Here is a 71,897-nt window from a genome sequence, read left to right as displayed (position 1 = left end):
TAAGATTAAGAGGTTTGAGATAGCTCAAGGACTCAAACTTTAGAAAAAGGTTCCATTTAAAGTTAGAATTCTAAAATACTTTGAATTAATAAAGAGAAATCAAGGACCAAGATGTGGTGCTCAATTTTGTAAAAAAAGATTTGCTACCTTAGTAAATTAAAGTAGCAACTTTGATAGGTGATATTAAAAGCAAAAAACCGAATTTGAAGGCAAAATTTATTGGAAAAGGAGAAAATTTAAGTTTAGTTCTTAGAATGCTAAAGCTTGCTCCAAGAAAATCTTCAACAAAGAAGTAGTAATCATTTTTGTATAAAAGGGTCATTGCGAAGACATGGGAGTGACAGCTCTTGATTTTTTCCAATTTTTAGGATGTATCTTAAATGAACTAGTACAATTAGATGAAAAAATTTCATATATGATGATTAGATGAACAAATTTTATGAATTCAATTTGGATGAAATTTATAGATGAAAATTTATGGATGAATATTTATTTGTACATAAAAAAATATTTTTGGATGAAAAAATTTTTGTAGATGAAAAGTTGTTTTTGGATGAAATTTTAATTTTGGATGATAATTAATAGTGAAAAAAAATTAAAAAAAATTAAAAAGTATATATATATAAATTTATTGTTGAATTTTTTAAATATTAAAATTATTATTTTATAATATTTTAAATTGGAGTTTAATTAGCCAATTAGTTTAAGTTTTTTTATGAAAAAGTAAGAAAAAAATTTATGAAATCAATTCACATCTTAATTAATAGATGTGAATTAGAATAAATCACCTAAACTAAAGAATTATTAGATTCATAAATAAGATATTATTAGATTTATTGGTCATAAATCAAATGCTTGAAAAAAATCATTATAAGATTAAGATAATTAAAATTATTTTGAATTTGAATAAGCTCTTAATTAGTGGTGGTTTATTTTAGTTCATATCTTTAATAAAAAAAATGCTTTAAGATTTTGTTAATGAGTAAGGTTCCTACAAATCTTGTCACTACCAATTTAAAATATTAAGTGTATGATGTAATGTTTCCATCTTTATCTTGTCTAAAGAAGATTAAAGTAATTAAGGTTTTGTTTTGTCCTATTCCAGGCTGAAAATGTTCTATGAAGGAATATTGGATCATATCCTAGCTTAAAAAGGTATTAAGAAAGTGGTTGCAATATACTCATATGCCTCCTTTTGTAATGTAGTTGAAAATCATACTATATAATAATGGCCATCCATTATCAATACTATATAATAATGGCCATCTATTATCCATTATTAATGAGTGTTTCTATAAAATTCTCTATATGGACCAAATGATGCTCATTTCTTGTACCTCTAAAGATGGAAAGATTAGAAGGCATAGGAATAGCATTACGTCCCTCTAAAATCCAAATAAATAAACCTTTAGGTTGAACCAAGGGATTAATTAATATGAATGGTGGTTCTTTTTTCTCTATTCTATTCAAATCTATTGTCTTTGGTAGTTAAGATGAATGAGTACTTTCTTAAATTGAATTACTTATATTATCTAATGAAAGGGTCAAAATCAATTTTTTTGTATTTTCTTTAAGGTCCTCTAAAAAAAGATCTTTGAATTCTTCAAATAAATTTTTAGATGTGTTTAAATTGAGTTTATAAGTTAAAATACTATTATTAGGCAAAAGAAGTCTAATAGTTCCTAAAGATTCTATATTTTTTAAAGATTTTATTAATACAATTTCTTGGATCTAGTAGAATTGTTTATTAAACTTCTACAATAAAAGCATCATCTCTAAAAATTTAAAAACAACTAAAATAAGCTAAATAAGATAAGTATGGAATTTAATTTTTTAATATCTTATACTTATTAATTTGCATCTCACTTAAAAAATTTCTTTCAATAAAAAAGAGAAATACAATAAAAATAACCTAAAAGAAAAATGATTATTTGAGCATCATCTCAAGCAAGGTTTTTTCTTCTCTTTGACTATTATATTGAACGACCTTGTATGAGAATAAAGCTAAGCAACATCTAGTGCAAAGGCATCTCATTGCCAGCAACCAGTCCAATTTTTTTTATTTTATTCTTTATACCAATATAATTAGAAAATTATCCATTACTTAGTTAATAATATAATATATTAGATAAAATAATTCTTTACATGCATCAATCTAATTTGAAAGAAAACTCACCTACCTATACTGCCAACCACCTTGTCACTTGTGAATAAATCATTACAAATGTTTTTTTAAATGATACTCCTAATCAATCACAAATTAGATTTAAAAGATAGGATCATAAGTAAAGGTTTTATCTTACCTGTTATATTTTGGTAGGTTAGAAACTTGGTCAACAAGCTATCCATATATTACATATATTGATAGCTTGTGGAATAAGCTAACTATGTAGAGACCATATAGAGAACTTGCCTTGCAAGTCAAGATATGTATTATGCAAAGTCAACACGTTTTTGGAGGTCCTATAGAATGTCGCCACATAGAGCATAGGTAGATAGTATATATAAAGATAATAGTGAAGTCTTTTTTACTCTTATTAATTCCATTCTTCCTTCTAGTCTAGATTCAAGAGTCTCTAATTTCTTTTTTTTTGGCAATAGCTATTTCACTTCCTTTTTAATATACATACTATTTTATTTTTATTTTGTCACTTTTCTTTTGACACACATTTTTTAGATTTATGTATCTTCTTTCAGTTCATGTACTTAACAAATTGATAAGAATATACTTATAATATTAGAGCTTTGTCTTCTCTTGATTAAGAATAGATTACTCCTTTCTCTTGATAAAATATAAGCATATTAGAAGTTGTGGATTACCTTCTTCTAAAGTGATATTGTTCTTAGTATCTTCTTTATTCTTAAGCCCTCTCTTCTAATTATCTTGAGCAATATTAGACATTTTTTTCTTAAATATCATCATGGTAGAGCTTCTTGAAATGAAGAGTGCAATGGTACAAATGCAAGAACAATTAAAAAAGTTGATGCTTAGAATGCATAAACTCAGTTTATTGCCACCTAGAGCAAAAAAAATAGCAAGAAGTGAAGATATAGACATGATTGGAGCTCCTTCAACATCTATATTAAATTACATCTATTTTTCTATAATAGAATACTCTTTCAATGTTAAAAAATTTATAATTGCCTTATTTAAGAAGCTTGATGGTACAAGATCTAAATTTTGAAGATTTAACAATCAAATATAACTTGTGATTGAATTTCAATCTTAAAGCTATCCAACACTAGGATCACAAGTTAGATTCATTAATACACTTCTTTTAGATTTAATATTATCATAGTTTCTTGAACTACAAGATCTGATATTGGATAATTTGGAGGCTTTTTTGGCAGAATTTTGATCCATGTATGGAAAATATGATGCAATTCATGTTGCAATCAATAAAATTTGTATCTTACAATAAAGCAATTGATCAGTGATATCATATACTTCAAAAATTTGACAACTAGTGATTGATGTCAAGTGGGATGATATTTCTTTTATTAGCTAATTTCTCTATAGATTACAATATGAGGTAAAGAAATTGATGCTCAACTTATCTGACCCTTAGACATTGAATCAAGTAATTGATTTTGTTATAAAGTGTAACAATTGGCTTTTTGAGTTTCAATCTGAGAATTGCAAAAGAAAATATCCATGCTATTATAATTCAATAACAACACCAATGACCTCTCAATCTAAACATTTGAAAGTAAAAGATATGTAAATTGATGTGGTATATTTTAAACCACTTATTTAACAAGAAAAGATTCATCATCATCAAAAAGGACTATATTTATATTATAGAAAAGCTAAGCACACTGCTCAACATTATCTAAAGAAACAATGCCGCTACAAAATGAGGAGTATGATTATTAAAGATGAAAAAATGTCCAAAAATGAATTTGTCCAGCTACAATAGGGACCATGCGGCTAAAATCTTGTATGAATGAAGGTCCTATCTTCTCCTCAAAACTTTCTCCTTATTTTATAATAGATGTGCATTTAGGACCTAATAATCACAAAGTCTTTGCCTTAACAAATTCAAGAATCTCAGCTGGTTTTTTAGATGAAGAGTTTGTTAAAAGCCATAGAATACCGTTACTACAAAAATTAAATTTCTACATGTAGAAGTCATAGATGGCCGTCCATTATCTTCTAAAGATATTATTCATGAAATAATTTATATAAATGTAGCAATAAATGATCATAATAGTTGCATAATTTTTAATATAATTAGATCTCTTTTTAATTTGGTTATTTTATGTTTATCATGGTTAAAAAAGTATAATCTTTTGATAGATTGGATTTCTTGTAAACTTGACTTTTCTTAAAGTACTATTAAGAATTTTGTGAAAAGCCATGAGTCTAGTGTAGCCAAACCTATATTCGTAGGTGCAAAAGCTTTCTTGTATGCTACAAAAGAAGGATTGTATTTTGTTATTTATGCCACATCCATTTTTAATGATGGAAAGTCTTTAAGATTTTTAAAATGTTTTTTAAAAAAAATGTAGATATTCTCCTAAAGCATCATCCATATGATTATTCAATCAACCTTAAAGAAAGAAGTCAGCTACTATTTGGTCCAATCTATAATTTATAATAAAATGAGTTAGCTGAACTCAAGAATTATACTGATGAGAACTTGGCCAAAATTTTCATGCGTCATTCAAAATCTAATATTGAAGCTCTTATCTTATTTGTAAAGAAAATAGATGGATTATTACAAATATCCATAGATTATTAAGGACTCAACATGATTACCATCAAAAATAGGTATCTTTTATCTTTGATATCTAGATTTTTTCATCAACTAAATCAAGCTAAGATCTATATAAAATAAATCTATAAGATGCATACAACTTGGTCCACATTAGAAAAAGAGATGAATAGAAGACTACATTTTAAACAAGGTATAGACACTTTGAATATAATGTCATGTCTTTTGAATTCATAAATACATCAGCTGTTTTTCAATATCTTATAAATAATATTTTTTGTGAGTTTCTAAATGATTTTGTTGTTTGTTACTTAGATGATATTTTAATCTATTCTAAGAACATAGAAGAGCATGAAATTCATGTTCATCATGTGTTACAAAAATTTAGAGATGTGAAATTGATGCCAAGTTGAAAAAAATATGCTTTCCATATTACTCAAGTTGACTTTTTAGGATATATCATTTTCAATGAAGGACTTATGATGGATCCAAAGAAGGTTCAAACTATTATAGATTGAAATATTTTAAGAATAGTAAGAGATGTCTAATACTTTTTGGGCTTTATTAATTACTATCGGATCTTTTTTAAGAATTTTCTCAAATTATGGCTCCTCTTATATATCTTATATGCAAAGACAAACTTAATTGGAGCAAAGAAGTTAAAGCATCTTTTGAAGCCTTATAGTTGGCATTTATTTTTGTATCAATCTTATATTTTATCAAATTTTTGAAGGCATTTTTTATGGAAACAGATGCATCAGATTTTGGTATGGGTGTTATTTTGTCACAAATAAGAGAAGATAACAAGTTCCACTCAATAGTTTTTCATTCCAAGAAATTTTCAATAGTCAAGATTAATTATGAGATCTATAACAAAGAACTTCTTACAATTGTAGATTCTTTTTAAGAATAGTTTCATTATTTAGAAGGCACTTACAGTCCAATCATCATATATACGGATGACAAGAATCTCAAATATTTCATATCAACATGTGTTTTAAATCATTGCTAGGCTCGTTGAAATATATCTTTGTCAAGATTTGAGTTCAATATCTCTTATTGATTAAAAAAATAATAAGATTTGTCCAATACCCTTTCTAGATGTTCTTATCTTGTACTTAAAGAAAGAAACAAAGCTTTTAATCAACAAAGGATAATTTTATTGAAGCTAGAATAATTTCATCTTTGAGTAGTGAAATCAACATTGATTGTGGATTCAATTTTTCTCAAACAAATTCAATCAAGTATTTCTTATGATCTTCTTATTCATGATATCAAGAATACTTCTTCTAAAACTAGTGATACTTCCAATTTTGAGTTCAAAAACAATCTATTTTATTTTGAAGGATGTCTGTATGTTCCAAAAAGAAAAGCATGTTTATGTGTTCTTTAAGTACATCATGTCTTTCCAATAGTAGAACATTTTGGATACAACAAGACTTTGGAGCTAATATCTAAAGATTTTTGGTGGCTATAAATGTGGAAGGCTGTAAAAGACTTTGTTAAATCATATGACATTTTTTCAAGGTCAAAAACTCCTTATCATTGATCTTATGGACTTCTTCAGCTATTACCTATTTTTAAACAATCATGGTCTTTTATTTCTATAGATTTTATTATAGATCTTTCAATCTCAAATTTGTATGATTTTATATTTGTGATAGTAGATTGTTTTATTAAAATTATACATTTTGTACCATGTACAAAATCTATCATAAGTGAAGAAATTGCCAAGCTTTTCCTTGACAATATCTATCAATATCATGAATTGTTAAAGGATATTATATTAAGTAATGAGACTCAATTTGTATCAAGATTTTGAAAAATTCTTTTTAACATTCAAAAGATGGATAAAAAGTTTTCTTTGATATTTTATCTTCAAACTAATTGATAGGCAAAGTATGTAAACTAAATTTTTGAACAATATTTAAGGTGTACCATCAATTATCAACAAGATAATTGGACAATCCTCTTACCATTGGCAGAATTTGTTTATAATAATATGATGCATTCTTCTATACAATAAACATCTTTCTTTGTCAATTATAATTATCATCCACAACTTAAAACTTTTGACTTTTTAAAAGTTAATAATTGTACTATAGAAGATTTGACAAATCATTTGTCTAAATTATATGCAATAATAAAAGTGTGTTCAAAGGAAGCTCAAGAATGACAAAAGATCAACTCACATGCCTATCAAAAGGAATAACCACAATTCAATGTAAGTAATAAGGTATGATTACTATTGTAATATCAAGACTACTTATCTTTGTGATAAGTTGGACTATTATAGGCTTAGACTTTTTTTTATTTATTAACAAATCAATCCAATTGCTTATCAATTATATCTATCAGAGTCAATGAAGATTCATCCTATCTTTCACATGTATTTCTTTAAATCATACAAGAATATGAATATACTAAGAAGAAGACAAGCCCTACCTCGTTCTATAAAAGTGGACAATAATAAAGTATTTGAAGTAGAAGAAATTTTAAATTCAAGGTTATACCAAAATAAATTAGAATATCTTATTTATTAGCATAGATATGATATTAGTAAACATACATAGAAGCTAACAAAAAAATCTTGCAAATGTAACAAAGATGGTACAAGCTTTTCGTCAACAACATCTATCAAAATCAATATAAAGGATAGCAAATCTTTACTATAAATGAAATATAATTCAAAAAAGATTGCATTCTACCTTCTATCTTTATTTCTAGTTTCTATATAACTGTGGCATCAAGGAGATAGAGAATCAATAATCAGTAGATTCAACTCAAGAGCCATCATTTACTGACTTACTGAATAAGACATTATAATTATCACAACCTTTAAGCTGATGTAATAGAAATAAAGACCTTCAAGAACATGTGCTTCCTCAAATAGATGGCAAGATACAATAAGTTTGATATCATGACTTGAAAAAAGATTCTTGATGTTTGGTGATTTTATTGGAGGTAGGCACAACTCTTGATGGTATTTCAAATATTTTGTTTGAAAGATGTTATAAAGGTTTCAACAGTGATCAAATCATAGGATAGTCTTCATATCTTAGAATAGAATATTATTGATGGTTGAGAGGACCTATCAACTATCTTTGGAGGAAACAAAGATCAAAATACATGGCAAATACAATTTTCCATATCTTAGACTTCTTCAAAATATGATCATCGCTCCTTGTGGAATTCATCTCTAGAAAAAGAAGTAATGTCACAGATATATATCTATTGTAATTGTTACATAGGTAGGTAGAATTAGATATAAATAAATTAATTTCATAATATCTTCTAGAAAAGCTTCTTAGAAGCTTTTTAGATGCTGATTTGACTTTACATATGTTTGTAGTTGATTAATAGGTTAGAAACTTAGTCAACAAGCTATCTATTTGCCACATATATTGATAGCTTGTGGAACAAGCTAATTATGTGGCGACCATATAGAAAACTTTCCCTGCAAGTCAAGATACGCATCATGCAAAGTCAATACATTTTTTGAGGTCCTATAGAATGACGCCAAATAGTTCCTAGATAGATAGTATATAAAGAAGCAAAAATGAAGCCTTTTTCACTCTTTTTAGCTCTTTTAAGAGACTTTATTTTCTTTGTCTTTTAGCAATAGCCATTCTAGTTTCTTTTTAATATATATACTACTTTATTTCTATTTTGTCACTTTTCATTTGATGCAAATTTTTCAAGTTTATGCATCTTCTTCTAATTCATGTCCTTCATATTTTATGCTTTTTAAGTACCAAGTATCTTCTTTTAATTCCTTACTTTTCAACCCACAATATATATTAATATAATAATCTAAATAAAAAATTAAAATAATTGATTGAAGAGAACTTACTTTAGAGTGTAGCTTTTTGATTTTTTTTTCTTCTTCTTCTTTTAACTTCACCTCTATCTCTTCATAATTTTATTTTTTTCTTTCAAATATATATTTTTTAATTATTGGTGAAGTAATTCTTGAAATATCAATTAAAAAAACTATTTCTAACTATACTTATTAATAGAAAGAATATAACAAGTAAAGAGGGTGATTAAATCCTTTTAATATTAGAAAATTTCCACCAAAAAGAGTTTTATAATTAGATAAAAAAAAGATAGAAGGAGTAGAGAAGGTGATTAAATCCTTCTACTCACTAGATATGGGTCCTCAACAAGAAATTGACAAGGAAGGGAAGTGATGACCAAATTTGAAAAAATGCTCTACCTTTGATGAAAATCCTCATCTAATCTTAGTCTAATTTTAATCTTTAAAATAATTCTAAGTTCTTAGTTAAGCTTTTTTCTATTTTTCCGAAATTTTTTAAGCTCCCTTTTCACTTTGAATTCTTATACAACAAAAATCTACAATAATACCAAAATATTGTACTAATAGAAGATAAAATAATTAAAAAATATAAAACAAAAAAATAATTACTTTCTAAGCAAGCTTAAGATTAATAAGGTAAAATTCTTAAAAAACGCACAAATATGTGAGCTAAAATAAACTTCCATTAGTTGGAAGTTTATTCTAGTTTACAACAAGTGAATTAATTATAAGAAACTTATAATTTTTAATTTTTGTTTAAATCTTATTTAAATTTATCTTAAAAAAAAAAAACAAAAAAAAAACAAAAATCCAATGTTATCAACCAAGTCTCTAATTTCAACTCACATCACCTTGATAGATTACTCAAAATTCCATGCAATAAATAATTCTTAATGAGATGATTTTTATTTGATATAATTATTATTATTATATATTATTTTTAAAATTAATTAATTAATTAATTTTTTTTATATTTTATATATTATTTATATTATTTTATTTTATTTATTTTATTTTATTTATTTATTTTATTAAATTTCATCTATTAAAAAAATTTCATTCTTAAATAATAATTCATCTATATATTTCATCCATATTTAAAAATTCATCTTTAATTAAATTTATCATCCAAATTTAATTATTCATTTCTACTAACATAATTCAATCCTGATTTTAATTTATCTAATTAAATCTAACTTTTTTCTCATCTTAACTTCATTCAAATTGAACATAACTCATCTTAATACAAGCAAGTTCATCTGCTTGAAAGAACCTCATCCCAAGCCTAAAGTCGTTGTTAGTTGCCTTTTAAATTACTTCAGCTTTGATACAAGCTACCTAGTTTGCTTCAAGTTGCCATTCCTAATGGTTTGTAATTACTATTCTTCAACCTCTATCTTTTGTTGTATTTCTTCCTACATGGACAATCTTTAGCCCTCATAAACTTGAAAGCATGGCCTTCATAGGAATTACTTTTATATCAATTAGGTAGATAGTATATATAGAGGCAAAAGCAAAGTCTTCTTTACTCTTGTCAAGTCCTTTCTTATTTCTAGTCTCATTTCAAGAGTCTCTAGTTTCCTTGTTTTTTAATAATAATCATTCTAGTTTTCTTTTTAATATACATATTTAACTATCTTTATTTTTTCATATTTCTTTGAACAGTTTCACTTATTTATTTACTTTCATCAAGTTCTTATCTTTGAAAGTTTGACAAAAGTATACTTATAATATTAGAGATTTATCTTTTCTTGATTAAGAAGGGATTATCCCTTTTTTTTGCTAAGACTTAAGCATATTAGGAGTTGTAAATTACCCTCTTTTAAATTGATATTGTCCTTAGCATTTTTTTTCTTTGTTTCTAAGTCTTCTCTTTTATTTGTGTTGAGTGATATTAGACCTTTTTTTTAAGTATTATCATGGTAGAACTTCTCAAAATAAAGAATGCAATAGTACAAATGTAAGTGCAATTAAGAGAGTTAATACTTAAAATGCATCAACTCAATTTACTACCATAGAAAATAACTAGAATAGCAAAGAACAAAAATATACAGATGATTGAAATTACTTGAATATCTACACCAAATCATCTCTCTTCTCCTATAGTGGGATATACTTCCAATATTAGAGAATCAAGAATTGTACTACCTAAAAATTTTGATGGCACAAGATCTAAATTTTGAAGATTTATCAATTAAGTACAACTTGTGATTGAACTTCAACCCTAAAGCTATCTAATTTCAAGATTGCAAGTTAGATTCATTAGTATACTCTTTTCAAATTCAACATTATCATAATTTTTATCTTTTTTTAAATGATGAGATTTGATATTAGATAATATGGAGGCTTTTTTGGCAGAGTTTTGATCCATATATGGAGAACATGATGCAATTTGTATTGCAACCAATAAAATCCGTATCTTACAATAAAAAAAATCGATCAATAACATTATATGCTTCACAATTTTGACAACTTATAACTAATATCAAGTAGGATGATGCTGCACTTTTAAACTAATTTTTCTAAAAATTACAATATGAGATAAAGAAATTGATGCTCAACTTACTTAATCCTCAAACATTGAGTCAAGCAATTGATTTTGCTAAGAGATGTGACAATCAACTTTTTGAATTTTCATCTAAGAATTGTAGCAACAAAGAAGTAATGCAACAACAAAATAAGGAGTATGACTATTAAAGAAGATAGTATTTCAAAAAACGAGTTTGTCAAGCTACAATAGGAATCGTGCAGCTGAAACCTTGTACAATACCTAATGAAGGTCATATTCTCTCCTTAGAATCCTCTCCTTGTTTTACAATAAATATTATTTTATGACCTAAATATTATAAAGCATCTACTTGATTAGATTCAAGAGCCTCAATATGTTTCTTAGATGAAAAATTTGCTAAAAGACATAGCATACTTTTAGTGAAGAAAACTAAACTTGTTCATATAGAAGTCATAGATGGTCGTCCATTGTCTTCAAGAAATATTATTCATAAAACCCTTCTTATAGAAGTAACAAATAATGGTCATAGTAGCTTTGTAGTATTTAATATCATTAAATCTCCTTCTAATCCAATTATTTTAGATTTATCATAGCTAAAAAAATATAATATAAAAATAAATTATATTTTTTGTAGTTTTAACTTTTTTGAAAGTATAACTAAGACTATAGTTTATTAAATAGAAATTCATAAGTCTAGTATAATTAAATATATATTTATAGATACAAGGATATGTACAAAAAAAATATTATCATGTGTTATTTATGTTGCATATGTTTTTAATAGTGAAAAGAATTCAAGTAGCATTCCAAGCTAATATCAAGATTTTAAAGATATATTTGAAAAAAAGAATGTAGATATTCTACTAGAACATTATCACTATGACTACTCAATTGATCTTCAAGAAGGAGCTCAACCATTATTTGGACCAATTTATAGTTTATCACAAAATGAGTTGCTTATATTCAAGAAATATATTGAAGAAAATCTAGCCAAGAACTTCATATGCCATTCCAAATCTCCGGCAAGAGCTCTAATTTTATTTGTGAAGAAAAAAGATAGATCATTGTAGATGTGTGTTGATTATTGGGAATTCAACAAAATCATTATCAAGAATAGATAACTGATGCCTTTGATATTTGGACTTCTTAATGAGTTGAATCAAGCTAAAATCTATATAAAAATAGATCTACAAATAGCATACAATTTGATACACATCAAAGAAAAAGATGAATGAAAGATTGCATTTCAAATAAGGTATGGATATTTTGAATAAAATTTTATATCTTTTGGACTTACAAATATATCAACATCTTTATAACATCTAATGAATAATGTCTTTCAAGAGTTTTTAGATAATTTTATTATATGTTACCTAGATGATATCTTAATTTATTCTAAGAATATGAATTTAATATTTATCATGTATTATAAAAACTAAGAGATATAAAAGTCCATACAAAGATAAAAAAAAAACAAAAAAAAAAATATATATATATATATATATTCTACACTACTCAGGTCGACTTTTTAGAATACATCATTTCAAATGATAGACTTGTGATGGATTTTTAAAAAGTTCAAACTATTATAGATTAAGAGATTCCAAAAATAATAAAAGATGTCTAAAGTTTTTTGAAATTTTCCAACTATTATTGGATCTTCATTAAAAACTTCTATTAGATTGTAATTCCACTTTCATATTTGACTTGTAAAGATAAATTTCAATAGAATCAAGAAGAAAAAATAATATTTAAAGTATTAAAGACAATATTTATTTTTATACTAATTTTATATTGCATCAACTTTTTTAAACTATTTTTTATAGAAACAATCGCATCAGACTTTGCTTTGAATGTCATATTATGATAAATGGAAATAAATAATAAATTTCATCTAATAGCTTTTTATTCAAGAAATTTTTTAGTAGCCAAGATCAATTACAAGATTCACAATAAAGAACTTCTTACAATTGTCGACTCATTTCAAGACTGGTGTCATTATCTAGAAGACGCTTTTAATCTAGTCATTGCTTATATTAACGACAAAAAACTTGAATATTTTATATGAGCACGTATTTTGAATCATTGCCAAATAAGTAGAGAAAATCCAAGTTTTTTCTTGTTAATATCTATTGCTATCATAAATTTCCTAAGGATTTTATATCAAATAAAAAACTCAATTTGTATCAAGATTTTTTAGAACATTTTTTAAGATTTTAAAAATAGACATTAAATTATTTTTAGCTTTCCATCCTCAAACTGATGGACAAATAGAGCATGTAAATCAAGTAATAGAGCATGTACCATCAATTATCAATAAGATGATTGGACAATTTTTTTGTCATTGGCAGAGTTTATTTATAATAACATGATACATTCTTCTACACAATAAATATTATTTTTTTATTAATTATGGATATCATCTACAACTTTATATTTTTGAATTTTTAAAAGTTGATAATCTTACAATAAAAGATTTGGAAAATCATTTATTGGAGCTACATACAACAATAAAGGCTTGACTAAAAAGAAGCTCAAGAATAACAAAAGAACAATGCAAATACCACCACCTCCTATAGAAGTAGATAATAATCAAGAATTTGAGGGGAAAGAAGTCTTAAACTCAAGATAGCGCTGACATAAGATAATATATCTTATTCATTAGCATGAATATAATATTAGCAAATGCATATGAGAGCCAACAAAAAATCTTAAAAATGCAGTACAAAAGATCAAAGCTTTTCATCATCAACATCCATCAAAAATAAGATGAACAATAGCAAATCTTTGCTATAAAAGAAACATAATTTAAGAAAAATTGCATTCCATCTTCTATTCTTGTTTGTAATTCCTATATAATTGTGGCATTAAAGAGATGGAGAATTAATAGCTAGCGGATTCAACTCAAGAGCCACGATTTGCTGACTTATCAGACAACACATTGCAATTATTACAACCTTCAAGATGACATAATAGAGATGAAGACTTTCAAAAATGACATGTTCTTCCTTGAATAGATGGAAAAATATAATGCATTTGGTATCATGACTTGAAAAGAGATTTTTGATGTTTGGTGATTTTATTAGAAGTAGGAATGACTCCTAATGATATTACAAATATTTTGTTTGAAAAAAGCTAAAAAAATTTCAAAAATGATTAAATAATAAGGTGGTCTTTTTATTCTAGAATGAAATATTATTGATGGCTAAGAAGACCTATCAACTACCTTCAAAGGAAACAAAGATCAAAGTGTGTTGCAAATATAATTTGCTACATCTTAGACTTCTTCAACATATGATCACCACTCTTTATAGAACTTATTCTATGGATATATATATATATATATATATATATATATATATATATATATATATATACTATTGTTTAAATAATATGAATAGGTAGAAGTAAATAAAAATAAGTAAAAGTAGATTAATTTTATAATATCTTCTAGAAAAGCTTCCTAAAAGCTTCTTAGACATTGTTTTGACTTTATATGTGTTTATAATTAATTGATAGGTTAGAAACTTGGTCAACAAGCTAATTACATACTATATATGTTGGTAGCTTGTGGAACAAGCTAACTATGTGGCACTCATATAGAAAACTTGCCTTGCAAGTTAAGATACATGTCATACAAAGTCAATACATTTGTGGAAGTTCTATAAAATGTTGTCACATAGATCTTAGGTAGATAGTATATATAGAGGTAAGAGTAAAATTTCCTTCACTCTTGTCAATTCCTTTCTTATTTCTAGTCCAGTTTTAAGAGTCTCTAATTTTCTTGTCTTTTGGCAATAGCTATTCTACTTTCTTTTTAATATACATACTTTACTATTTTTATTTCTTGGAGAGAGTCTTACTTATTTATTTACTTTCATGAAGTTCTTATTTTTTATAAGAAGTAGTAATGATCATCTTTGACTTTCAACTATCTTGTTTTGGCTTTATCTTTCATATTTCTAATGGTACTAGTCAACTACATGTATCTTTCTTTGTAACTTGCATGATCTACCACATCAACTGGATTTATAAATATTGCAACTACTTTATTAGATACCATTTTTAGATTCAAAATTTTGACCTTGTAACCATCAAATTTAATGCTTGAAGTAAGCAACTCCAATGCATTACAGCACTTGTATATGACGAAGAGAAAAAAATATCATTACCACTTGATCGCGCAACTCTTTCTTTTACAAGACATCACATAGTCAATGCATAAATGAAGAAAAGAAGAAAAAGTAAAATTAAATAAAATAAACCTCAATAATAAAGAATATATTAAACTTTTTCCATTTTTTTTTACTTCAAAGAGCTATACATACAAGAAAAATAAAATAAAAATAAAAAATAAAAAATTTAGAGGATTTTTGGCCCTCTTTTGAAGCCTAATAGTATTCTAATTTTACTTCCACTAATAATTTGCGGATTTTTGATAAAAAACCAAAAGAGTAGAAATTATGAAAGATAACAATAATCTTATTATAATATTGCTGCATACCAAAAACTGGAACCTAGTTACTTAATGTTATTCAATTTCTTTATGATGAAGTCAACCTTTTGATTACTAATCTCCAAAAATATAATGCAATCCAAAGAAAGAGCTCTGTCTAATTTCTGGAAGAACCAAAATGCTTCACCACAATACCTCAATCAAACCAAAACTTCTATAATAGTACACTTAAAACAACGAAAGAAAAAATAAAAATCCCTCCTTGATTGGAATCGAAATTTATACCAAAAATTAAAAAATAAAATAAAATAAAATATAAAAATAAAAGAAGCAAGGATTTGAGTAGCCATATTTCTATTGATGAAGAAGTTGCTACCATTCATGCGCAGCCTCTCGCCTCTCTGATCGTCTTTATGTATTGTTTCTTTTTTTTTTCTCTTTTTTTCTTCTTTTTTATTTTTTTTTTATATAAATTTTTTTCCTACTCTTTTTTTTTTTGTTTCTTTCTTTCTTTCTTTCTTTCTTTCTTTCTTTCTTTCTTTCTTTCTTTCTTTTTTTCTTTCTTTTTTCTCTCATTTTTTTTTCTCCTTCTCTTCTATATTTTTTTTCTACTCTTTTGATTTTTTTAACTTATTATATGTAAACATACTAAGAATTATTAATAAAATAATTTTTTAAATTAATTTGAATCCATCATTCTTTTATAGCTTCTTATCTTAATTAAGAATTTCTAATAAGTAGGGCTATTTCTATTCGACCATCTTTTAATATTACCTAACTTTAAAAAAATATATTTATTTTAAAAAATTATCTTAATAAATTCTATCTTAGTCTATAATTCTACTACTAGCAATCTATTTTTTATTTTTTCCTAAAAGTTCTACTATTAATTCACTACATTTATTATTTTAAGCTCAGTAAGTACATTTTTTATACTAAATACACAAATGAATTAATTTAGTGATTGACAATGTGTGACTTATCTAACATTGGTTTTTTCTTATTTCTTAGGACTCAAACAAGGATAGAGGTCAAATTTTCAATCTTTACACTTTAATCTTATCTTTTAGGTGCTTCTACTCTAAAATCAATAATTTTTAAACAATCACCAAATACTAAAAATATGTATATATATATATATGAAGTCTACAAAATTAACAAGATAGTTAATGCCTTTTCAATCAAAAATTTACTAAAAATTTAATTAAAGTCTAATTTTAATATTTAATTATGTTAAAAAATATCAAAATAAATAATTTTATAAAGTTTCAAAATAAAAAAACTAATACATAAAACCTAATTTTATAAAAATCCAAGAATAAATTAACTTTTTATTTAATATTATGATTTTTTGATTATCTTTTGATTATAAAATTTGACAAGATTATACCAATAATCTTAATAAATACAAGATTTATCAATGATAAAAAAAATAAATTAAATTAAATACTCACTCAAAAAAACTACATAAAAGGTCAATCACAATAAATTAATTTCACATTCACATGCAAAATTAGAAGCACCACCTTCTAAGAAATACACCATTTATATAAGGATAAATTTCACCCTTCAATCTAAATTATAAGATGGCCTTAATTAGGAGTTACTTATAATTGGTGATATAAAATGAAAGAAACAAATAACAAGAAAAAAAATTAAAATAAAACAAAAATAAGTAAAATAAATGCAATTAAGTAATTATATACTCCAAAATTTGGTAACTTATTTTTTATTTATTAAAACATATATATATATATATATATTTATTTATTTATTTATTTATTTATTTATATTTATTTATTTATTTATTTTTATTTATTTATACATATTTTTTATTATCTTTTTAGTGACATAAAAAAATTAAATCTAACTTACTATGCATAAATTATGAAGGTTTAAAGATGACAAGTAAATAAATAAATATAAATAATTTATTTTAAGAATAATTTGCTTATAGATCAAGGATTTGAACCTTATCAAGGCTCATAAGTAGTATGTATGGATGTTCTAGGGAAGTCACACGGCCTTAGTCTTATCTTCTTAAGTACATCTAAGGTACTACAACCTATATGGAACTTGTGCACCTCCCTTTATACAAAGATTACACTAGTTACTAATCTTCTTGTTTTTTGTTAGTAGGATTTTTTTTGGCATTTTTGACTTTCTGAAGGTATTTAAAAACATCTTAAGAAATTTTTATGGCCTTCAAATCTTAATTATATTACTATAGTAATATTTTATAATAATAAAATAAATTTAAATAAATGAATCTCTTTTTAAATAAATAAATAAATAAATATGAGGTATTTTTTATGTTTTTTTATCTATGAATTGAAATTAATAGATTTTTCTATAAATAATATATATAGATAGAAGGCCAATGCAGAACTTGGTCTCAATAATTAACCATCAATACTTAATAATAAGTAAAAATATTAAAGCAACTAAAATAATTAATTTTAAGATTTATTAAGATTTTATTTTGCAACGTTTTTTAAGAAGACTTTTATAACTTATAGATACTTTGAAATTCAAATAAATACTTAAATAATAAAAAATAATTTTTAACCTTAATATTTTTATAATTAAATGACTTAAAACTATGTATTCAATACACATTTTTATTTTGTTATATTATGTGCTCACAAAAAAAATTGGGGTCCAAATGGAGATTTATTTTGTCTTATATATTTCATTTTAAGTAACTTGTGTTTCAAAAAAATAAAAAAGACCTCATTTTTAAGTAATATATTATTTTATTTTAAATCTTAAATAGAATTTGAAGACTATAAAAATATTAGTGACTTTGTTATAGAAAAAGTCTTAATACAAAATAGAAGATCTATAGCTTTTGAAAATAAGAAATTGAATGGAAGTCAAATAAGATGGCTAATAAATAAATAAATAAATAAATAAATCTATAATTTATTATCTTAAAATATAAAAATATTACTTGAAAAGTAAAAAAATAAAATACTAAAACAATAATTTAATAGCATAGAACAACCAACAAAACAAAGATGAGAATAAATACAAGTCAAAAGTCTTGTATAAACAATATATTAGTTTTAATTATTCTTTTGAAGTTTTTTTTATAAATTAAGCATTTATTATCAAATTTCTTATTAAAGATCAATATTAGAACTATTAATTAATAAATTAATTTAAAAAGCCTAATAAATTAGTTTAAATTGGTAATTAATCCAATATTATTTCAAAAAAAATTAAAAAATACTCCAATTCTTAAAAAACTTCAAAAATATACAAGTCTTAATATATAATACACATGATATCGTAGTAATAAATCTTGTGCTCTTTCTAACAACTATCTTGTGGCTAATAATTTACTAAGTTATATAATATTTAAAAAATATATTACATAATAACATATTTTATTTAAATTATAATATTTATATTTTATTATAAATCACATATCTAAATTTCAAGAAATCAAAAAAATTATTTATATTTGTTAATATGTCTTCTAAACAAAATTATAAGTTTTTTGTTACTAATAAGATAATGAATATTTTTTTGAAATGTGAGGCACCTATTAGGTGAAGTGCAACAAATCCACCAATATCTTAAAAGCATTAATTAAAAAAATATAATTCAATTTTTGCCACACTTACAAATATTAGTTTGGATAAAAAAAAAAAGATAATAAATGTTGAGATTTCTTTCTAAATAGTATATTTCTAAAAATAGTAAAAAATATAGAGATGTTTTATAAGTAATTTGTAGAGACTACTATGTGAGACATGAGATGTAGTAGATAATACATAATTGAGATATATAGACCAACAAGTATTGAAAATAATTTCATAATATTTGGTTTACTAGATGAAAGTAACATAATATTTTTTATATTATCATAGTAGAAACAACAAGTAGATAACAATGATAAGTATATAGAGATGTAAACACCTATTTGAAATATCTAAAATGGTATAACATTTAATCTTTAGATTAAGATTAAGGCTTTTAACAATGAAAGATGAATAAATTTAAACATACTTTATCTTTTTCATTCATATATATATATATATATATATATATTTGACATATCATATTTGATATTTATTGATTTTTACTGACTTTAAATTTAGTTTCTATTAAAATATATTAATATTAAAAAATAAATTATTTTTGTTAAAAAATTTATAACATCTCTTTAAAAAAAAAAAAAAAAAAATTAGATATAAGTAATATAATAATGATGTATCCAGTCATTTTAAGTAGATATCCACAAAAAGTGTTTAAAATAGATTATGCAATCTAAGAAGAGAATCAAAATATAATAATCAAAGCTCATGTAGTCATTACATTGTAAAAAAATGTGTTAGAGTTATATAAAATGGTAATAATCATGGTTAAATATTTTATATATAAAATAATATATTTATTTTAATAGACAATTAAATATGTAAATGTAGGTTACAATTGATGTAGTTAAAGTAAGAAAAACATTGATCTTAATTAATATAAAACATTATACAATATTCAGCATGTAATAATAAATATTTAAATTAATAACAGTTAAATTAAATTTATTAATAAAATATATAATATTTTTTAATTAAAAATTAAGTTTTTAAAATTACATAATTAATTTGTATTTTTTGATCTTTTTATTATAAAAAATTGATTTAATCTACCTTCTATTTTTTATAGTTATAATTTCAATGGTATGGGCATCATTAAAATTTAAAATATATATATATATATTTTCCAAAAAACCTACTTTATAATTAAAAGTATTTTTAGAAGAATAGAAGGATCTATTCTTTTATAAGAATATTTTATCAAAAAATATATTTTAAACTCTACTAAAAGAATCTCTATTCACATCAAAAAATTGATTTTGATATAAATTTTTATTTAAGTGATAAACCTATAATATTGCAAAAATAGAAATATTGAATAGGTTTTTATATAATATCAAGCTATTAAAATTGACTATCAATATCAAATAATAGTTGATTTGTGTGAGTCATTAAATTGACTCACTAATTTTTTTCGAAAAAAAGATGTATTTAGAATGCTTAAACTCACAATATATGGTGACTAATATAGAAATCCTTAGACAAATAGAAAATTAAAATGTTAGTTGTAGAAATGGAATTTTAGTAAGTCTTGAAGACAATTATCTTAGTTGGTTTAGTATTTTTACTTATTATTAAGTATTAAGGATTATTTATTAAGATAAATATTTACATTGGCCTTCTATCTATATGTATTACTTATAAAATACTATAAATTTTAATTAGTAGTTAAAAGAAGCATAAAAAAGAACCTCATGTCTTTTTAGTTAGTTATATAGGAAATAAGTTTTATAGTTGATTTAAATTAATTTTATTGCTATGATAAATTATTAACGTATAAAATATAGTTTCAAATTAATATTAATATTATAGAAATATTATAAGAATTTTTAAATTTTATTTAAAATTTATTTAGATTATTTTAGGAATTTTTAGAGCAATTTTCAAGACTTTAGTAAAAATGAATTTTACCACTTTGGAAGCCATCATGAAGAAACGGATTAAGATTTCAAGGCCACACAAGGTTTCTAGGCTAATTGGATTTTTTTAAACACAATGGAGAATTCAAAAATTTAAAGATGTTGGTTTTACTAATAAAAAATAGGAAGACTAGCAACTAGTGTAGTCCTTGTAAGAAGGGAGGTGCACAAGTCCCATATGGATTGTAGCACCTTGAAGGTAGTTAGAAAGATAAAACTAAGTCCCTGTGGCCTCTTTTAGACACCAATATACACTACTTGTGAACCTTAATGAGACTCGAATTCTTAATCTTTTAAGCAAGTTATCTTTGAGATAAAAATTATTCACTTAATTTTTTATTACTTATCTTCTATCTTTAAGCTATCATAACTTATTTATAATAATTTAGATTTACATGTATTATATGTCATTAAAAAGATAAAAATATTATTTATTCAAATATATATTTTATTTTTTATATTTATTTTTTATTAGGTAAAAATATAATAAACAAATTGTAATTAGTTTTGTAGTGTATAATTGCTTGATTGCACTTGTTCCACTTGTTTTGTGTTGTGCTTCTTTTGTTCTAGTTCTTGCTACTTCTACTTCAAACCACAAATTATGAGCAACTTTAAATTGAGGCCATTTTGTAATTTGGGTTGAGGGATGAAATCTACCTTCACATTTTGGTGTATTTGTCAGTAGATGGTGCTTCTAATAGTGAGTGTGAATTTGAAGTTTGTTTGTTCTAATTGATCTTAATTTTTTTCATTTAGTAATAAATTCAAATAGCTCTTCATCACTAGTAAGTATTCTACATCTCTTTCTTATTGGTGTAAGCAAAGCATTTCTATTTCTCAATTTATAAGATAGTCAAAAATTTCATTGTTGAGTTGGATGTTAATTTACTCTTCTGTTTTCATCAATCAATTTTTATATATTGCATCTTTTAAGTTAAAAAATTTTAAAAATATATATCTTAATGTTAGCTTTTCAAAAAGCTATAAAAAAGTTTAAATTGGAGTTGATTTGAATTTTTAGTGAGTTTTAGATTAGAAGGAGGTTTATTACCTAGATAGTTTTATATATTCTACATATAAAAAGGTATTTTTTAGTACTTGGTGATATTTTAATATTAGAAATTTTTAAATATAAGTACCTTAAAGTTAAATTTTTAGTGGTATAAAATTCAATGCTATTGAAATTGAATTAAATTTGTAGCAATTTTTGAAGTGGAAGGAGGTTGCTGCCTTAAATGAAATATAATTAAGGTTAGTGATTTCTATCTCTTAAATCATTTATGTTTTTGATTTTATGTTCTACTTTTAAATTTTTTTTATAATTTTTTTATAATTATATTAAATTTTAATAAATAAAATAAAAATATACACTAATAATAAAAAAAATTAAAAAATAAAACTAAATCAATAATAATAAATTAAAAATAATGCTATTAAATTAAAGTAATTATTAAAGTAATTAATTAAAACTAAAATCAATTAGTGTTTTTGATATATTTTTAATTTTAATTTTTAATTTTACTTTTACTTTTACTTTTACTTTCACCTTTTATTTTTATATATATTTTTTATCTCTATTTTTTATTTATTAATATTCTTTTTTATTTTATATGAATAATAAGTTTTATGTATTGAAATAATTTTAATATATTATTTATTTATTTATTAATTGATTTTTTTATAATATTATTATTTCTAAGCTTAAATAATAATTGAGTAGTTTAATGTTAGTGTTCACATTAGTTGGTGGTTTTCTTTAGGTTGGTTGCAACTTCCAAAGCATAAGGATTGGAGCTCGTCTTCAAGGTTTCATTACTCTCTTCTTAGTAATTTTTTAATTGACGATTTTTTTTCAATAGCAGAAAGATTTAATCACTCCTTCTACCTCTTATATCAATTCTTTTCATCTTTGTGAATTTTTAGTTGAGGGCTTTTTCTAGTGGTAGGGAGATTTAATCACTTCCTCTACTCCTTATATCTCTTCTATTCACAAAAAGTAGCATAAAAGGTGCTTAATAAGAATCTCAAGAGAATTCTTTATCAATAAAAGAAGAAGTAGAAGGAATTCAAGAAGAAAAAATAGATAGAAAAGTTAATAAGAATGAATTAAGAAAATATATATAAATATAAATAAATAAATAAATAAAAATAAATAAATAAATACCAACAAATTCAAATGATAATTTAAGATGAGTATCTTTTCAACAAAATTCATTGAATTTTAAATTTATTTTTCTAATGTAGATTGTGATTTGAAGAGAAGGAGCACAAGAAAAAAGAAGGAGAATATTAATAACTTGCAAATAGGTAGATCCCTGAACTTTTGTCAATTTTTTTTTTTTTTTTGAAATTTTAGCAAACCACTTGAATGCAAGGAGCAAGAGATAGGAGTTGGAGGATAGAATTTAGGAAGAAGATGCAAGAAGAAGTAACCTCCTGACCTTCTCATAGATTTTTTTGGAATCATCAAAGCTTCAAAATCCTTTCTTTTTCCAATCTCAAAAATATTTTTTCAAATATTTAATTTGAAATTGATTAAAAAAAAGTTTCTCATTTTAGAGATCTTTAACAAGTGCTAGGTTGACTGGAAATGCAACCATGTGAGTTCTTCTATAACATGGTGTGAATTATTTGCAAAGAATTATTTTTGTAATGTAACCTTTGCTATTAATTGTTATAGTGGGTAATTTCTTAACTGTCTTATTGTGAAAAGGGAAGAAAAAATGAAAGCTTTGGCTCTTGGCTATATTAATACAAAATTTTTTTTTACAACTAGGATTACTTAAGATCACTTTTATACTAAGGTAGTTTTATTTAATAATTAAGAATGGAAAAAAATCTTGCTTGAGGTAATATTTAAGCAAAAAAAAATCTTTTTGATTGTTTTTTTTCCAAATCCCTTTCTTATTAGAAGGTGCTTTAAATGGATTGCAAGTAGAAGAGCCAAAAATTAAATTATTGTGGATTAGTAGATGAAATTACATTAAGTTGAAGTATACATCAATAGCCATGTAGATGTATTATTCTACTAGATCTATGCAACTTAAGCTATCACCAATCATAGAAAATCTAGAAACAACTATCAAGAAAAATAAACCGAAGATAAAATAAGGAGAGACTCAAAGTAAATAATCTATACTTCCAATGTTAGAAGATATTTTTGTCTTAAACCTTAATTGAAGCAAATCTAGACAACAGAATAGGATGAAAAAGATTCGAATTTAATTCATCCAACTTGGTTGTAGAGGTAAATCAAGAGAAAGAAGGATCAATACATCCTTCTCTTCTAATAGAATGCAAGTAAAAGATTAATTCCAACCTTATATCCATCAATCCCTTGGTTCAACCAAGGAATTTGTCAATTCTAATTTCTAACGATTTACAAGTAGCTTCTATGCCTACAACCTCTCTATATTTAAAAGAACTAGGGATGATGATCCATCGGCATAAGTGGAGAGATTCATAGAACTTCTCACATCAAATTTAATTATCAATCTGATTTATTACCTTATATGGTTTTCAAGCTTTTTGAAGGATGGAGCTTGCAAATGGTATAGAAACCACCCCCTCCAAACCTTTAAAAATTAAGATATATTTATAAAAATATTTTTAGAAAAATTTAGACTAAAATTATCAAAGAAAAAATGATCGTGAAGGCATTACTTTGCCCTATTTTTAATAATTTGGTAATTTGAATCGATAGTAACTTGGTTTATGGAAATTCTTTTTACAAATGATATTCTCATTTAATTTTTTAATTAAAGATTTAATAATGAAGAAACAATTTTAAAAATTTTAAAAAGCAAAGATGTTGGTTTTACTAATAAAAAATAGGAGGACAAGTAACTAGTGCAGTCCTTGTAAGAAGGGAGGTGCACAAGTCCCATATGGATTATAGCACCTTGAAGGTAATTAGGAGGATAAGACTAAGTCCTTGTGGCCACTTTGAGATACCAATATACACTACTTGTGAACCTTAATGAAGCTCGAACTCTTAATCTTTTAAATAAGTTATCCTTGAAATAAAAATTATTCACTTAATTTTTTATTACTTATCTTCTATCTTTAAGCTATCACAACTTATTTATAATAATTTAGATTTACATGTGTTGTATGTCATTATAAAGATAAAAAGATTATTTATTCAAATATATATTTTATTTTTTACATTTATTTTTTACTAGATAAAAATATAATAAACAAATTGTAACTAGTTTTGTAGTATATAATTGCTTGATTGTACTTGTTCCACTTGTTTTGTATTTTGCTTCTTTTGTTTTGGTTCTTGCTACTTTTACTTCATACCACCAATTATAAGCAACTCTAAATTTAGGTTATCTTGTAATTTGGATTAAAAGATAAAATTTATCTTCACAGTTTATAAGTTCTTTATAAGTTATTTTTTAAGTTATTTTCTTTCATCATGATTATTTTTAGCAAAAACCTTGATAATTATAGGATTTGAAATGACATATAATTAATTACAAAATTATTTTATGTCTTTAATTTTAATCTTTCAATTAGTTCAATAAGCCATCTAGACTTCTATGACAAGGTGCTCTTTGAATATGCCATGGTTGTAATTGCTTCGATACTTGCAAAGATCTATACAAATTGACTAAACACTGCAATTGTTGAAGAACAATGTCTTGCTTGAAAGAATCTTGTGAGATATAAGGATTTGGGATGGAGAACTGAGAATTTTAAACATAGAATAAGGTATGCCAAATAAATTTGATAAATTTATAGTTAATATTATGAAACAAGCAACATTAAGATCCATGAACCTAAGATTATTAATTTTATGACATATCTCTAAGTTAATAAATAGTCCAAAAAGTAATAGAAATAGAATTTTTTTTAATATATATATATAAGACTTTTAATAGAAAAAATTAAATCAAATAAAATAATAAAATAAAGTATTAATAGTTTGTTCTTCAAATTTTTGAACTTCTACACAACAATGAATGAATTTAATATATGCCATAATAAAACTAGGCTCAAGGTTAATATAATGTAAAGAAAAATTTTAATAAACTAATAAATTTGTAGAAGCCAAATGTTGGAACAACTTGTTTTTATTAATTGAAGTAAAAATTGCCACTTGATTCCAACTTATTCTTTTAAATGAAGGAGTTTGTTGGTTAAACAATTTCCAATTCATTGTTTCTAATCCAAGATTTAGGATTTCTTGTTGATATAAGTTGCAAACTTTAAGGTACTTCTACATATAAAAAATTTACTAAAATCCAAAAAAAATCATTGTAATATGTTTAATATAAAATAAAAAAATTAATAGATTTAAAATTTAAAAGTTTAAAATTTTAGGATTTAAAATTTTAAAATTTAACAATTTTAGGATTTTAGGATTTATGATTTTTAGAATTTTAGTACTTGAGATTTTAAGATTTTAAGATTCAAAATTTAGAATTTAAAATTAATTATTTTATGATTTTAAGGATTTAATATTTAGTATTTAAGGTTTATAATTAATTTATTTTAATCAATTAAGATTGTACTTGAAGTCTATCTAAACTACTATTTTGAATTCTTTCAATTGAATTCAATCAATGGAAATTAATTTGAATCATCTATGTTAAAATTCTACATCTTAGAATTATATGTCTTTGCTTGAATCATTCTTCATTGAATTTTATCCATTATTTAATTTTTTATCAAAACCAAACTTTGTCCATGTGAAAATTTCATGAAAGAAAAATTAATTTGAAGAAAATAAATTTGATCTCAAGGCTCTAAATTGCACACTAACAATAATTTTAGATTTTTTTAGTTGATCAAAGAGTGCTACTAGAAAGAAATTTTAATAAGATTTTTTTCAAGCTTTGATTTAAAAAGATTTGAGTGAATAATGACTTTGTGAGAGTTTTGAAATTTTAGAGTTGTTTTGAGTGACTTTGCATTTTGTGAAATAAAAAAGATTTACATTTTGCATAGCTACATGAATTCTTGGTGGAGTCTTGACCAACTACAAATGCATCAATCAATTAGTATAATCAAAGAGAATAGATTTAAGTATTAAATAAAATAGTTTTTGTAATTTTAAAGTAATTTATATAAGAAATGAATAAATTTATATAAGAAATAATTAAATTAAAATAATTTATATAGAAATAATAAATAATAAATAATAAATAATATTTATATATAAATAATTTATACGGAAATAATGAATAATTTATAAATTTATATAATAAATTTCTAAAGAATAAATGATTAAATTGAAATAACCAATATTTACACCAATTCCTCATTAATTAAAAATATTCAATCAATTGTTACTTGTTTAAATTTAAATGATTCTAAATGTACATATTAAAGTCCATAACATCTTGTACATAATTGTTATAAATATTATTTGCACTAAAGTTGTGAATGATGTATATAGTCTACTTCAAAAGCAATTGTGGCTAATTTTAGCCAATTTCACATATAATTAGAGGAATTATCAAGTCACTTTTTAATCAAATAATATGATTTAAACCATCCAAATTAAATATAATAATGAGTCTTGATTTAAACTACTAAAGATTCAAAAGTATTCTAATTATTATAAATAAATTGATAAACCATAAAGAACTTAATATACTTATGACAAAGCATACTTTGAACCCAATATATACAATTAATTTTTTAAGTGAAACAACTACTTCTAAAATTGATATACTACAATATTATTTCTGTCTTAAAAAGAATTTAAGCATATTTTGGTGAAAGAAATGGAATATAAAATTTAACTTGTTTCAAGTTGAATTGATCTAAGAATTAAATTCATAGAAGTAATATTCATTGTCAAAACCAAATTAATATACATATATATATATATATATATATATATACATATAATGTTTATATATGTATGCATATAAACATTATAATTATCGATTATTATAACAATTTTAAAGAAGAATATTTATTTTTAAGATTTGTGTCAATTAGCATAACTTCAAGAAATACTCTTGTATTTGTTTATAGATGATGGAAGCAGATACAGCTTGATTGGAGTAAATCCATCCAATTATGAGACAGTATTTTTTACATAGTAGAGAAATTATGAGACGATTTTCAAGTCTTTTGTCTTAAACACTTCTACGACACATCAAGTTATGAAAGCTTTCAAAGACTTAAAAAGTTTAGGCCAACTTTCATCGACAAGTTTTGTACATATAGCAGCTCATATACTCATCGAGGCACGCTGGTTTTGTGGTTCAAATATTGGTTGTACAATAGAATTTGTTTTAAAAATCAGCTCTACGTCTGTTACAATCAATTCCTAGAATATAATACAAATACCAAGTGCAAAATTCATCATCATGATGGTGTGTAAGCATCACAATTACCTCGTTTACTAACTTCAATGTTCTCAAACAGGTTTCATCTATAAAAATACAGAGTTTTCAACTGGCAGTTCTACATCTCAAACATGTCAATATCTACTAGCACTGAAACTTTAATTCTGAAGGGGAAAACGGGCACCGAAATAGACCGCTAGAACATCAATTATTATACAAAGCCAAAATGCCTTTTCTTCACACTCAAACGCAGAGTCGATAAATGAATAAATGAGCTACCCTCCAATGAAGTTGAAGCCAGCCTGAATATGGAGAGTGAGAACTACTATTTGAAAAATCTAAGCTACGAAAACGACAAAAATCAAAAGGAATGCGATCAACACCATAAAGATCTTAAGAATAAGCCATCGATTTGATGAGATGCTGTCAAGGTACTTAAGAAGCTGAGTTTGTGCTCCTTCGACATTTGAAAGAGACTCATCCATGTTCTCGTCAATCCTGCAAATAACACCAAAAATAAGTACGCAGCAAATCCATCATTCACTACATCGATACGGTTGAACACAGATGTAGAGCAGCTGTCCTCGCTTAGTGAGAATGTTCACATAAAAACACTCCTAAAGTCAACCGTGAAATTGAAGGCGAGTCGAAATAACAAGACATGTGCATCATGACATTGTATACCTGATAGCAATTTCTCCATGCTGGGCAACCATGGAGGCCAACTGGGTAAAAATACTACTCAACTCCACAATGGTGGACTCTACGTTTTGAAGAGCCTCGGCACGATTTTGCATGTAACTGTCCTGAACAGGAACTAACTGCTGCTGCTGCTGCTGCAGACGCCCTTGTGACTGCGAACTCTCCAGTCCATCAGCTGTAGGACGCCGTCTAAACGTGCCATTAAAACAAGGAAAATCGATACATCATAAAACATTTTTTTCTGGAAGGAAAGAAGAGAAAAAAAAAAAAAAAAAAAAAAAAAAAAAAAAAAAAAAAAAAAAAAAGGAAGAAGATAAATAACGAAGTGGACAAAGCTAAGAAATAAATGCAAAAAAATATAAAGAGATAAAATCCAAATTCAGAAAGCCACTTTAAGTATCGCCAACAGAAAGTTGCACATGATCTGACCACGACCAATGTCCAACAAAAAAATTCCAGATTGATCCACAACCCTGAACGAGAGCCATACGGAACAAACGGCGGTTACCTTGAGCTGAAAAGTTCATTGCTTCTCCCCGTCCCATTGCTCCAAGGTGGAAGAGAAGCACCAGTGCTTGAAGCGGAACTAGGGACAGCAGATGCTAGTGGCCCCTGCCGAGCATAGGGGTTAACCTGTTTATTTGGAGAAGCTGTGAAGAGCTGTCGTCGATTATCGTGAACCTTCAGATTCTGCAGGTTTTAAAAACAGATACATTACAACTCAACTTTACATTAAAACACAATGTTCGCCTTCAACATTCACATTGGCAAATGCAGGATGGCACTGTGCCATCCGCTTACCTCAGTTCGTAAAGTAAGGACATCCTTGAACTCCTTTGTAGTGTTCATAAGACGACTCTTTAACGTGTCTACGACTGTTGCAGAGTGCTCACTGCTCTGTTTACTTTGGTTTGCTCCATCGTTTCTTGAATCGCAAAGCTTTTGCAAATCAGATATAGCTGCGTTTAATGCGGTAATGTCCTGTTTAACGACTGAAGTGAGCTCCTGAATTTCAACTGCCGGATCATCGAACATAGATGTTCGCTTTGCCACTGTACAACAAACCCCCACAGCATGATGTCAGTTATTAGTATAGGGAATAATTATTCAGTGCCAACTTTTCACATAAATTGGGATATCTTGTAATTAAAAGTTAACACAAATCATGCATTTTATACAAATAAATCAAATGTGGTCAAAACACTATAAATTCATCATACAATTATCTGGTAGACCTGGCTAAATCGACGTGAATTAGCGTCAAATATCTCGCACGGTTCCTGACCACACATTTAGAACCTAAGAAACAGGACATCTGGATCCATTCAGGTGCATACACTCAATGTAAATTCCCCATGCAAAGAACTCAAAAATATGCAACAAGAATACCAATTGAGACTTCGCTGAAAACCTGAGACGCGACTCACTCGTCCAATGTCACACTAGTACTTTTGCCAACGCTTGGTTATCTAAATACGACAATATCTCTTCCATGCATCGCACCCTAAAACCATCAAATATGCTCCGATTTTCGAGGACCCTCTTGATCTTGCACTACTTTGTTCAGAAAGCACACAATTCCCATAAATATCTCAAAATACACCAGATCTTACAAACACCATCCTGCCGTCCAACATTAAGCTGCCTTACAAATTAACTCACATTTGGCTAACTTGGAGAGCTTCTGCGAGGTCTGATGAATGCTAAGCCCGATCTGCGACGCTCGTTTGTTGAACTCCGACTGTAAGGCACCCGTCGCTTGCGGCAAAAGACGGGCAGTCTCGTCGGCATGCCCGTTCGTCGTCGAGCACTTGGCGCCATTCGTGTAGGGCAACGTCGATCCCTGCGTTTTCCTCAAGCGATCGAGGATGGCGTGAAACTCAGAAGTCCGATCTCGACCCAAAGTGGACGGCAATGGTCCCATTGCGATCGGCATTCTCCTTCGTCCCCACCTCAAACCTACCTCTTCTTTTTCTGTACTACAATCCCCGCTTCACGGAACTATCGAGCATTCCTCTACGCGCTACCTCATTAGAGACACAAGACCTGTCCACACACACAACACCGATGCTCCCAAGCCCGTCCTCGACTCTCTCTCCTCCCCTGCACCGTCGCCTCCTCCAGCAACGCGCTTTTGAACTCCGCTTTCATCACGCCAAAAACGCGTGAGAGAAATAAATGCTGCGACGTTAGACTAAACCAGACACTTTTCAGCAGCAGCAGCAGCAGCAGTAGGGTTTGGAAGATGGCGTGAGATGATACATTGAGGGCGCGGCATGGCCACGAAACAGAACTTTCCGCTGGCGATGGAGTGGCAATAATGAATGGCCTCTGCACCAACCTCCGTGAGGAGGAGACTCGCCGAGGAACGCGCACGGGTTTGTGGTATTCGTGAAAGCCCCAGTGTGAACGCGCCATCTAATTCTGGATTAAATGAGACTTGATCAAGCTGGTGTGAACACGACACCGCCGTCTTGGTTGCGATGTTGTTCTGGGTGAGTCACCGCGGACAACCACACCCACAACCGTGAGGCGTGGTGTTAGGATATTGTCGTTCATCACCCAAACCGGCGCGTATGACCGTCTGTTTTTTAACTTTTTCGTTCCTGAGTTTCTTCGTTTATCAAAGCAACTAAAATTAATTTATTTTTGCCGAAAAATACCTATGAGGCAGATCTTCCCCTTTTCAAACGTAAAAATATCAAGCTTAGAGAATGATTTCTCAATTCAATTTGTTCCTATTCTCCTTCACATGGACTTCTCTAAATAGTCCATTTAATTTCTGCATGTTACACAGTGATAGCATTGGCAGAAACAATGTAATTTTACTAACCTTGTGATCAAACATCTTAAAAGAACTCAGTTCTTTTATAAAAATGATAAAGTAAATTGGAAGTGAGAAAATGAGTCAAGTCGCAGACAATAACATTGAAAATTTAACATTGTTTATAAACCCAGTTTTCAAAACTGTAAGAAATGGCGAAGTTCTGAAGGTTAGAAACTAAATATCATATCATGTTGTATATGTGATTGTATCATGCCACCAGCACAACTTCATCATGACATCACAAATGCTCAGTTTAAGGCTTTCTTGGATTCATGGGATCCAAGAAATGTTTTGTTTACTCGTTCAGTGGATGAGTTATTCATTCATACTTCGGAGCAGTAGCTCCAGAAGTTGCCCCATCGTTGTGATTCTAGGGGGTTTCGTGGTTAGACGAACCAGCAGATCACCTTGACGGCAACTTCGCAAGAGCCTGCATGTTGACTTCATTAACGAGGTTCTTAGAGCCAGCACGCATGTGGGGGCCTTGAACGTTTCTGAGCTTCAACGCACGAGATGTGGAGATTTGACCGGATGGCTGATACCCATGTTGCAAGCTGGAAGCCTTGTCAGCTCCGGGAAAAAACATGATAAGGAACAACTACGATCCAACATTTCTGACTAGACTTGGCCATCGCGTATGTTGCAAGAATTTAACTCAAGTCAGGCTCGCTATGCACCTCATTCCGAAGAGAAATGAACAATTAGACATTCTTAAAGGGGTGAGTGCCTCTTCTACTACAGTTATCATCATTTAGCACTAAAAATAACACCAGAGTGGATGTGTTGTGGAAAGTTTAAATCGATTTATAAACAAGGAAACCAACAAACATCTCAGCTGTGCTACCACAACTGACGGTTTTCACTTCAACAAATGTTAATTCTAGCCCAACTACAGGAATTAATATCAAATGACAGCATTTCCTTGACACTGTCTACCCCTGCTGCAGAGCAATGTTTACTAGCTGCGTCATACTGAAGCATAAGTCACAAAAGTTCTGTGATCCTTCCTATGAAAAGAAACATAAGGCTCTTTACTACCTAACTATGCAGATACCTTCAATTCCATAAACACAAAAGTTGAATGCACTATAGAATCTTTACACACCAACGAGAAATGCAGGCATTCCTCACTAGGTATGATGCCATATGGTACCTATGTCATTGCTTGCCTTCCAAGGCAGACATCACTCTCCCCGTTCCCTTGAGGATAAGATAAGACATTAATCACAAAGATAATGTCTAATATATACGTGGCTAATGCGAGTAACATCATTATGATGCAACGCACACATCCTTTCAAACATCAGTGCTTGAGCTGGTAAAGAACTGTGTTAAGTTCTAAGATTATTGCCGCCTGATGCAAGACGTCCAGCACCTGACAAACAGTAATAAATCCATGCCATCTTGTCCCTTGCTTATCATGCATTAGGACCCAATGTATTTAGCAGGTGGAAGACATTGCGAGAGCATTTCCTGAAGCAAAACTGGAAGTCATAACAGGGGTGCTAAACAAAGCACAGTACCTTCGAGGCACTACCTCGGACCACCATCCACACCCTCCCATCGGAATGGTTGCATCACAAAACGAATGCTTGGTGGAGTCCTGATCAATATGCACACACACACACAAACCGTTGCTATAGCCACTAAAGATAACAAGAACGGTTTGAAAGCAGGTCCGCTGATGCCACCAAAGTGAGCACGCCGAGCATGGACTCTGCATGGTGCAAGTGTCTTGTTTATAGACAGATTCTTCACTGGAGCAGTACCACTGTCCACCCATTCTGCAAGTTGTAAAGAAGAGAAACCTCTACTTCCATCGTGTACATCACGAGATGACCTCTGGTCCAAAGTTTGAAGGAGGGAGTCGGGTGGTATGCTAATGCATACTTGGTGACTAGTCCCAGCAAGTGCAGCTACTTTGCAGCTCACCAACTCAATCGACTTGATATGATTTCCCATCATTGCGTACTGTAGAGGCGTGCGCCCACTATCATCCCGCTTGTTCATCCAAGCGTGCAAGCCAACCTGAACGGTAATCCAGGCTAGGCATTTAGATATATGAGCATGATCCTATAGATCCGCAGAGAATTTACTCAACAAACCCCGAATTCAGATGTTGGGCACAATGTTGATATCAACAAATAGGTCTAAACACTTTCATTGTCCTTCAGACCAATTCATTGACACAACAACTCTTCACCAAATGCTCCTAACCGTACTTTAATGCCTTGCACATGAACGGTCCTACACATATCCATTGAGAAGGAGCAGTAAATACCCACCTGAAAGAGGTCATTCGTGAGTGCATCAACTATATCTTCACCATCTTCCATACTGGCTGCGACATGTAAAGGGGTTAGACCAGCCGGCCCACTTATGTCGGGCCGAAACAATGTACTCCACTGCGAATTGAACTGCATCGAGTTACCCGACTTCTCTGTGTCCCCAGCATTTTTAATCGTTTCAGTGGAGATAGAAGAGGGAACATATGCAAGTAGAAGCTCCACCATATTCCTACTTTTCCTGCGAACTGCTCGGTGCAATAAGCTAACGTCGTTTCGTAGAATCTTGGATAATCTAGCTATGCTAGTATCTATGTTTTGCCCTTCCAAAGTGACATCTAAGAGCTTGCGAACAACGGCACACCAACTGCGTTCGACAGAAAAAATCAAAAGACACTTCAACCGAGTCGCAGAAACCTGAACAAACATTGACATCAGGTTAAAGTTTGGAAGCATAAGAATGCATACCATGCCCAAGATATCGAAAAGGATTAATAAGAACATGCATCGCTAATCTCTAAAATAAGGTCTGGAGTGGTCATAAGGTAAACAGGAAATAAAAGGACAAAGTTTGAAACAGATTTGCATAGGGGTAATCACAGCCAACAAAAGTGAAATTACAAAATATATAAAATCTAAGACATATAAATTCAAGACGAGGGATTTCGTTTCAAGATCCATTCTTTACCATTCTCTCATCATATCAAGTTTAGGTAGAGTCCAAGGAGAAGGTAATATAAACTAGACAAGGAGGAAGTATACATGAAAACTTTCAAATTCAAACCGCAATCCGAATACGGCAATCCTGATCCTCTACGCCCATATTCAAGATGAGAAATCTTTACCACGTTAAGCTCAGCGGTGTCATCCATTTGTCTTGAGATACCACCCCCAAAATACCAGCCCAGCTCATATAGAAAGGATGCTACATCTTCCTCCATGACTAAGCGCGCCACCTGACTACAACCAATGACCTCAACAGGTTGTAGGCCCTCTAGAAGGGCAGCTTGGGTAGTGCGAGAAGCTATCACTTCAACTTCTTCTTCAAGTGTGCAGAGCTCAGAACACACCCATCGATCCGCAATAATGAGAGGTCTAGCGTTAGCTAATGTCGTATCATGCTCGACCTGAGAGGTCGTCCAATGTTAGAAGCGGACGATAGGTGATCCGAGGATGCAAGCACATACACACACACACACACACACACACACACACACACACACGAAGCCTGAGACCACTCCACAATATTATTGAAAGTATAACAGAAGATTCCAATTTTAATTCAATTCTGCATAATAAGTAGTTATACAAAGATCAATCACATTTTTCATGTCTCTTTTACCCCTGATGGATGTATACTCAATTTTGCGAATACAAGATCACGTCAAAAGAGGGACACTACTACATCTAGCAAATAATTACCAAAGTCTCCAAAAAACTCAAAAGTAAAAATAATAATAATAATAAAAGATTATAAAGATGCACGGAAAGGGACGACTGCGTAAACAAATTCGTGTTCTTATCCAACAGAATAAAATACAAAGTGAAAAGAAAAAGATTCAAGACAGGGTAGGGACATCAAACCTCCAGAAAACAACGCCCTACAGCATATGGATGCTCTACACAAGATGTGAATTTTGCATCTAAGCGTAATGAAGTTTCAACGTTACTGTACGAAGTGCTCAAATCCATAGATTGACCAGTACAACTGTCCAAGTCATCCTCGATGTCATTAAAAGCAACTTCTGCTTCATTACTATCTGTTGACCCATGTTGAATCAAGTACTTCCCTCGATGAGCGCAGAGCACCCTGTGCAAAGACAAGTACAAATATGAGTCGAACTATTTATTGTCCTTGTGACAATTAATACGGTTTTGTTAAAACCACAATTCATTGACATTCTATTCGTGTTAACGCAAGTTATTTGAATTAGTTCTAAACAGCGTACTCCCAGCAACCTCTCATAGTCTCAACAATACCATCCTAAGCCCAATGTCTTGGTAAAAATGAGGAACGCCATACCTTGTGTCAGGAAGTGTAAGATTGAATCCTTTGACAGTGATGTTCGCTGCTTGATCAGCTTCAACAGCAAGGGGTCTCACAGATTGAATGTAAGGACGACTCCAGGAATCCACCAGTCGTTTATCCTGAATAATACCTGCACGGAATTCATCTTAGCCATCTGTCGACAAAGATTAACAAGACTTGCATGAGAGGCACTTACATTGCATGAGGACATACACATCTGTAATTGATTCTGCAAAAATTCACAACTGTAGCCTATCCAGAACCAGAGTGATACTTAGGTACAAGTAATAAAATGACTGCAGAGAGCACCCCCTGAAAATTAAAGCTAGACAACTCCAGTTGTGAAACATAAACCGTTTCTCTAATAAAGCTTGGATGGGTAACCGTGGTGATGCAAGAGCAAGTGGCAAAAGAACTAACCATCAACTATCAATACCGTTTGACGTTCAACTTGAACCAGAATGCGACCTTTGTGCCAAAAATCACCTTCGTGTAAATCGAGCAGCCTCTGTACACTGCCTTGCAGATCTGCATCTAACTGCTGACAGCATCCTAAGTTAGGAATCAGAATGCAAAGACGAATAAGAACACACTCTGAAACTGAGATATCAGTTTCACAACCACCACAAATGAAAACATTAAGATGACGAAGCGGTTTCAGCTAGAAAGTGCACCTCTGCCCATCCACAAACTGGCATGGACACAAATATTGTAAGAACAAGACATCCAGGCCGAATGTAGCTCTCCATGTCAGAGGGAAGATGCGCCAACCAGGAATCAATCTGAGAGACAAGGGGTAAATTAGTATCTAATCCCGAACATGCAGTAAGTACTGAAAACCACTTGCTAATTGGTTTTCCCGAATGCATCATTTCTTGAGACAACTAAAACATCTGAAGAGCACTACTCGCTTCTTTCGGTCATTGAAATCAACTGCAGTAAATACGGTGTCAATAAAATAGAACAAACCCAATGAGTACCTGAAACCGTAGATCTAGAGGGAGTTCCTCTGGATTCCTTTCGAATAGCTTCATTGCAATGCGGCGAGTCCAGTTCCTTGGCTAATAGTATAAGAACAAGTAAAAACATCAAAATAAAGCGAATGCAAATTACGGAGTTGCTAACAAAACACATATAAGAAATCATGAAACCATGACATTGATAAAAACCAGCATAAGCAACTAATCAACTTTTTTTAATTTTAAAAATGAATTCAAACATACAAACGCGTGTTGGTTCTGAGTGTATATGAAGAGAAAAGCCACCTCTCGCGCATGAGAACTTGATGGCAAAGGCTCATCTGATCCGGACTGTGAACTGCCACTAGATTGGCGAAGAGGTAGTTGAAGATTCACCTCCTGGCGAGCACTAGAAGACGGGTCCACAGTTGGTGATATTGGAAGCAACCTTCCGTCAGTTGGAAAATGATTGAATATTGTAGGCCCAAGACCATTGCTGGCATGTTTTTTTGTTGGAGATCCAGCATGCGCTTGATACGGCATGAACGAACTTTGAACGGCAGGTATACCTGGATATTCTACGGCGTCAGATGGATAATCACCCAAATAGTGGCGTGGGTTCGTGAAGAAGTGGACCAGGTCAACCACCAAGATATCATTAGGTTGACTGAAGAATCATGATTACTATGATTATGGACTCTTTTCAAATTACTTACCACGAGCAAATGACTATGAATCCGATCATGAAGACACTTATTGAAAAGTCAAGAATAGACAAATTTACATCAAAACAATGTTCATCAAAGGGAAACTCCTCACCATGTTGAACTAACTGCTCGGAGTTCAGCTGTGGCAACGGCTTAGGTACCATTGGAGTAGGTCTCACGACGTCTTTCAGAGAAGAGCCTCTCGCTAGCATTGGAGAAGAAAGAAGAGAGTGAGAAACCCCTGCACTGGTAGGTGCAACACATGTTTCAGTAGTGCGAGGAGGAGCAAGCTGTGTCTCTAGTCCACATGTGGACCCTAGGGGGAAGTTCCCAAGTCCACTTGCTCCATGCATCTGAGATCCAAGGTTATTTTGAATGGTTATTGATGCTGCAGCTATTTGAGCATCAAGGCTATTTTGAAGCATAAGAAGGAGGGCCTCTGGCGATGGACTAGTTAGTCTGGAAAGAAGATGCTGTGTATCCACATTCACATTAGCTACGTGACCATTACTAGCTGCCAACTGTTGCGGCTGTTGACCCAGTAAAGAAGTTAGGTGATGTGGATTTGCTAGCAACTGAGCCCACAAGGGTGTGGTTCGATTTATATCCTCCAATGAAGCAGTAATAACTTTTCTTAGAAGCGCTTCTCTGTCCAAAACTGGGGCATTGAACCGATCCAAATTAGTTGTTCCTGCATCATGGTGTTAACAAATTATTACACATCTACAACATACTCGCGCAATAAACCAGCGCATGTGACTTTCGTAAGGTCTGTAAACCCTAAAGTAAGGATTGATTTGAGCGTAGAGAAACCGTTAAAGAAGGGCGCAAAAATAGACATGTAAGTATTTGTTATAGTTACTATTTGAATACATTCAAAAATATAACAAAAGAAAGAAAGAAAAATTGGCCAATTGTGATTTGTGATGTTTTACCCATAAGATGAGATAAGATATTGAGGAGGCTTCCAATCAACCCTGAGCCACCTTTACTAAGGCGCTCTTCTTCAGCCACGAGAAGTGCCTGGGCAGCCGCTGCATCTGGTTGAGTTTTTCTCCTGCGCCTGTTATGTCCAGCAAGGCGTCTCCGACAGCTCCGTTTGCCTTCATCAAACTCTTGCAATGGATGGAATCTGCACATGTAGACGACAACCAACTGAGTGGAAAATGACATGCCATCAAAATAGTGATGCTTACAAAGGCAGTCACCAACAACGGCTAAGGCAACAAGCATCTACTCCAGCATTTGACATTGTGAAGTACAAGAGAAAACAGAAAAAAAAAGACTGATCTGCCCTGTGCACTGAATGACTACATCCGTAATAGCTTTACATGGCTCTCGTGAATATATTCTGGACAAACATGATGGAAGCTAATAAGTTCTGCTTTAAAATTCACGTAGATAATCTCTCATATAATGTTCTGAACTAACCAAAGATCACTCTGAAAGACTAAAACTAAGTCATTCACCTGCTGCATTGCTGACAGAAACGTTGCATGAGGCGTGAAACGGGGGCCTTCGTGGCTTTTGAATGCGTCTCACAAACCTTGTGACGCCTATAATAATCCTTTGCTTTACTGAGATCTGCCTTGCAAGCATCGACTTGGCACATGGGGACTTGATACTGGGGTGATGAAGAACGGTTTCGCTTGCCATTTCGAGAGCCACCTCCGTTTTCTTCGATATGGGCATATGCATCTCCTCCAAGTTTCAGGCTAAGAGACCCAACTGCTTCTTGTGAGTCATCGTCTCCAGGAAAGGCGTGCCCGTCATTTAGAGGGGGAGAGGGAGTTTCCATTTCCAAAAAATATTTGCCTCTCTCATCTTCCTCATTAGATCTGCGACGCCGCTCTCCTGAACAAGGCCTATCTATAGTAACTACAGTTGCTGAAGCTCTATGATTGCCATCACTTCCATTATTTCCATGTTCTCTTTGTTCCTCAAAAGAACCATCCCCTCTTTCACCTGCACGTTGAGCAACAAACTGTATAGAATCCCAATTCCACGTTTTCATGTCCCAGTGAGAAGGATGTTCAATCCCTTCTTCAGTATTATGACCTCCATCTGCCGAAGATAGACGTCCATTCGAGTTTTCAACATTATTTGCGATCGATGGCTGCACTCCACCAGCTGCAAAATATAACATCTCTAAGTGAAATTTACATCTTGAAGAGCTTTTTCAAGGAAAAGATGTAAACCATGGTCAACAATATGAACAGTTTTTATCTAGATAAGAGTTCAAGTGTCGGAAAGTTCATTAATGTGATGACGGACTAGAGTACCAGCAATGACTGAACCATGAAAAAAAAACTACTCAACAGAAACAGCAAGCGTGCAAAATTGATACTAGGAATAAAGATTAATATATTCACAAAGAAAGATTGCCAAAGAAAACATTTTTTGAAGATAAATTTCTATCGATCGCTCAGAAAAGAGTGTGATGGGTTAAGTTCGTGCCATTTTTTAACTTATGTGGATGCAAACAACAGGACCTTCTGAGCTGAGACTAACCTGGAAAGAATTGGTGTTGAAAGAGAGGAGGACTAATGTGGCTGCGTGAGTCTACACCAGCTTGACGGATATCTCTCTCCATTGTGTCCCTTCACGGACTCCTAGATTGGTCCCAATACTAAAAGTTCCCACCCCACCCCAAAAGGTGGATGTGTCTAAGCAGTAACGTGCAACAGCATAACAGACCAGTGCAAATCGATGACGAAGTTCTTCATGTAAGACAAAGCATACTCCAGCTGATCCACGGAAAAAAATATCTGCATCTTTTGACTGACCCTAACGAAGATAGCTTTTACGAAGCAGCATTGGAGCTTATGGAGGTGATTGATGCTATAGGGAATGAGTATTAACTTGCTCCAAAGAAAACCAAGACTCATATACAAGCATAAACATCGTTCCTGTCGGGAATGTGAACCATGCTAAACTTCCAGGGAGAGGGGAACAGTGGCTAATTTGATGGAGTAGATTGAACCAAGGCGCCTCAATTAAAGAAAAGAAACCCACAAGCTTTAATCACAACTTGTGAATGAAAACCAAAAAAAACACCATCTGACACAAACAGCCTGTACCACCCACGCATCCATGCTTTCTCAGGACTGCAATCCTTCGCCAAGTCACCGTCTAACCCAAAGAGAGAAGCTATCCCTATAGCAAACTGGAGCATCAACCCTCCGCAATCAGAATAAATCTCTTCTGAGCACTACTTCAATTCCACCTGCTCTTGCTTTGTCATGGACTTCATGAGAGAAATTGCTACAAACTTCGGCAAACTGGAGGTAATACAGGTCAATAGATGAGATCGGTGCCGTTACTGAACAACCTCAAGGCCGTCCTCGCTGTGACGGCAAGCTTAGATTACATACAGACCTCCACTGTTTTTATAGTGCTGAACAACTTGGCAGGCCCAATCGTACTCACAAAAGTACCCTTCTACAGAAAAATCCCATTTTCCACTTCCGAGTGATGGCTCCAGACTCCAGCTGTGCGAAAGCCCCAGAGGATAATAACGATAGCAGTAACATTTGCAAGAAGTATATAAACCTTGATTGAGTAAATGTACATCATATGCCGTACATCACTTCATGAATCCCTCGTAGGTTTAGCTCGTTCTTGCATAGCACCTTCGACCGTATCCTTATCCTGAGACGAACCAGATCCTGGTTAAGTGCAGAATGTAGAGGTCTGATATGTTCCATCATACAGTATGCTACTCCACCTGTGAATCAGTCCTCCATAATACATGACCCTTCATATTATGCTTCGTCACTCCCTGCATCAATGTTCAGGATAACATATTGCCAAAGAATTTTAAAAGAGAAACTCGAACAGCATCAGCATTTAAGCAAAACCTGAAAATAAAAAAAAATAAAAAAGAGAGAATAGACCAGTTCAAACATTTTGAAAAGGCAGAAGCATAAACTAAACAGTAATCTCCTTGTGTAAAAAGATGGGTATCATTGACCGTACGACGATATTTAATAAGCGGAAACCCTTAACATGTTTTCAGTGTAGAATGCTGTTGAAATACTCAAGCTGTGTCCTAGAAAACTAAAATACGCTCACGCTTGAGAACCGAAAATAATGAACAACTATGAGCGCTAGAGTTCACTTTCTTTACAGCGGCAGGCACCCCTAAGCAGCGAAAGTGTTTGAGCTACAAAAAAGTAGCTAATTAGTAACAAGGAAAATAGGAGACAAACTAAACCCAGCCATACCACTAACTGAGATCGATATCGCCAACATTTCATATCTTCACGAGGATTTCATTCCGAACCTAAAATATGGACTTCAACGATCACGTGAAACGTTCTAACTGTAAAATTAACAGGGGTAAAAATTTGCATTTCCTCGAAACATAGATTCTACGAAGATCGAACCCCAGCAATATCTAGAAGGAAAAATTCAGAACAGTCCCGGGCGCTCTACACTTGTGTGCTAAAACACTCCCGGAAAAACTCAAGCTCCCTGCAACAAGAACGACATTACGAGGATAATCCGCTACAGCCAGGGGTGGACGCCGCTTCGAAATAAGCAAAACATGACACCATTTCTCTCACCTCACGTGGCCTCAAACAACAGTAACTCCGAGTTGTGGAATAATGCACGGAAACCCTCTCCTCCTCCTAAGCGCAATACTCACTCAAATGCCCCCGAAAGTGGCTAGTTCAATGCGCATCCGCGAGTGCATGCACACTAGCGAATAAACCATGGACAGAAACACGATCAGCACCCACGAATGCCAAAATCCTTGCGGGCCAGAGGGTGGTCTCCTCGGGGAAGGAAAGGGTGGAGGGACGGAGGAGGGGGGTTTGTGAGTAGCGAGAACCTGGCAGAAATGCGAGAGTGATGACGCCCCCACTCTTGTGTGGATGAATGTATAGATGAATAAACCGACGGCGCGTCGTACGGACATTCATAGACGAATGAAATTATTCACTCGATATCATTCGTCCACGGGCCCACGGGCAGCACCTAACACTTCTTACGTCACGCAATCCCCCTCTTCTCGGGCAGCCCACGTCACCAGTCCGCAAATAACCCCAGCACTGTTAGAGCACTATTTTCTTTTTCTTTTTCTACTATATCTTCGTTTCGATTGTGACAGTTAATTTATTCTAAAATATGTATTATCTTAACCTTTTCTTACTTTTGCAAGTTTTTGTTCCCTAGACCACTCAACGAAATATTTCTTCTAGAAACACCTGGAGAAGTTCTTTCAGGATTTTACTAATCTACAATCACAATAACATTATTCCTTTCAATATGTAAAAAATATTTGAAACACCCAAAAACAACTGATAATTTTATTGCATCTAATGTAGCATATTTCCTCTTGAAATTAAAACCTTCAAAAACTCTCTTTTGATTTCAACGTATTATTTAGAACATTTCAAATTGTCAAAATCAAAAGTAATCATTGTTATTTATTCAAATTATTCAAATGATATATTTGTATATCAGAGTAAACAATTTTTTAATCAAAAACTTTACCATAACTTTTTGAACTAAAATTATATATATATATATATATATATTCTATGAAAAGTTGGGTTATTTTCTGTTTGATATTATAGATATTTTATAGGTTAACATACACACATACATGCGTTTGAATGAATCTTAATAAATCATTAGATTTGTTGGTATATTCTAAAAAAAAAATGCAAATTTAAACGTTTGAATGCAAATTTACAAAAAAAATTCCAATTGGTTATTTCATAGTGTATCTTAATGAGCATTGAAATTTCAAGTATCAAGGAATCGTTGAAAAGAAACGGTTTTTGTATAAATACTTATAAATAAAATATAAATAAATAAATAAATAGCTAAATAATTTCAAATCTTTTAATGCAACAATGTCATTTAAGAAAATCACTAAATAAGTTTATCATAATTTCAATAAGTTTACTTCTTAATAACAATAATGATTCTATGATCTCATTTGATAGATACTTTGCAACAGATTGGATTATGACTGACACAATAACGTATTTTCAGAAATAATAATCATGCAAGACATATACCATCTATTGTTTTCCCCTATAATTCACTTCTAAAATCATATTTAAATTTATATATGTTCATGCATTATCCCAGATAAATGTGTATGCAGAGAGAGATAGAGATGTAAAGGCCTTTATTTCTTATACTTGCATAAAAGAAATTATGAAATTTTTTTTATTCACCAAAATTGTGTTGTGCACAAATTATTTGCGTGTATGTGGACATGAATTCTATATAATTCAGTAATTCCATACACAACAGGCTTCTCAAAACTTATCAATCAACAATAAATATTTCACACTACTTCAAGAAGTGTGTCTTTTTCTTCTTCCTTCCTTCTTGTTTTGTTGAATTAATCCATTTATTCCTGTTATTTGTTAGTTTTTCTGCCAAATTGTTTTTGAATATTCTTGTATTACATGCCCCCCCCCCACACACGACGACACAGCCATGGGTCCCATTCCCATTCGGATATCCTTTCTCCGCTGCTGCATACATTTTCTATATGCTTTAATTGTGAATAGTATTATTCTGTTCATCGGTCGCGGTGATGAAGAGGCGGACGGCATCTGTGCCTACATCCATGACTTCATCCACATCAATAAAATTAATTCATCCATAAACTATACATCCATCCATGGCTTTTCAGTGGCAGTATCCGAGGAAGGCAAATTTGACCGAGAAGGGTGACGCGTGAGGAACCAGTGAGACTTTGACGACCTAAATGGGAAGCGGGGGGGGGGGGGAGCAGACGAAGATTTGGATCTTTCTACCGAGCTTGTGTGGTTGTGTGAACCACAACAGTGCGTCGCTGCTCTTGCAATTCTGCACACTTCGGATTCTGTTGGGAAGTGTGTGTGTTTGTGTGTGTACACGGTGGAGGCAAATTAGGGCTTCTGAAAGTTTTCGATGACTCGGAGCCTATCGTTCATGAATTTATCCAAGGCATGCAGATTTTTTCGTGGACGAGTGTCTGTGCTGAAGGTGTAAGGGAAATTGGCGTAGCATGGTCCAGGTTAGAAAATCAAACCTAAAGTTAGAGAATTTTGGACACATGGCAGGAAGATAACGGAAAAAGTTGTAAACTGGAGGCTCGGCTGGGTTGTACACGTCCATGGTTTGAGTTTTTCAACGTGTCCACGGGGGAGAACTTGGCGATGAGATTCCTTGGCTGTGTCAACAGACTACCATTTCATGCAAAAGTGGTTTTGTAGATTAACATGGCAGATATGCCATTAAACGATATGGGAGGCAATTTACACAAGCTTGCTACGAAACCGCAGTAGTGATTCAAGAGATTGGGCCATCTTCTCGTTTTGTGAGATGCTCCTCCCATATCGAACCAAACGAAGATTGTGGAGTGTGAAAGGATTTGATGAATACATTGAGTTTGAGTTCCTACGGCGTGACAGATAGCACTAGCACAATGAGCTTGCAGCGTAGTCAACATATCAGGTACTTTTGCTCAGAAAGTGAGAAGCATATTTTAAATATGGAGAATAAACTTCCGGCACATAAAGGCTGGTTCCATCCACAGAAGAAACTCTGCCATAGAAGAAACGCAGAGCATCGTACAGGTGAGTGCTTTCAATGATCAGAATGCAAAACTCACCGAGCATGAGTCCCTCAGACGCTATGTCAGCTATCTTCTTACACTGCATATGACGAGTAATTCACTGCTGTTCATTGGTGCTTGTGATTTGGAAGAATCTGTAATGTGAGTTTACCAATGTAGGGATCTAAGTCGAGTCAAATCCCACAGCTGATAAAACTCCACCAAAGGCAGTTCCTGTACGTACCCATTTCAGTACACGGACCCGATACCATTATTGTGAAGCCAAAGTTCCTCACAACTTATAAGTACTCGGTGGTGGATACTGGTGCACACAATTTAAAATTTTTTTTTGATAAAACTAGAACCAAAGCATAACAGGTCTTACAACCACAACAGTAGTAAGCAAATTACAACAATCCTTTCAGTCCCCCCCGCATATACACGCACAGCGCATGAGTTAATCCTCTAGTAGTCTGGTTCTCTAACACTTACTAAAATTTGATTATCCAGCACGAAGGAACAGAGAGGAGCAAAAATGGCGTGAAATCGAGCCTTCTTTAACTCGCTCTCGGCAGATACAGATTATATGTCCTAATCTCAATCCCAAGCTAACGGCTGATGTCGAGATAACGGTTACACCAAGTCCAAATGCGCAAACAGAGACGCGAGAGCTATATCTTGACATGTTCTAATAATAGTGCCACCAATTGGGTGGAACTGAAAGAATTCTAGTTTATGGTGTATGCTCATGAATCAGCTCTACTAAGGCGAGCTACTCAACATCTAAATGCTAAATTGACCAATTGTACCTGCGACTTATCCATCAGCATACCAAACTGTGCCGAATTTGGGTACAAACCTCTCTGGAGAAGTTTGTCAAATCCCAACCTGGTTGATATCATTCGTCCTCTGCTGTAAGTACCAATAGAACATTGAGCAGACACAGGGGCACGCAATTTTCCTGAAGAAAACATCAACACCTTCTGTCAACACACTCCCTGCCCAACTTCACTCACATCCCCAAAATCAGTAAGCTCGCAGTAGAAACCACTTCCAATCAGACGAGATGCACGAATCAGCCATGGCGAGCAGGTCTTTAATGTGATTGTCTTGTTGAAAAGATTACAAACGCATAGGACCTCTTTGGACCATCAAAGACTATGTCGGATCGATCAAAAATAAGAAATATGCACAAAAAATACATGCGAGTCTAAGATCACTCAGGAGCTTAAGTCTTCAATACAGTGCTTTGTGTCAACCTTTCTTTGCAGCAGCAGGCTTTGAAATCACATCCCGCATGGCACTTTCTGGCGCTGCATGCAAAAAATGGTAACGATTTCTTCGTCACTAAAAGAACATTTTCATAGCTAAAAAATAGGGCGCATATTATCAGGAATCAGCTGCAACTCCTGCCAGGAACAAATTTGACACTATACTCTGTTTCTGAAAGAACTCGTCTAGTAATACATCACTATCCTCTGCAATACTGAGGTCTACCAAGTAATTAGTAGACTTGCGGTAATCATGGATGGCACATCATCAAAATGTAAAAGCACAATAAAACACCACATAACACCCACCACATGAAGCAGGATGACCACAAACAATAGTAAGACACGTATATTTGAACATACCAGGAAGGTCTGTGAAGTATCTGAACTGAGCAAAGGCTTGTCCGTAAAACATCTCCTCTCCACTTACAGTTACAGCCCCCATCTCTGCTGCATCTTTCAAGAGCTGCGTCTGTTTTGGCGTGTAGACAGCATCAAACACCAAAGCATATGCACTCAAAGCATCCTAGGCACAGTTACAATATTTCCTTGTAAGCCACTGGAAGTAAAATCAGGAGATAGCTGTTAAAAATGTGCAGAAATAAAGGAGGAAACATTTTTTTCTCTGATAAGCTGTTTCAGAGTGGATCCTGAGTGAAGGTGTTCGCGTGATTGTAAAGGTAAAAGAAGCTCTATCTTTTATCGAAAATTAGAACTGCACAGTTTGAAGTTTCAACGAGATATCTGATCGTGATGCACTTGGGAATGTAATCGGTGAAATGTCGAGATCAACAAACAACACACGAAACGTAGAATGCTAGAAACCAACCTTGTGAATCGGGGACCTAGTGACTTCAGGCTCCATCCCAATAGAGGTACTGTTTGCAAGTATCATGCCAGTTTCAGGGCGGAAGTCTGACAGCTGATCAAGTTCTATTGCCTTCCCACCCACAGACTCTGCTAGTGCTTTTGCGCGCTCTGTAAAGCCACGCCAAGTCATCATTACCTCCAATACATAGAAAAAAGTCAGTGTAAAATTAGGGATTTAAAATGTTTTTAAGTGGATACCATAATTGCGATTAGCAACAACAACTCGAGCATGTCTTTCTTTAGCTCCATAAGCCAGAGCTTTGCCAGCCCCACCAGCTCCAATCACTACAAACAGCTTGCCTTTCAATGGTGTTTCATCATTGTTAGCGAGCCCTACAAGAAACAAATTCATCCTCATCAGTGAGCATGATTGGATATTACATCACACTTAAAAATTTAAACCACTAAGGCAATCAATGCCAACGCTTCTGACAAGACTCGAATTTGAAGAAAAAATTCGAACCAGTTTCACTGAAAAGGGAATTTGAAAGAGGTGTCTAAAACTTCATCATCAAGACATGAACGGCTGTTTCCAGCTCCGATTCTCTACCTAAAACCACGATCATTCTTTGACTTTTGTGACACTAAAAACAGATAAAAGTCTTAATACCTGAATGACGAAGTCCTTTCTCAATAGCTGAGAGGGCACCCTCACAATCGGTGTTATAGCCCTGATACTCCCCAGTAGTCTCTCGTACAACAGTGTTTACTGCACCAATAATCTGTGATTTTGCACAAAAGCAAATTCAAAATTAATTCCGCTGTAAAAATGACATAATATTATTCAGAGATGAAGCACAAATTTGAAGAAATGAACATAAACTTGGAATACCCACCTTTGCAGCATTTTCAACCCTATCACACAGCTTCAGTGCATCTTCCTTGTATGGTATCGTAACGCTGCAGCGTTCCACTTAAAAGAGATGAGTGACATTTCGCATCAGCGGCATCGGCGTTAAGAATGAAAGTGGATGGAAGAGAAGGTATACATCTCTATAGTGAAGCACAAGCTAGGGGTTTCAGTATTGGAAAGTACCAAGACACATACGGTCCATAAAACTCTAATGAATATATAATAGGTGGGTGAAATAAGTACCTGAAACCATGAAAATCGGGACGGTTAAACACGTTCATGAATTTGTTGAAATCATCAACAAGCAAAGGCACATACACTTTATTAAGGTTAAGCTCCTCGAATCCTTTGTTATGTAAAACAGGGCCCTTACTGTGATACACAGGCTTTCCAATCACTCCATACACCATGGTATCTCGATCCATGGACTTCACCCTGTCATACCAAATTTGCTCAAATTAAATACTCTAAACAAGAAACCAAATATTTGACACCGCGTCCGGTATAAACTCGTTATGAATGCTTGCTTTTTGGAATAACTAAACAAACTGTAAAAAAGCAATAAGACAACTCCAGTTCTTTATAAATAGGAGGAGAACAAAAGGTGATAGTTATCATCGCCCTACGGAAAACAATACGCAGAGAATGAAATACCTGTATACTTCAATCAGATCCTGTACAGTGGGCTGTCCAGGTGCCGATTCTTGTCCTTTGCACAATGCTCCGAACGTCAAGTAGCCACCAAATTTTGGAGCTAGCAGACGAGAGATCATTCCCGCTGGTCCCATGGCCAATCCGATTGTTGGCCCCTGCAATCGACACTACTATGTGAGCTCTTGCGATCAAACAAACATAAAACGAATTCACGAAAACAAGCTCATACAAAGGGAATTCAGAAAACAAAAGAGCTGGAAAATAAGCACAGGAGTTAAAATGAGCTGATAAATATGTCCAAACTCACTTTAGATTCAGAAAGGAAGTGGAACACTTGTGCAACATCGGTTATATCTTGAGCTGTGGTAACATATTTTACAATGTCTCCACCAGTAGCCCACATTTGTTCTATAGTCGCGTGAATTTCCTCGTCTGAAGGGGTAAAGTCCCAATTATGATTTGAAACGATGATCTTTGTAGTGGAGTCTTTACCTCTACTTCTCAACTCTTGGATGAATCCTCCAGCTACCTGTGGGATTTTCAACCCAAGAAATAAATTATTAGCCTACAAGTTGAAAAGTAAGTTCAAAATTAGTGACATATAGAGATTAGACCACACACCTTTAACTCAACATCAATATAGTCGGCGCCCAGATCATAAGCCATTCGCAAGATGTCTTGCCTTGATTCTTCACTACCCTTGTATTCTCCACCTTCCCATTTAGCCCTGATACTCCAAATCAAAACTCTGTAGATTAGACCACTGAAGGATGACATCTCTGGATGCTTTCAAATTATGAACGGCAACGGTAGCTGTTAATGACGTTCTGTGATTATAATGAACAGGAGGTCACCTTGGAGTGACAATCACAGGCAAGGGCTTGTCTTTCAACAAAACGGGGAGATCTGCTGCGGCATCGAAACCGCTGATGAGGTCCACTCGCAATTCGGCAACATCGGCTCCGCTTTCCTTAGCCAATTCAAGCTGAAACAACATTTTCTTCACTGTCTTGGCCGTCAATGGAACACATATGAGACACTGTTTAGAAGGATCCATCAGCGCTACCTTCTTCTCCCTTCCTCGTCCGATTCCACTGAAACCCTTCAAATCTAGATAAACACGACAATTAATTACGTTAACTTGTAGAATAAGAATCGCCACAAAAACAATGATTTCTAAATGAGATCACAATGTCGACAAGCCTTTCGAACGGGAAATGTCTCGAAGGATTTGCATTTCAATTCATAGGCTTTTGAAGAAGCATGACAGAAGCCATAAGTTTCCCAGGAACAAAAGTGACAATCACCAAAAACTGGAAAATGGCAAAGGCAGAGCCGGCTGCGTATTGACAAATTCCAGAGAAGCATGCAATTCGAAACCACGCTGTATTTAAGGAGAATTGATGGAGAGAATGAGAGCGGAAACAAGCCCCAGGAAAGAAGGGAAAGAGTGTCGAAGCAAAGTTGAGAGGCTGCACAGGAAAGTAATCAAACCTAGGAGTTCGTTCATCACCAACCTAATCACGCTTTCTCACGGAATGATCGAACACATCCAACGGACTTGAGCAAGGCTCAAATGTAAGTTCCTATTCCCAACTGCCAAAACCGTACCCAAAACTCCTACACCACATCTAGCTCTCCCGGAAGTGATGTTCACACCCCACAAAGGAAAACCCTCCCTCACAATGCCCCCTCTCTTGACTCGACGCGAAGACCAACGTTCCTTCACAAAATCCCACAATTCAGAATCAACCAGCTGAGCACGAAAGGATCAGCCCACAAATTTTGACTCCCCCAAAACATGGGTCCCACAATGAACCCTAAAACACCTCACAACAAAGCGGGCATCGCCAATGATAAGCGAAGAACACAACCCAGCTCTAATTAATCCACCTCTAACTGCAAACACCACCTTAGGGCCATTGTTCAGCCCAACTCTACCAGCAGCGAAATGGCTAAACGCTCCCGCGATCTCTAATTACGGAATCAGAACAGAGCTAAGGGTGAGACACTGGCAGCGAATCCGCGGGGTACGACACGAACCTTGGAGACAACCGAAGAGCTGAGGCAGCCTGCTACCCGGAGCAGCAGCAGCAACAACAACAAAACGGCGAGATTAGCGTGGGAGAAGGAACCAGATGATGAGTTGTGTGAAAGTAAGCAAGTGTGCAGGCACAGACTTCCTGCCGGACTTCCTTCCTGCCTTCGTGAGGCGGTCAATCCATCTGTAGCTTGATGGTAATCTCGTAGAAGGTGCCAATTCCGGCGTGAAAAGCGATCAGAGGGTCAGCTTTTTGAAGAATGAGTCCATCGCTGCCACGGCGCTGTCATCCTCGCAAGCACGCAAAGCAAAGGAAGGAATGAATGAAGGCGTCACGCATGAGTCATGCCTTTGAATGCCTCTCTGGAGTTTCCTCACTCCCCCCCTCCCCTGCTCCTCATACTTGCCCATTCATGAATTGAGTTTAAACACAAACCCAAGGATATCTTACCACAAAGAACAAAAGAAATCAGTTCACAGATTGATTTTCTAAGTTCATTCTCCACCTTTGTTTAGGGGGTCTTTATAATTTGTTACTCGCCCAAAGTACCTACACCTAAATGTAAGGATGTTATCCGTCCAAGGAGCTTGTACCCCTTGAGGATGATATGTGTTGACGTACCCTAACGACACAGCGTCAGAGGAACAGTAAACAAGGAGATAAGGTTGTATAAGGCCATCAAAATTAATGGGGGGTACAATAAGGGAGAGGGGTACTTAAGGGTTGGAAAAAGCACTTAGGAGGCAGTCGAGAAGCAGCACAATATGTAGTAGGTCCTACACAGCAGCACCACAAGTCAAGTCAGTGTTGGGTTGGAGGTCATGTGATTTCCAACAGAGCAGTAAACTTTTCCAATCATCATGTCTATCAAGTCTAGTCTTGCAAGGTTGTGTCTCATATTTGCCTATAACATCAAAAGCCTAAGTAACATAATTCTATCTACACCAAACGAGAAGGTCTTCTGTAGTTAGTTTTTTACTTGAGATAATCAATCAAAAAATTGTAAGAAGAAAAGATAAGGTAGAATGTATTATTTTTTCTTTGTGGTATGAATGTTATTGTCTCTCCAAATTTGTAGTGGGCCTATCAAAAATTCTTTATTAAAAATTAAAAAAAGTCATATCAAATACTATTAAAAATATTTATAATATGTATATGTGTATATATATATATATATATATATGTTTTTTTGGATTTTTTGTTATTTTTAGAATATTACACAAAAAATAATATTTAAACTTATACTAAAAGATTTATAAACATGCTTTATAAATTCTTTTCACTTTGCACTATCTCCTACAACCAAAGCTTCTAGAAGAGAGTTTTCCTTCATCAAGCAATAAACTATTGTAAAACCATTAAACCATGGTCTTTCAAAATAGGCTTCAAAGAATAAATACTCTTTTACCACTATTTTGTAGATTAATTTTAAAATTTGTAATATTTATGTAAGTAAGAAAAGATTATGGTTGCAAAGGTTTAAATGTGTAAATAATAAAACATATATATAGGGAGAGGTATGCAGCTTAATTTATAACCTCAATGAATAGAAATTACATAAAATCATGCATAAATTTTATAATTTAAGTGGGGTTATTTAAGCAATATTTCCAAGTATTGAAATGTTGCCAAAGCTTGCAACATCAATCAACACGATTATATATATATATATATATATATATATATAATAAAAATAAAATATTCATCTTTGTTTGGATTAATGAAGTATTAACGAGGAAAATAATCATAATTATATTTGTGGCAGAATAGACAATAAAGTATAAGTTTCTTTTATAAACATGGCAATGTGTGGCTATTGATATTTAAAAAATATTAAAAGAGATGATACCATGGTATAAAATATAATTCTTAATTAAAAGTTATGATTATAATTTTTTTATTAGTGAAATTGATAAAAATAACTGTTTGGTAAAAATATTTTTTAAACCAAAAAAGCTATGTTATTTTAGAAGTAACTTACAAAATGTATACTAGATATTATAAATATAAGTTTGGACTTATCTGTTTAATATAAATTTATGGTTCTGCCCATTTTGCAAATATTACATTAAAATATTACGTGTTTTAAGTTGTATAATAGATTTAAAATTTAGTGATTATCAGAATTAATTTAAACAATTTTTTTATTAAGCCAAGTAAATATCATTGTATAAAAAATTCAAAAAAATAACTAATTGTATAAATATTTAAACATCATATTTTTTTTACACATAGAAAAAAAAAAATACAACAAACTTTGCTTCAATTAAGGCTTTAACTAGGGTTTTTTCTCTGTTTGTTTATTCAACTAAGTATTTGAATTAAATTGATGTAAACCTACATCTCCAAATGATAGTATAGTTTACATCACATACTAACACATTGTTCATGTCCACTTTGTGAGCAATTTTAATACGCTCACAATAATTATTAGATTATAAACAGTTTGAAATTTCTTGTTGGATGCATCAAATACTTTGTCTGCAGGATCAATGTTTTCCTGTATGGAATACAGAAATCCAGGTATGATGTTTTCATCTATATATTATTTTAAACCAAAATACCCTGTGAAAACAATGTCTTTAGATTGACTTGTATTGTATGAGTATTTGTATACTGCACATTTCTAACACCCAGCTGCTCCAGGTTTCACTAATCGGCTGAAGCGGAACCATGAGCCTTTCGAAGAACTGCCTGCCATCTTGTGTCCGATAAAGCTCTTCACTTTCTGATAAGAATGCCCATGCAAATATTCATAATCATTGGAAACTGGGGTTTCTTCTCCAAGTAATCCTTCTCAATGTGCTTGCTGAATCGTTCCATCAAGGCTTCGGTGAGCTCGGGAGCCATGTGTGCAGAAAGCATGCCCCCAAGTCCACCTCTCAATATACCTGTCCACCATTTCGCATACGACTGTGCATCTTTCAAAATCAGCTCAGGATTCGGGGGCGAGAACGGATGCTTGTGGATGTATTCCAGTTTCTGGATATGGAAACAGGAGGTCTCATGATCTACGACTTCTTCAACCTCCTCTTTGCTAGGATGACAATTTGGGACGTTGAAGGTGTCCAGAAGCTCCTCCGGCATGACTCCCTGCACATGAACGAAAAGTTTGTAGCAACTTAAAATTTGTATAGGTATCGGCGAATAGATTGATGCTTTTGGATGGGTAGATATGCTAGCAAGGGAATCATAGCATGTGAGAAAGAGAGAGAGAGGGAGAGAGGAGAACTTTAAGGACAAAGCCAACGAACCTCAGCCACGAGCTCCCTCCATGCGGTCTCTACTTTCCACAATGCTAACTGCATACTGTCTTCAGACATCTGTCGTTCGGGATGGGCTCGATCTGGTCGCGAGGGGAAGTAAAACGCAAGCACTCCACCAGATGCCAATTCCTCTGCTCTGCACTGAAAGAATTTGCGCAATCCTTCCCTCGAGGTATCTGCGAACACCTCGGCCACTGCAGGGCTGGCGCCGTGTGAACTGATACAGCCTCTATTGAACGTGGGCGAAGACTCGTCTGTGATCGATTTAGGGATCTGTTCAAAAGTTAGTGAAAAAGACACTGTTTAGATTCGGCAGAATTGTTAGCCCTCTATGGTTAAAAAGGATTTTGTGCACTGGTACTGTCTCGTTGTACAAACAATCCCAGAGATCATACCTCCGGTAAGTAATGCAGCGTAAGCGTTGTTATAGCGACGTGCAAGCTTGACCGTGGAAACATTCGGTTGAATTGATTGCCTGGAACACCTGCTGCAAACCATGTCCTCTCCTCCACATTTCCATTGCCACCATCTCGACTTGCCAATGGTGGGAACTGGTTAAACAAAGTGTTGAAGTCGTTGGTTGGCAGATCAGCAAAATAACACAAGAAGTCTCTTTCAGATATCTCTGGCCTAGACTTCAACGTCTCCGTCACAAACTTAGCGAGGCCGATCGTGTTAGCGCCCACGGCACATCCAAAATCCGCGTAGTAAATTGGCCCGGCGCCTTGGGGCGGCGAGAAATGGTGCAAGAGAAATTCCTCGAGGGACGGCACAATGCAAGCGCTCAAAGTTTTGCTGGCTGCAGAATTGGATTTACTGTAGCTGCCTTCTCCCTGCCCTCCCTGGGTTGCAAACGAGAGCTTTCCTTTCGATTCTTCTGTACGTTGCGCCATCTCTCGACGGTCTAATCCAAACGAGGAAAAGAAACAAAAACCGACAAAATTTCCGTGCTACGAGGCCCAACGGCACTGAAGACACACAGCTCCTTGCTGCTTACTACCTGGAGTAAACCCTTAGAATCGCAACATATAGAACACGAGCAGAAACGAAGAGGATAGACCTAAAATACTAGACACCGATCACACGAGGCTACTTCACTGGAATAGGAGAAAAAAACACTGGAACAAGAAGCTGGGACCTCTCAGGCCATCCCAGAAACCAGACAGAGACTGGAAGCTAGTAAGAAAGTGCGATGGAAACGTGGGTGAAATTGGGAGGGACTGGATTGAGTCATCGCGGTTTTATTCATGGCCATGGTGCCAGGAATCTCTAGCTATGCTGTCGACATCCCTTGCTTTGATACTTCGTCCTCCCTTTCCTCGCTTTCGAACAGCCCTCTTCCGCCACTCCGTTCGCAACTACGCATGTCGATTTTTGTAGACTCCGCACCAATATCTCACATATTCGAAGACTTTTAGGGTGACCATTCATCATCTCTACTTCCTTTTCAAGTGTGAGAAATGCCGTGTGAGATGACATTCCTAGTTGAATACCATGTCTTATACCCAGTATAAGACATAAAAGCACAATTTTAGGTATTCGTGGTATTCATGGCATTGTAAAAAAAAATAACTGGCCTTCAAGTTTGGGGGCAGCAGGTTTTAAGTGTGACTGAAGTCTCTGAAAGTTGCTGCCTTCCTGTTCCGATCTTATCTCTCTTGTAGGTTTGGTTTAGATGGTGGCTACTAAGAAAACCAAAATGGCATAAGATTTCATAAGCAAGTGTACCCTTGGCTATATCACCTTGCACAAGTTGATCCAGGGCAGCAAGGGCAAGTTCATCAGTCTTGCTAGCAATTATTTGTTCCTTAAGAAGTCCATATTTGAGTTCAATGTTATGCTTTTCAAGATTGGCATGCTTCATCAAAGAGTAAACAATATTGACTTGGACACCACTTGCACCTGATGACTGGCATTGTGCGATGAGCTGACTGGTCAGTTCAATTCTGGGCTTCGCAGGATTTTAGAAGCTAGCTCTTACGCAGAGAACAGCCTTTGGGGCGGATAAGTCACTCTGTCATTTGTGTCTGAATTGTTCACAGTATAGGACATTGTGCCACAATAATCTGTTTAGGATTTTTGGAGTTGGCACCATGCACTGCATGTGTGCTTGAACCGAGTACGTCAGTCTTTTTTTATTTTTTTTTATTTTTATTTTTTAATAGCACAGAGAGGCGTGTTAAACTTCACATACATATAAGATTTTCGTTATTGAACTTTTCTGGTTTCTTCAACTTTGTATCATTCTGTTGTGTGAGTGTGCTCAAATAGATTTGCTTCTTTTGGGTTGCAACAACTGTATGAAGTTGTCAAGTTTCCTTTGAACAAACTGTAATATACACAGCTTACAGGTCTTTCCAGCTCTATTTGGTTTTGGGTCATTTGTAAAATATATTTTTCTATTTGGTAGTTACCTCCTTCTACAAAAAGTCTACTTGCAGGCGTCAAACACAGAAATGGCTATGGATAAAACATGAATGAAGATTGATCCTGGAGCTCTCAAAATACAGTAGTTTTAAGATATTTGTAGTCCATATGGAATAAAGTGTTTTATTTCAAGTTGCAATCAAAGATTCCAAAATCAGTGGATGTTTACTGGATCACAAATAGGGGGTTTCTTTCAAGCCAGTATTTATCACAGGGGAGAACAAATCAGGGCATAGAGTTATAAATTAAGCTTGGTAAAAGGGAGGGCACACATTGAGCTCTTTATCCAAATTATAAAAATATATAATTATGTGCATTCTTACTTATTTATTGATTTTGAATGTGATAGATTGTATTTTAGACCATTTGTTAAATTGTGCTAGTAATTTTTAATTTGATTCTTATACATATGATGGTATTAATTATTATATATATATATATATATATATATATTGCACAATTTTGAAATATAATGACACATTTGTGAGTAACTGTCCTGAATAGGACCCAACTGCCTCTGTAGGTGCTCTTGTGACTGCAAACTCTCCAGTCCATCAACTGTATGCTGCAATCTAAACCTGCAATCAAAACAAGGACAATCCATACATCGTAAAATACTTTTTTCAAGAAGGAAAAAAAGAATAAAAAAATAAGAAAGAAGACATTTACGTGCAAAATTGTGCAAGTTATTTACATTTAGTATCTAATATCCTATCAAGTTTTGTCTTTCTTGATTTTATTTATTTAATATTGTGTCAATAATTTTTGTGTTTTTAGATTTAATCTTTCAATAATTTTTATCTTTTGATTATTTTATACATATATACATATATATATATATATAGATATTAAAGCCACACCTTCCTTGCAATATGATAATGAATTTAGTCCAACATCACTCTACCACATGTAGTGTGCTCATGACCATGGCTTGATGTGGATGAACTGGATCATCATGTGCCAAAATGTGTTTGTTCCTTTCCTCTGTCCGAGACTTTCTTCATGAGTGCAAAGGAAAATCCCATCTTTTGTACCCAAGACTCTCCTCAAGAAGCACAAAAAAGACAAACAAGGACTATTGCCAAGTTTGTCATCCAATGTAGGAATAGTATAACTTAGATCTGTTAGAATGGAATTGTATAGCTTAGGTTTGTTAGAGTAGAATTGTATCACACCTATTGCATCTTATTAAGGCGCAATCGAATTATGCAAGCAATGCTTTCTATGGTCTAAATAGTCTTATATCAAAAAATTATTGGTCCTTCTATCTTATGAAAAACTTATAATTTTTTTGCAAGTTTTGAAGAATATTTGTTGAGCTATCCATTCTAGTTGTCTGCAACTTCATAATCACTATCAATTGTGTGTTTAGTTGTACATATCCTGGTAAGGCTACAAATTACATCTGGAGTTTCTTGCACATCTTGCTTGTGAAGTTTTAGTACTAATCAAATTTTAAATGCTTTTGGTGGTCATAGTAAGGACACAATTGATAAAACATTAGCTTATAAGACAATAGCAATTAAACCTTTTTAATGCAAGTAATATGATGATTTTGGTATTCAAATGAAGCTTTATTAATATTTTTTTAAATGGCATTTGATAAATATTTTGCATTTGTAATGAGCACAAAAACCAAAGCATAGAAAAATAGAAGATGATGACATATTTATCTTTAATGAGGATTTTGTTTTTTTTGTTTTTTTTTTTTTTGTATTAAGGTGTAGTATGCATGTTCTCATTATTATTTTGAATTTTGGTTTCAGATTATATCCCATCTATACATTGGTTTAAACTTAAGAAGTTCTTATTTATATTACATTTTGTTCTATGTCAGGTCAATACTATATAGTTCAAGGAAAATATAGAAGAAAATATAAGTACAATAAAGCAAATATTTTAATATCATCACTATTAAGTAAGAAATCAATATTCTAAATTAATATATTTGGATTATTTTCTTGTTAAAACTTTTACATGTTTTTATAATATATATAAAATATTAATTTATATTCAATGTAGCTATTGATCTAATATTAATATCGAGCTTTTTGCATAGATTGACCGTGCCATTGTTTGAAATATAAAGAGTCTTAAATCATAAATTAGTAATAGTAAAACTATTTTAGCAAGTAATACATTTATTCTTGAAAATTATCAACAATGTATGTATTTTCAAATATACATGCTTAAATTGTAAAACAAAACTTAGTTGAATCACAAAGCTAAATAAGAATAGAAGAATTAGAATTTGTAGTAGCAAATGCCTCTAAAGACAAAAGATGATGTCAAATTTTTATTAGTATTTCTTTATAAAGTCTTATAATTAAATAATTACAAACCTAAATAAAGATGTCGGCATCAAAGGTTTAGACTTATGCATGTGGGTCCTTGCTTGAACATGGCATGGAAAGCAAAATGATTATAATATTCTATGTTTAAGCAACTATTCTATTTATATTGCCATCTACTTTGTAAAAATTACAATCTTTGCCTTGTGGCATGCAACATTAGATCATTGCATTTTTCAACCTCCTTGTTTGGTAGTCTCTTATACTATAACACTATCAATAGTCATGACACCTAAGCTTTAAGGTATTTCATGCATACAATAAGGCTCTTGCAATGGATCTCAACGACGTTGGAGTGCTAATGAATTAACTGTAGTGAGTGAATAAGATGTCGGTTGGATGGTGGTTTCTTGTTGGTTTCATTGTTTAGAGTTATGTGGATAGAATTTAGATTTTATTTGGAAGAATGGAAAGAATAAGAGAGAGATGTTGATATATAAGGATTTTGTATGGAGCTATGAAGGATTTGACATTGAAATAGAGGTTGAATTATGGTTTTGCATGTTTTACACAATTGCATTAGTTTTCTTATAAATGGTAGTTAAATGAGATTCTTTAGGGATGTTGGAATATATATATATATATATATATATATATATTAAATAGATATTTAATTTAGAAATAATAATAATGACTTGATAAATAGATTTTAATAATAGAATAGGCCTTAATATATATCTTTAGCATTTAGTTTATGTACAAAACTTAATTTTAATATAAAGTAAAAATTTATAGAAAATACTTGATTAATTATGTTTAATGTAGATATAATTGAATCCCATCTCTTTGATAAGACTAGAAACTCATTATAAAATATTTATTAAGAAATTATCTTATTTTTTTGCATGACTTAAATAACATTTACTTTTGTAGAATGTAAGATGGAATTTCCTTTTGTATTTTAATGTAGTAGATTGAAAAATTAATTAAATAAATAAATGCTACTTATTAAATATACATTAATTTTTTTATATCTAAGCAATAATCTTTTGATACATACTTCGGCTATTTTACAAATTTTGATATAAGAAACATTGAAGATATTTATTTCAAATGCTTCTTCCATCCAAATGTTAATATCCTACATTAGGCAACTTTCTTTGAAGTATTTATTATTTTGCCTTTTTTCAAAGCTATGCAATTGTAATACTCAAATCTAACTAAAATACAATTATAGTGACTATTATATTAATAAGATAATAATAAAGCAAAGTTGCTATTACACACATCTTTGCAACTATCTATTTGATTTATATGCTAAGAAGTTTGATTTTGGCCTTTGACATCTTTTTGTTAAAAATTCTACTCTTAATCATCCATCTTCTTTAAACATGTCAGTACATTCTATTGTAAGACACTTGTCACTTGAAATTCAATAAATGGTGTAACAACTTCCAATAAGATCTAAAACTTATAATATTTTTAACTACTATTTAGCAGCAAGGGCCAAGAATTTTAGCACCACCTTCAAATGTTTAAAATCAACATAGAGTCCTACAAAATTAGTTATTGCAAGGACATACATTTGTTGCAAGTTTATTAGAAACAATGAAGGGATTGGATTTCCAATATGATTATCATTATAATCAAAGAAGTACCATCATTCAATTATTTTTTGTTCATCCTCCTTTAGTGGAGCTTATACAAAAGTATCCTTATATTATCTTCTTAGATTGTACATACAAGACAAATAAATTTTGAATACCACTCGTTCATATTGTAGGCATGATTTCTTTGAATTCCACTTTTTCATCATATTTTGTATTTTTGAAAGATAAGAAGGATCAGATTATTCTTTGATAATTCATTAGAAAGGATTAAATCTCTCTTTGATAATGAAGTGACACTACTTAGATTGGTGACTAATAATAAACTAGTAATAATATTTCCAATACAAAAAACAATTCCTATGGCAACTAATTTTTTTTGTGCTTGGCATATTAACAAGAACATTCTTGCTAATTATAAGTAAGGATTTTCTATAGATGAATGAAAAAAATTCATGTAGTATTAGAATTAAATTGTGACTAGACATAAAATTGATATTTTTTAACTAAATTAATAAAAACTTAAATAGAACTATGTCAAGTATTTTTTTATTTCTATTAATCACTTAATAACAACTTAATTGCCTTGAAAAGAGAGAGTTATTATTACTTGGTCCTCTTGATGCTTGTATTTTAGAACTATCAACAAGTTGAGGATGGAAGGAAGTCATGCTGCTTTAAAGAAGTCGCTTCAAATATCTACAATAGACTTTCATGATATTTGGAATAATATTAAAATATATTTTGGGCATTAAGAAAGAAAGCTTCAAGTAAAAAATGGAGATAAAAAAGTCCAAAATTAAATTGAATTGAGCAGATATTATTATGATTAAGTGATATATAAAATTTCTTATTTTATACTATTAAATATATGTGTAGTTATAGAGGCATCAAATAAATAGAAAGAATGTATAAGATAATTTACTATTACTTTTGATATTCCATATAAATATATATTGCATGAATATCTTGCAACTAATGGTTTTCTAAAACCATTTGATTTCGATCCAAAATGGCAACTTAACCCTCTTTTGCATGTACCATTGTCTTTCAACTATGCCATCTAGTAAAATCTTTTAAAAATAGATACACTATCCAATCAGTTGAATAATATATATCTTAGATTGGATCTTGATCAACAAGCAAAGATATAGTCAATCTTATAAGAATTGACATTCCAGCAATATTGAATTCCAAACAATCCTAATTGCCAATATTTTTGGAGACATCTTTTAAGTGCATTAAATTGCAATAAATCACAATCTTTTATTTTTTTAAAAACCCTCATTGTTTGAAGTTGTGAATGAATAACAACGGCAATATAAGGCATGTGGCCAAGTTGGATTTAATATCAAAATATGTTTTGCACTACCATATCTAATTTAATTAATATTTTGTATTAGAATTTTTAAACATAATTAAAATTAAATCAATTAAAGTTGTTGATATTAAAAAAGTTATAAGTTATATTGATAGAAATTGGAAATTTTTTAAGAATGAAAAAATAATTATTATTTAGAAAGTCTTATCCTATATTTGTAAGAATTCTTCTAAAGATCTTGAATAATTTAAGACTTATCAACTTAACATGGATAATCCAATATGAAGAAAGAATGAGCCTTTGTCAAGAAGTAATAATTAATACAATACTATCTTTGACTTCTTCATTATGATTGACAAAATTCTTATAATTTCTAATATTTTATTCTATCAAATTGGAAGTAATCCATTGACAATATTGAAGATAAAGAACATATTAAAATAATATTTTATTTTATTTTATTTTATTTTATTTATTGTTAAATGTGAAACATTTGTGCAAATAGAACACTTATATTTTTCATGGTTTATCTTGTAGAAACTTTATTACAAAAAAATAAGACAATAATATGGCCAAATTATTTAATTCAAGAGAGTTTTTCAACATGTAGGAAGATATAGAATATATAGTAGTCATCAATTAACTAAATGCTTTTATTTACAGTTTTCAATAGTGTACAAAATTTTAATATTTTCTTACAACTAGAAATTGAGTCAATTTCTAATATAGTTAAAAACTATTGCATTTTGATGCAATTGTTTGTGAAAGATTTTTGTATAAGCAATCATAGTCACCTCAATTTTTTGCATCAACTCTATACATTTACAATCACGGAATCTTTTCTAAATCTTAATGGAAGACTAAAGCTCATGTATTGAAATTCCAAATTATAACTATATGTTATATCTCCTAGCTTATACTTACTTGTTATATTGAAAGACAATGAATAATGTTATTGACATGGATGGCATGATTTCATGGTTATTTGAAATCTTTGATGAGATTGACCTTGAAAAGTATTTTATAGGTTGAAGAGACAATGGTTGGATTGCATGTAGCAATTAGCTTGACACAATTACTTGAATTTTGTAGTTTGATAATGAAAATATGTAAATATCTATTTTTGATAACTAACATTTTTGATATTTTTTTGTACAATATAATTTAATATTAAATAATTTGGAGGTTTTTTTTTGGAAAATTTTGGTTCTAAGTATAAAAAATTGATGTAATTTGTATTATAACTAATAAGATTTACATAATATATCAAGATAATTATTTAATATTATTATATGCTTTAAAAATTCAAAATCTTCTTATTAATATTAAATGAAATGATATTATATCTTTATCTACAAATTTTTCTATGAATTGCAATATAACATAAAAAAATTGATACTAAATTTACTTGATTTTTAAACATTGAGTCAAAAAAACAATTTTGTTGTTAAGTGCGATAATAAGCTTTTAGAATTTTATTTTGAAAGGTGCTTTAACATCTTTAGAATATAATAGTAATATCAAAATCTTCTCAATACATGCATTTGGAAGTGAAAGATATGTAAATTAATACAATATATTTTAGACATTTCATTGCATAAGAAAAATCTTGATGTTGTCAAAAAAGATTTGGCTTTTATTATAGAAAATCTAAGCACATTGCTTAAAAATATCCAAAGAAAGTGTTGCTACCACAAAATAAAGAGCATGATTTTTTGAATAGATAAGAAGTTAAAAATAAATTAATCAACTACAATATAAATTGTGTAATTAGAATCTTATGCAATATCTAGTAAAAGACTTATTCTTTCTTTTGAATCCTCTCTTTTTTTTATAATAGATTTTTTTTTAGGACCTAAAAATCACAATACCTTTATCTTATTAGATTTATAAGCTTCATCTTGTTCTATAAATTAAGTTTTTTAAAAAGATATATCATATTTTTAGCTAAAAAACTAAGTCTATATATATAAAAGTTATAGATGGTTCTTTTTATCTTTTAGTGATGTTATTCATGAAAATATTTTTTTAAATGTAACAAAAAATGGTCATAATAGCTCTATAATATTTTATATTACTAAGCCTCTTTCTAACTTATTCATTTTGAATTTATTGTGGCTAAAAATATATAATCTTTTAATAGACATGATTTATTATAATCTTATATTTTTTTCACAATACAATTAAAAAAATTTCTAATCAAAAGATGGATCATAATCCTAATATAATCAAATAATTATTTATAAGATTAAGAGTTCTTATATATGATAAAAAAAAGAAATAAATTTATTTATTAAATATGTTTTACCTATTTTTAATTAAAAAAATACTTCAAGTAATATTCTAATCTAATATAAAGATTATGAGGATGTATTTAAAAAATAAATGCAAATATTCTTTTGAAGCATTTTCCTTGCAACTACTCAATTATTCTTTAAGAATGAATTTAATTATTTTTTTGACCAATCTATAGTTTATAATAAAATAAGTTAGTTTCTCTTAAAGAATGTATTAATGAGAACTTGCCTAAGAATTTCATATTCCACTCAAAATCTCTAAAAATAGCTTTTATCTTATTTATAAAGAATAAAAGATAAATATCTATAGATGTATATAGATTATTGAAGAATTAACAAGATTATAATCAATAATAAGTATCTTCTACTTTTGATATTAGGATTTTTTTATCAATTGAATCAAGCTAAGATCTACACCGAAATAGATCTATGGAGAGCATAAAAATTTTATATTAAAAAAAGACATACATAGAAGATTGTATTTCAAATCAAGTATATTTTTTTTGAATATAATTTAATATCTTTTGGACTTACAAATCCTCTAACTACTGTATAATCTTAAACAAATGATATTTTTAGAGATTTTTTAGATGATTTTTTTGTTTGATATTTAAATAAAATTTTATTTTATTCTAAAAACATAGAAGAGCAAGACCATCTTATTTTTTGGATATTACAAAAAATTTAGAGGTAAAATATTCTATGCTAAGATAAAAAAATAAAATAAAATAAAAATTAAAGTGTATATTTCATACAATACTTGTTGATTTTGTAGGATACATAATTTTAAATAATGGCATTATAGTAGATTTAAAGAAAATTTTGACTTCTATGAATTAAAAAATTCTAAAAATAATAAAAGATATCTATATTTTTTATTTTTTTAATTATTATTGAATTTTTATCTATATTTTTTTCAAGTCATTACTTCATTTATACATTTGACTTTTATAGACAAACTTGAATCAAATAAAGAAATCATAGGAATATTCAAAGACTTAAAAATAACTTTTTATTCTAGCACCAATTTTATATCCAATTGACTTCTTGAAGCCATTTTTTATAGAAAAAAGCACATCAAACTATGCCTTAGATATAGTGTTGTCACGAACAAGAATAGATGTCAAACATCATTTTATAAATTCTCATTTAAGAAAATATAAATAATTCAGATTATGTATGAGATATATATATATATATATATATATATATATATAATGTAATTATAGATTCATCTCAAGAATGTTACCATTATTTAAAACGACATTTCTAGTACAATAACTATTTAGATAGATAATAAAAAAAACTCAAGTAATTTATATCAATACATATTTAGAATCATTGTTGAGCTTGTTGAAGTGTGTTTTGTCAAGATTTTTATTTCATATTAATTATTGATTAATAAAACAATAAGGTTTGTCATGTAACATATTAAGACAATCTTATCTTGCACAAAAAGAAAAGAAAAAAATGTAACTTATAGTCAACAACAAATAATTCTTCTAAAGCTGAAGTAATTTCATCTTTATTTTAAAAAATCAACATTAACTATTGATTAAAAAAAATAATAAAATTCATTCAAGTATTTCTTCAAATTTTCTTGTTTGTGATATTAAAAATAATTCTTTTAAATCTCAAGATACTTCAAAGTTTGAATTTAAGAACAACATTCTTTATTTTGTGAATAAGACCTTTGTTTTAATTTTAGTTGTTGCTCTTCTACATGTTTTTTACCACCTTGCAAGGAAAAAAACGTATAAATATATTTATTTTCCTACTTCTCTTCATAACTAAAGTAATTTATTCTTAAAACAATACTAAATCTTTCTTCTCAATTATTAATTCCTTCATAGTTTTTTTCTTATACATTGTTTAGTATGTTTCCTTTTAATGATTTTAGTCAATAACTTTAAATAAGTTTTTAAATTCCTATCAAATAAGTATATGCAGGAATAATCTCATTAAATATAGGGAAAATTAACTTATAATGTTTCTTCCGAAACATTATTACAAATAAACGTGAGCGCAGGGTATCAATATATGGAACCAATTAGGCATCAACCAGCTATCATCATCCATGAAAAGGACGATTTAGATACCTTCATCCTCATCCATTATTTGAATTAGGTCCGACATCGACAGCTCTAGAGGCGCCCGTGAATTTGGCGGGGATGACAAGCTGGAACGGAAGACCGCTGGAGACCACGAACGTGGCGCCCTGCAATATCACCACGACCACTACCACCGCTTTCAAAACACTGTCAGCCATCACTCTCCAACACGGTGAACGGTGATAGGTCCTCCTCGACGTCGTCGTCGTCTTTTTCGTCCTTGGTGTGGTTTTGTGTGGACACGGTGGCTCAGCTCTCGCCTCTCTTGTGATTGTGCCTCACTCACCTGGAACATTGACATGGCCTGGCTCTCACAGACAATTTTCCATTGCATAGATTCCTTTGCACTGCTTTCCCAAGAACATTTTGAGCCGCTGTTCGGGAGGTGATTTCTGTTCCTGTTACGGGAAGGACGGCCACGAAGCTTCTCTACGAATATTTGTGGAGTGGTGAGGTTTTTGGAGGTGGCCACAATGGCGACTTCTAGAGTTGCCGCGGCCTCGTCGTTGCAATACCAGCTGTTGGCTGGAACTACGCAGGATTGCAAGCAACGAACCGCGGTTAGTAGAATACCCATGGGCCTCGGCTCGTCTGGTTCTCTTCACAGGGGCGTCTCTAGGGGCCTACATGCGGAGGGGAGCCAGAGGTTTTGGGCCGGTGTCCTGAGGAGGAGCGTCGCTGTGCGAGCGAGTTCGAATCAGAGCATTTCTAGGCCGGCGGACAAGCCCCGCTTCATCCAGCACAAGCAAGAGGCATTTTGGTTCTATAGATTTTTGTCAATTGTGTATGATCATGTGATAAACCCCGGACATTGGACTGAGGATATGCGGGAGGACGCCCTGGAGCCTGCCGACTTGAACGACCCGAATCTGACGGTGGTTGATGTAGGGGGCGGCACTGGATTCACCACCCTTGGCATTGTCAAGACTGTGGACGCCAAGAATGTGACTATTCTCGATCAATCTCCACATCAGTTGTCCAAGGCCAAGGAGAAAGCGCCCCTCAAGGACTGCAAGATCATCGAAGGAGATGCCGAGGACTTGCCCTTCAAGACGGACTATGCTGACCGATACATTTCAGCGGGAAGGTACGACCAGTTTTTTCTTCTCAAGAAGATGTCCGGCGCCGATAATCCACTTTGTATATTCATCATGCTTCATATTTATATGCTTCCGGGGTGCCTCGAGTCCTTGGTTATCATTTTCGAGGTATCGAATCAAATGTCTGCTTACAGTTTTAATCTTCTGTAAAGAATTGGTCTTCTGCATCGTGGTTTGAGTTTGTTACTTGTTTATCCGTGCACGCTCCGCTCACGAATGGTTTTGACAGCTGATTCTGTGTGATTGTCGCAGAGACACGGTAGAGTTTCGCATTGCTTGAGTTTTCTATGAATTTTTTCTTGATATCTTGGTTATTTTCTTTTTAAACTAAGTAAGAAATGAGACGGTGTCAAGAGACTATTTGAATTCATTGTTTTCTGTATGGATGTTGTTTGTGTTGTCTGTGGAGTGTGCAGCGTGAGCGTTTTGTTTGTCTGTTATAACTAATAGGAACTGTCTCAGATTAATTCCTTCAACGTTTATTTTGCTTGTTATATTTTTCAAACCATACGTCTACGGGTTTTATCAACGAATACGGCCTATCTGAAAACCTGCTTAGTGTGCCTCATTGCAAAAATTGGAGAAGTAATAAGCGGATTTGAGCCTACATGTCAGCACGGCTTTTTGATTGTTTGGCTCGCTTCTTCCAGTAATGCTCTACTAATTTACACCATTGTGCCGTTCTCATTTCATATATGTTACAGGTGTTTATTTATTCTATTCTACTGATTTGATTGTCCCTTCACATTTCTGTAAGTATGCATTCAGCGCTCTAGTGTTCTGTTTAGCAAAACCCTAAACCCTAAACCTCGGTAGATATCATTTTGATGAATTTTTGGCAATTTCGTATGCTTGTGCAGCATTGAGTACTGGCCCGACCCTCAGCGTGGTATCACCGAAGCCTACAGAGTACTAAAGAAGGGAGGAAAAGCGTGCCTCATCGGTCCTGTGCATCCTTCGTTCTGGCTGTCCAAATTTTTTGCCGACGTATGGATGCTCTTCCCAACAGAAGACGAGTACATGGAGTGGTTCACAAAGGCTGGTTTTACTGACGTAAAGATTAAGAGAATTGGACCAAGTTGGTATCGAGGAGTTCGGCGTCATGGTCTCATTATGGGATGTTCGGTTACTGGAGTGAAGGCAGAAGCTGGAGAATCTCCGTTAAAGGTAAACCAATTTTGTTGCCGTGTACGGTCTTTGCATAAGGCAATTTATGGGTTAACCATTGTTTTAAAAGGTAATTACTGTATTAGTCATGTCTTTGCGAGCGTGTACAGTGCATAATCAGGGAACTGTGATACCTAGCACTTTTCTACGTCTTACTGATCATTTATTTCATTTTGTGCAGCTGGGACCGAAGGCAGAGGACGTGAAGGGCCCGTGGAATCCATTGTCCTTCGTTTACAGATTCATCGTCGGAGTTGTTGCTTCATTATACTATGTCCTTGTACCTATCTACATGTGGTTGAAGGACCAAATTGTTCCGAAGGACCAGCCTATTTAAAATGCTATTTTTTCACCCAATACCCCGTCTTTCTGCGGGTATAGCAGCAAGAAGTCCCCCTGAGTGATGTTTTTTTGTTCAATTGACGGGGCGGCAGTGTAAAGTTTGTTTCATACCCTAGGGAATTACACTCTTTTCATCTGTTTTGTAGCAGGAGTTTATCTACCAAGGCTATGTAGGTAGTGAAAGTCCAACACGATTCTTTCCGCCATTCATTAAATTGTTCCCTGAATATACCAACCATCAATGTAGCCAGTGTATTCAGAAATAAGTTCAGAGTCTACTGAAACGAAGTTTTGCTTTGCCGTCTGTGCATTACCTTGACGCTAGAATCCCCACACAATGAATGACAAATGTGAGTAAGTGATGAATTTTTGAGTTCAAATCATCAGCTCTTACCAGCAATAGACAAAAGAATATGAAAGTGGTGAAATGCAGCCTTGACAATCTTACACATGTTTCGAGAAAACGATTTTTAATAGGTAGAAGATTATTTTTATAACTTTCGCAGCATTATTTACCACATAGAAATGACTACACGTCTTTCAAATGTGAACTAATCGAATTAGACGGTGCATGTGTTCTCACCATGTAACGTTTCGGTAGACTCTAAGTTATACTTTATTGTTTTCATTTAATTTTCACTATATATAGTGAATAGGTGCGTAGTCATATATAACCATCTTTTCTTTTTGGAATATTTGTTCTCCTCTGGCGAGCATTTTGTGGGAAGAAAATACGTAATAGTAAATTAGTACTATTTGATGACTAAATTCAGTACTACGGACCGATACAATAAATAATGCGTGTATGACTACTTTAAACAATGTTAAATTCATGATCACTCTGTGTAGTTTCTCTATATTTGATGCGTAATAAAACGAAATAAACTTTTGATGAAGTTCAGTCTCTGCCTCAAGGTTTTTAATCTTGAAAATCACCATTCTACTGTTGATTAGATAAATTCCGAAGTAAATAGAACTTAGTATAAATAGATAGAAATAAATTGGGTGTATAATATTTTTTTAACACACAGCTAAGAAACTTTTTAGAAGATGATTGAACCATGAGGTGTCATGAAGCTATGAAAAATCCTCTTAGATGGTCTTTATATCTTAAAACCCATTGCGAAAGCATCCTACAACTTTGACTTTTGATTCATAGTGTTGTAGCTTTAATTAAAAGATCCACATGATCTTTTAATTAATTAGTATATATGGATCCAAGACAGACAATATTCAATACTATGAATATATTTTTTTGTCTTCTTCTCTCTAATTGTTTGTATTTTGCAATAGCTATTCTACTATTTTTCAGTTCTAGATTTTGTCATTTTTTTCATTCTAATCATAATTTAAGACTCTCTACTCTTTCATACTTGGAAATAGTCTTGTATATATATATATATATATATATATATATATTGTTTTTATTTTTATTTTTTTGGTTGTAAATAAACACATTTTATTTTTCATCTCTCTCTCTTTCTCTCTCTCTATATATATTAGTCTTTGATAGATTAACAAGACTAGTATATTGAATTGGAATATTTTAAATATTAAAATAAAATATTAGTTATTGTCTATTTTTAATGTACCTTAAATATTTTTTATTAATTGATATTTTTAAATTTTTTGTTAAATATTTTATTTTATTTATATTTTCTTTTTAAGTATTTTTATATATTAAAAAAATTGGTAGTTTAGAAAAATTCTAGGTATACACTCTCTCTTTCATTGAGTGCAAATTTAATTTAATTTAATTTTTGTGTAAATGAAGTTTTTGCTCTATGGCGTCAGGGTGTCCACCTAGTGGTTTCCTTATTTTATAGTTTATTTTATCTAAAATGATTTAGTAAAATCTAAAATGGTCTAAATAAAAAAATCAGTACTTGCAATTCATTAACTTATTTTTACTTAAACAACAAATATTCAAAATGGTTCGTGATAATAAACATATTGTGTTATAGTTTCTTCAACAAACATCCTCTTTTGTATAAATTGTTCTATTCCAAATAAGCTTAGAAATAGAATAATATCAATCAAAGAACCAAAATTTGTTGTTTTTAAGAAGTTTGATTGTAACACATCAAATTTTTTGTGGACTTATTATCCACTTACAATCTAATATTATATTTTAACTACAAAGATTATTTAACTCCAACATATTCCGTTAGGTTTATAAGATTATTGCATAGTTGACTAACTTAATATTGGTTTTTTGCATGTTAGGAGAAATAAGATACAATTTTGATCAACTTAAATAATATTTTAACATGATTTGTATTTGTAAATGTAACATGTAGATAAAATATTTTGTTCAAGAATTACAAGAATTATAACTAAATATTTTTATAGTTTGATAGCAATAATTTTTACTTATAAAAATATACAATTATGAGTGGAAGATATGCAAATTGATATTTTATAATTTTATTTTTTTATAAAATATAAGAAAGAGATGAAATTTGTAAGTAGGTTTGTGTGTGTATTGTAGAAAATATATACACATTGCTAAACATTGTCTATAGAAGTGATACAATTACATAATAAATAATGTAAATATATATTTTTAAAAAAGTATCAAAATACCTATTTGCCCAATTATAACAAAGACTATGCAAAAACATTCTTCTATATATATATATATATATATATATATATTCTCACTCAAGTTAATTATAATAACAAGTTTATATTTATTTCATGTTATGAGTTAATTTTTACATATTTCAATGTTTTGATTATACTTTCAATTATATTATTTCTAGTAATAAAAATAAAAAATTTATTAAATTTTTACTTGATTAAATATATTTACTTGATTCAAAAGTTTTAATTCATTGAGAAATATTAAATGTT

At 31.5% G+C, this 71,897-nt stretch overlaps 6 protein-coding genes across 13 annotated transcripts; 2 read left to right on the top strand and 4 right to left on the bottom strand.

The window, feature by feature from the left end:
- Positions 1–28,375: 28,375 nt before the first annotated feature.
- LOC112279917 (syntaxin-32) lies at positions 28,376–31,436 on the bottom strand. Its single transcript, XM_024514679.3, has 5 exons — positions 30,708–31,436; positions 29,847–30,097; positions 29,554–29,735; positions 29,028–29,234; positions 28,376–28,841 (listed from the first exon to the last, which is right to left on the bottom strand). Exons 1-5 carry the CDS (start codon positions 30,979–30,981, stop codon positions 28,682–28,684), a joined length of 1,074 nt encoding a protein of 357 aa, XP_024370447.1. The 5' UTR covers positions 30,982–31,436; the 3' UTR covers positions 28,376–28,681.
- Positions 31,437–32,653: 1,217 nt separating this feature from the next.
- LOC112279916 (squamosa promoter-binding-like protein 1) lies at positions 32,654–42,695 on the bottom strand. Of its 4 annotated transcripts, none has more exons than XM_090249010.1 (14): positions 42,421–42,695; positions 40,364–41,633; positions 39,322–39,982; positions 38,788–38,984; positions 37,965–38,543; positions 37,452–37,714; positions 37,167–37,247; positions 36,861–36,968; positions 36,607–36,724; positions 36,181–36,316; positions 35,742–35,967; positions 35,003–35,284; positions 34,158–34,574; positions 32,654–33,900 (listed from the first exon to the last, which is right to left on the bottom strand). In XM_090249010.1, exons 2-14 carry the CDS (start codon positions 40,443–40,445, stop codon positions 33,406–33,408), a joined length of 3,645 nt encoding a protein of 1,214 aa, XP_090105136.1. In that variant the 5' UTR covers positions 40,446–41,633; positions 42,421–42,695; the 3' UTR covers positions 32,654–33,405. The 4 variants fall into 4 exon arrangements, with proteins under 4 accessions (XP_090105136.1, XP_073388902.1, XP_024370445.1 ...); XM_073532801.2 differs by having other exon boundaries at positions 37,542–37,714; XM_024514677.3 differs by having other exon boundaries at positions 40,364–41,503; positions 42,421–42,595.
- A 1,946-nt stretch (positions 42,696–44,641) lies between these two features.
- On the top strand, positions 44,642–46,282 carry LOC149989531 (uncharacterized). The gene is made up of 2 exons (XM_090249008.1): positions 44,642–45,444; positions 45,933–46,282. Exons 1-2 carry the CDS (start codon positions 45,243–45,245, stop codon positions 46,112–46,114), a joined length of 384 nt encoding a protein of 127 aa, XP_090105134.1. The 5' UTR covers positions 44,642–45,242; the 3' UTR covers positions 46,115–46,282.
- On the bottom strand, positions 45,900–51,423 carry LOC112280210 (bifunctional 3-dehydroquinate dehydratase/shikimate dehydrogenase, chloroplastic). 4 transcript variants are annotated; one of them, XM_024515434.3, is made up of 13 exons: positions 51,114–51,423; positions 49,925–50,180; positions 49,692–49,797; positions 49,378–49,599; positions 49,071–49,225; positions 48,660–48,851; positions 48,400–48,463; positions 48,174–48,285; positions 47,762–47,896; positions 47,523–47,671; positions 47,057–47,219; positions 46,682–46,735; positions 45,900–46,383 (listed from the first exon to the last, which is right to left on the bottom strand). In XM_024515434.3, exons 2-13 carry the CDS (start codon positions 50,125–50,127, stop codon positions 46,199–46,201), a joined length of 1,740 nt encoding a protein of 579 aa, XP_024371202.1. In that variant the 5' UTR covers positions 50,128–50,180; positions 51,114–51,423; the 3' UTR covers positions 45,900–46,198. The 4 variants fall into 4 exon arrangements, with proteins under 4 accessions (XP_024371202.1, XP_024371203.1, XP_024371200.1 ...); XM_024515435.3 differs by lacking the exon at positions 51,114–51,423 and adding an exon at positions 50,588–51,113; XM_024515432.3 differs by lacking the exon at positions 51,114–51,423 and adding an exon at positions 50,565–51,102.
- A 2,080-nt stretch (positions 51,424–53,503) lies between these two features.
- Positions 53,504–55,577, bottom strand: LOC112280553 (gibberellic acid methyltransferase 2). Its single transcript, XM_024516158.3, has 3 exons — positions 54,774–55,577; positions 54,367–54,651; positions 53,504–54,205 (listed from the first exon to the last, which is right to left on the bottom strand). The coding sequence occupies exons 1-3, from the start codon at positions 55,269–55,271 to the stop codon at positions 53,834–53,836; spliced, it is 1,155 nt and encodes a 384-aa protein (XP_024371926.1). The 5' UTR covers positions 55,272–55,577; the 3' UTR covers positions 53,504–53,833.
- An 11,194-nt stretch (positions 55,578–66,771) lies between these two features.
- On the top strand, positions 66,772–69,360 carry LOC112280584 (2-methyl-6-phytyl-1,4-hydroquinone methyltransferase, chloroplastic). Of its 2 annotated transcripts, XM_090249007.1 has the most exons (4): positions 66,772–67,519; positions 68,183–68,236; positions 68,393–68,699; positions 68,881–69,360. In XM_090249007.1, exons 1-4 carry the CDS (start codon positions 66,906–66,908, stop codon positions 69,034–69,036), a joined length of 1,131 nt encoding a protein of 376 aa, XP_090105133.1. In that variant the 5' UTR covers positions 66,772–66,905; the 3' UTR covers positions 69,037–69,360. The 2 variants fall into 2 exon arrangements, with proteins under 2 accessions (XP_090105133.1, XP_024371990.1); XM_024516222.3 differs by lacking the exon at positions 68,183–68,236.
- Positions 69,361–71,897: the final 2,537 nt, after the last annotated feature.

The sequence above is a fragment of the Physcomitrium patens genome, chromosome 3 (assembly GCF_059467195.1).
Source record: "Physcomitrium patens ecotype Gransden chromosome 3, ASM5946719v1, whole genome shotgun sequence".
NCBI classification, from domain to species: Eukaryota; Viridiplantae; Streptophyta; class Bryopsida; order Funariales; family Funariaceae; genus Physcomitrium; species Physcomitrium patens.
This window is presented reverse-complemented; position numbering and strand designations above follow the sequence as displayed.

What these genes read in the sequence shown, in the direction of transcription:
- LOC112279917 (XM_024514679.3), bottom strand. Translation starts at nt 30,981, where the DNA reads ATGCCGATCGCAATGGGACCATTGCCGTCCACTTTGGGTCGAGATCGG. An exon ending in TCCTTACTTTACGAACTGAG is followed by an intron (nt 29,736 to 29,846) that starts GTAAGCGGATGG and finishes TAAAACCTGCAG; the next exon opens with AATCTGAAGGTTCACGATAA. An exon ending in CATGGAGAAATTGCTATCAG is followed by an intron (nt 28,842 to 29,027) that starts GTATACAATGTC and finishes TGTTATTTGCAG; the next exon opens with GATTGACGAGAACATGGATG.
- LOC112279916 (XM_090249010.1), bottom strand. Translation starts at nt 40,445, where the DNA reads ATGGAGAGAGATATCCGTCAAGCTGGTGTAGACTCACGCAGCCACATT. An exon ending in CGAGCAGTTAGTTCAACATG is followed by an intron (nt 37,715 to 37,964) that starts GTGAGGAGTTTC and finishes TAGAATATCCAG; the next exon opens with GTATACCTGCCGTTCAAAGT. An exon ending in CTTACACTTCCTGACACAAG is followed by an intron (nt 35,968 to 36,180) that starts GTATGGCGTTCC and finishes GTCTTTGCACAG; the next exon opens with GGTGCTCTGCGCTCATCGAG.
- LOC149989531 (XM_090249008.1), top strand. Translation starts at nt 45,243, where the DNA reads ATGAATACATTGAGTTTGAGTTCCTACGGCGTGACAGATAGCACTAGC. An exon ending in AAACGCAGAGCATCGTACAG is followed by an intron (nt 45,445 to 45,932) that starts GTGAGTGCTTTC and finishes TTGATTATCCAG; the next exon opens with CACGAAGGAACAGAGAGGAG.
- LOC112280210 (XM_024515431.3), bottom strand. Translation starts at nt 50,438, where the DNA reads ATGCTTCTCTGGAATTTGTCAATACGCAGCCGGCTCTGCCTTTGCCAT. An exon ending in GAAAGGACTTCGTCATTCAG is followed by an intron (nt 47,897 to 48,173) that starts GTATTAAGACTT and finishes TGTTTCTTGTAG; the next exon opens with GGCTCGCTAACAATGATGAA. An exon ending in ATACTTCACAGACCTTCCTG is followed by an intron (nt 46,736 to 47,056) that starts GTATGTTCAAAT and finishes TTTTGCATGCAG; the next exon opens with CGCCAGAAAGTGCCATGCGG.
- LOC112280553 (XM_024516158.3), bottom strand. Translation starts at nt 55,271, where the DNA reads ATGGCGCAACGTACAGAAGAATCGAAAGGAAAGCTCTCGTTTGCAACC. An exon ending in CGCTGCATTACTTACCGGAG is followed by an intron (nt 54,652 to 54,773) that starts GTATGATCTCTG and finishes ACTTTTGAACAG; the next exon opens with ATCCCTAAATCGATCACAGA. An exon ending in GGAGGGAGCTCGTGGCTGAG is followed by an intron (nt 54,206 to 54,366) that starts GTTCGTTGGCTT and finishes GTTCATGTGCAG; the next exon opens with GGAGTCATGCCGGAGGAGCT.
- LOC112280584 (XM_090249007.1), top strand. Translation starts at nt 66,906, where the DNA reads ATGGCGACTTCTAGAGTTGCCGCGGCCTCGTCGTTGCAATACCAGCTG. An exon ending in TCATTTCATATATGTTACAG is followed by an intron (nt 68,237 to 68,392) that starts GTGTTTATTTAT and finishes ATGCTTGTGCAG; the next exon opens with CATTGAGTACTGGCCCGACC. An exon ending in CTGGAGAATCTCCGTTAAAG is followed by an intron (nt 68,700 to 68,880) that starts GTAAACCAATTT and finishes CATTTTGTGCAG; the next exon opens with CTGGGACCGAAGGCAGAGGA.